The sequence below is a fragment of the Coenobita brevimanus genome, chromosome 13, assembly GCF_032717465.1.
Source record: "Coenobita brevimanus isolate Jiangsu-jjx chromosome 13, ASM3271746v2, whole genome shotgun sequence".
NCBI classification, from domain to species: Eukaryota; Metazoa; Arthropoda; class Malacostraca; order Decapoda; family Coenobitidae; genus Coenobita; species Coenobita brevimanus.
In genome coordinates, this window is record NC_136966.1 from 7,644,701 (window position 1) to 7,716,789 (window position 72,089).

Genomic DNA, 72,089 nt, shown 5'->3' on the forward strand with positions numbered 1-72,089 from the left:
CTACGATGTTTCAACTATAGCACTTTACTTGTGATATATATATATATATATATATATATATATATATAGTCTTGTCAGGAAAAGTAGTACCAACGTTGTGATGTACAGCATCTTTATTATTAATCCAAACGTTTCGGAGACACAATCTCCATCATCAGTGGATCTAAAAGTTTAAAAGACAACAATCATCGATCAATGTCAGATCTATTGCGGATATTATATATATATATATATATATATATATATATATATATATATATATATATATATATATATCTATATATAGATATGGAGAGAGAGAGAGAGGGAGAGAGAGAGAGAGTATATTGCGTAAATATGAATCTCTCTCTCTCTCTTATATACAGGTGAGTCAACAGAATCTCTCTATAAGGCTTCTGTTCACTCCAACGTGACCCTTTACCCTGGCGGTATCAGGGGATCAAGTCTGAGTAGGTCAGATGTAGGGAGAGTTGCTCGTGTTGGGGAGGGGGTTCCTCCCTCTACTCTTCTAATTTCATTATGACTTTACCCTTTTTCATTCTCATCTCTCATAATCACATGTGGGCATAAATATCGGTCACTTCATGAAGACGAACAAGGAGGCAGAGATTATTGATTTCAAAACCCAGTGATGCGACTTTCAGAGCTCAACAGTTACTAGAATATTTTGCGAGAATTGAACAACTGTATGAAAAAAAAAAAAAAAAGATCATCAGCTATAGAAAGAGAGGCTTGATGGGTCTGACATGACTCTATCCTGCTCCTTGTATTAATTTCTACCCCCTCCAAACCCCCCTCATGGCCTTGCCTCTCGTCCACTTCCCTACCATGCAATGAAACATCTGATTGTGGAGTGAGTCGACTTTCTACCTTCTCTGCTCATAAACAAATACAGGCTTCGCTCGTAAATAAGAACTGTTAACGTATTTAAGCTTGGTTTAAGCAGGATACCTATTATTTTAAAATAAACAATTTAAGTATGATGATCTTTTTATGACTTTTGTTTTAAGAAAAGACACAACCTCAGGATGAAAGCATGCAAAACGTTGCCCATTCCAGATGAAACTAAAAAAAAAAACGAAATCAAGATTTTATATTTTCCAAAATCTGTCATTCTTTCTGGCTATGACTTCCAGTCTTTTAAATGCAATGTGTCAATGCGTCAAGAGATGAGCAGATATTGATTCTGGCTCCCTTTTGTTCCATTTTCTCTAGAACAGACAAGGTTTTGGTCTCCCGAGAGTTGAATAAAATAGTCTCACAAAATAAGAGTATAAAGAAATGAGTCATCATATCGAAGGGATTAAAACTATTTGCTGAAACACATTTTTTATTAACCCTGTTGCTTTATGGGTTCCTTTATCTTCTGGTGTGACGCTGAATAACATTACTGAGTGAATTCAATAATCGTTTCTGATTATTTTTATTAGCATATCGGAAGTGGCTGAGTCGTTCAGCATCCCAGTATTCTTCAATTCCCTGTAGTTCAGCTTATCACTGACCCCAACACAAACCTCATAACTCCTCCACTCTCTCCTTCACCTCCTGATTCTCAAGCCATCTTCCATTACTTGATTTCATCTCCTCATCTGTTCTTCCTGTCTCTAACTCCTGTCTCTTCCCGTCTCATCAAGTTTTTAGTTCTTCGTGTTCTCTTTCTGACTAGACACAAAAACATAAAGCAGGCAGACATAATATTAGATGACCCACCGTGACGCCATACTGTACTGTGGTTACTTTTGACATTTTAGCATACTGAACGCACGTCATTATTTTCGGAAACAAATTGGTTCATATTGCCAGTTCTACAAAGCATATGAATGTTATACCAGCATGTCTTGTACTCTCTCTCTCTCTCTCTCTCTCTCTCTCTCTCTCAACCAGTCAGATTTACCAACGCCGTACAACAACGCACTGTGAACTTTAATAACTGTATCACTGTCACACTTGTGTCACTCAGGCACTGACGTATGAATAGGTCATTTGGCAGTCTCAACCTTATATTTACCACCAGCGTTGTGAAGCGTGTGGAGTGGTAATGTTTTCAGTTGCGAGGTTTGATGACTGGTTTTGTGTGTGTGTGTCTTACATCTTGAATTTGCGTCAGATCAGTAGTGGAGGTGCAAAATTATTTGCTGAGGAAAAACTTAACGGCTACACGGGTGATGAGATCCCATTGTGAGATGGCTTTTACTACAGTATTGTCTGCAATGATAAATGTCTTGATGTCTGACCCAGGCTAACACATCTTTCTCACTCCTATGTGCACAGTATTTGGTAAGCATTATAAGGTGAGATTATTGTTACTGTTACGGTATTATCTTCATCGTTATTATTATTATTATTATTATTATTGTTGTTGTTGTTGTTGTTGTTGTTGTTGTTATTACTATTATTACTGCTGCTGTTGTTGTTATTGTTGTTGTTCATGTTCTTGTATTGTTAATATTAATATTTTTTCATTACTTTGTTACTTAGCAGTTAGTCGAATTTAATATGTAATCATGAAGCCATCTGTGGGCAGGTATACTTTTGTATAATAACATTTTGCTCGTTCTTCTGGCAGACGTTACTGTTTTACTGAATTTTCATCTTATGGATGCACTTGACTTCATTTATGCAGAAAAGAAAGAGCCGAAGGTGGAAGCTTGCAGTTGTCCTTTCCGAAGAAAGCTGAATCAAAACATGCCGAAATCAAGAAGGTTTTATCTCTAGATGCCTGGATACATTGCAGACTTGGGGTTATTGGCAGTGAGAAAGTCAGGATAAAGAAGACCGTTGCAGGGATGACCTAGTGTGTAAATGAAGGACTGGCCATTTAATACTTGGAGATAATGGGATGAGAGATCATGGTTAGACAAGAGTTGCGTACCCGGGGTATCGAACACTGGATGCAACCACATATGACAGGATAGCAGTGACGTTTGGAATAAGGATATATTAGAGAGATGTAATATTATATCAAAGAGAAGAAGCTGAAGCGAGTCAGTATGAAGAGAGCAGTTGAAGAGACGATTGGTCTTTGACTCCATCCTGTTTAGAATTGCTGGATGGAGTGACTTCACCTACACATGAGAACTGTACTCTACACACGACCAAGCCTTTTGACCCCTGGAATATCTTTCCCATTTTATTCTTGCTATCTCCTGGAGAATTTATTTAGCTAGGAAAAGACTTCCTGGACTACAAAGGTTAGATATTGCGCTGAGAAATCCATTTGATACAAGAGGCTCTTTGCAGGTTGAACAAATCGTTGGCGGAAGCTGCTGTAAACTAAAACGGACGACACCTGGATAGAAGGGACTGAGGCCCCTGTACAGTACTTGAGATGAAGGTGCAGAAAGTTAGATGGAAACCATAACAGCACACTTTGAAAATGTAATATTTGCACCAGATACTGCCGAAGGACTTTGAAGTATCTAGCACAAATATGATTCTCCAAGACTTCTATTGTATTATGCCGAAAAAATATATTTCTTCAGTCAGTTTGTTTGTTTATCAGTCAACCTATCTATCTATCCATCCATCTATCAATTTCCTGACACCCCAAAAGTTTATCTGTAGACAGGGTGGCCAGGACAAAAACTTCTTCTCCCAAATTACGAATACAGAGTCGAACTTTCTTCCATCTCATAGCACTTAAATATGGCTCCTTCCTCGATGCGCTAAAAAAGTTCTCCCTTCTCTTTCCTCTTCTCTCTCTTTCCCCTCCTCTTCCTCCTCTTGTCGTCTACCCCCTTCCCTTATATCTTCGTTCATCCCTCCCTAGGCACACAGCTGTCTTGTTGTTTGTTTATGTCTGTGGTGAGTAGGGCGTCAGGTGTTCATGTGGCTGTCGATTACTGTCTGTTCACTAATGGACTCCTCACTCTTCTTTGCTCTGGGTTCCCTTTGACGTCCTTTTCTCCCGCTTTTTCTCCTACGTTCATCATTCACTTTCTCTTACTCTTTTCTTCCTTTTTCTCCATGCCCTTTTTTCACATGTTACTCTGTGTGTTATTTTTCCCTTTCCCTTCCTCTGGATTTCCTTTTTTTTTTTGTTTCTGTTTCCAGTCTTTTCTCATTCCATCTTCCTACTCTTCGCGTCTACTTTGCTTGGTCCTTCGTCAAATTTTCTTTGTTCTTCCATCTATCTTTTCTTTCTACTCTCCTTCATTTTTTTTTTTTTTTGTCCACTTGCCGCATTACTAATCAACTTTTCCCCACTCTCCACATTCTCTTCCCCCTCCCCCCCCTCTCTGTCTGTCTGTCTGTCTGTCTGTCTGTCTGTCTCTTTCTTTTCACCATCGTTTCTGTCGTTGCTTGTTTCATATATTCGTCGCTTTTTTCCGCTTCCTTCAATGTCATTTTCTCTGTTTTTTTCTTGATCCTTCTTCCATAGTCTCTGTCTTAGCCTCTTTTCACCATGTTCCCTCTCTTTACACTCCCTTCTTATGGCCTTCTTACACAATTTCATTTATTCTTTCAACCATTCCAATTAATTTCTTCCATTTCCCCAGTTATTGTTTTTCTCCATCGTCTTCGCTCCGGCCTCTCATCCCCTCACTTATTCTTTTTTTCTGTCATTCCACTTTCCTTGCTTTTCTTTTATTCCTCCTCCTCTCTTTTCTTCCTCCCTTCTTTCTTTGTCTTCTTTTCTTCTCATGTTTCTTCTTTCTATTTTTCCCCTCTTCCTGTTTCCCCCCTTTTTTCTCTGCTTCATGGCCCTCATTTATTTTCTGTTTCCTCTTCTCTCCCCACCGCCTACCGTCCTTCTTACGGGTCCTCCATTCTTCTTTCCTCTTCTCCTCCTCTCCTTTCCTTCTTTTCCCTCTTTGTTGCACCACTCTTCAATCTCCCTTCTCTTTCTTCCGTATATTTCGCTTCGCTGTTCCCTCCTACCTCCTTTCCCTCTCTCTTCCTCTCACGTATCTTTCTTTTTTCCTTTTTATCCAAATTCTTTCTCCTCTCTCTTCCCACCCTCCGTCCCCTCATCATACCCCCTCCCTTCAGCCGTCCGTCACCATGTTTATGTTACCTGCTCCGTATATGCGGCATCAGATTCGCCGCCCCAAAATAAACAGAGCAGGGGTGACGCCTTGATAATTTAATTAGACAAGACGTCAATAAGGCTGTGGGTTTTATATATATATATATATATATATATATATATATATATATATAGATAGATAGATATATATATATATATATATATCGTTGGTACGTTTCCAGTAAGGAATGTCATTCAGGTTACGTAATTTAGCATTTAGCCCTATAACAGGAACATATTTCCGCGGCTGATTAAAATGAACTGGAGTTTTTCGCCGCAAATAAAATGAGGGTAGAGTAATTACCTCTGGTCAGAGGATAGTCTCTAAGTGTGCATTAACTGCTAAAGGGATTAACAAAAAATATATTACTATGCAATTTTGCATGTATTTATGAGCAACAGCAACTTAACTTTCGTCCTGAAGAAGTAGTGAGGGAGGGTGAGGGATGTTAACAGGAACAGAAGTGAAGACGGGTGTGTGACCGGAGGGAGGGAGGGAGACGAAAAAGAGAGTGTTGGAGGTGATGGTGGGAGAGAGTGGGGGAAGGGAGAGAGGTGTACCTGGGAGAGGTAAAAGAATGTGTACGAGATGAGTGAGGGTGAAAGGTGAGGGAGGGTGCCAGAGATTTAATGTGAAATATGTGTGAGTGTGTGCCAGGGTTAGTTCTCAAGTGGGGAGGCTGAGTGGGAGAGCTGAAGAAGGGACGTTAGGTATGAGGGTAAGGCTGGTAAGGTGTACGTGTAGAAAGAGGTAGGGTGTGTGTGTGTGTGTGTGTGTGTGTGTGTGTGTGTGTGTGTGTGTACGAGAGAGAGAGAGAGAGAGAGAGAGAGAGAGAGAGAGAGAGAGAGAGAGAGATGCGGGGCTCAGATCGGCATACGGAGGGTAGCAGACAAAGGACGTTTACAAAACCTTTAATTACATTTGTCTGGGCGAGTAACGAATAGATGGCAGAGCTTCTCTTCTCAGTTAATTCGCATGATCCACAGACCAATCTGTTCCTCTGAATATTTTATATAGTAAGTAAACGAGTTGAAACGGAAAGTGTGTGTGTGTGTGTGTGTGACTGATTATGAGTGCAGAAACATGCATAAATGTCTGACTATCGTATTTTAATGGGATAGTGTATATATGCAGAGTATGTGTATGGTACTGTACTCGTATCTGAGTGTGTGAATACATGCATCATTTCAAACACTTTCTTTTTAGACAAGAAAGTGAAGCAAAATCTGAGAACCTATAGATCTTGCCCATCCGAATCAAAATTAAGGGAAACAAGAATCGGTGCCGAGGCATAGCAAACCCGTCCCCGGCAGTCATTTTAGTGCTGAAGTAACACAGCAGGATATCAAGTCAAAGGTGTCACATATCAATTTTGGAGGAAATTGGGTGAAAACTGAAGATTTTATGCCCATTTGAAATTTTAGGTCCGACCCACCTGACACTGACCCCCCTATCGTTAACTGAGGGGTGACCCCCCTGATGCAATGAGGCATGTTATATGATGTAGATTTGAAAGATGCACCTTTAGGTTTGGTTTCATGTCGATATGATGAATCTGAAAGGAGTTATAGCGAAAAACGATTTTTTTCTTTTTACATTTTTTGGGGCCTACAGCCTGTGTGTGTGTGTGTGTGTGTGTGTGTGTGTGTGTGTGTGTGTGTGTGTGTGTGTGAGAGAGAGAGAGAGAGAGAGAGAGAGAGAGAGAGAGAGAGAGAGAGAGAGAGAGAGAGAGAGAGAGACGGGACTCAGCTCGGCGTACAGAGGGGAGCAGACAAAGGATATTCTCAGAAACTTTAAGTACATTTGTCTGCGAGAGTAACGGGATGGCAGAGCTTCTCTTTTCAGTTAATTCGCATGATCCACATAGTAAATTTACAAATTTAAATTTAAAAACTTAATCAAGTGATCAGAAGGTCAAAGTCTGTCATTCCAGTAATATTAGTCAAAATCGCACTGGTAATTTTCGCGTAAAGTTGTTAACATATAGGGAGACAGACAGACAAACAAACAAACAGACAAGCCGAGTGAAAACAATACCCGTCCCCAAGCCCCTCCGGGGCGGGAACGAGTAATAAATGCCATTTCTTTGGAGATGCCTGGACACATTGCATTTGAAAGACAGGAGGTCGTAAGCAGTGCGATAAATGTCGGAGGAAAACATTCCATGAGCTGATGAGCTGTGTCCATAAAAGACTGGGAGTACAGATGAACATTTGGAACAAAGAGTTAGGTAGAAAAGAGATAACGGAATGTATTTTATCCCAGTGTCTTCTAGCTAAATTATAGTTGTTATTGGCGAACTCTTTAATCCTGTTTCCCAGGCTTACTTCTCTCTGTTTCATGACGGAGCTGGCAGACAAAGTGATTCACAGCTTCGGTCAGGGACGCCTCATAGCTTGGTCAACAGTATGCATGACTTCATCCAGAGTCCCACAGTTCCACATTACGTAACAATAAATATTGTCTAGGATCAAATCACAACAAAACTTTGACCAGGACACGGTTTGTGCCAAGTTCTTATGTCACGCTTACTGACGACCGAATGATGATTTAACACTATAAACTTAGCGGTTAGTAATGACATAACCGGGAGTCATAAGACACCCGTAAAGGAAGCAAAGAAACCAATGATCTACGATCTAGGTCATACACCTATTTAACTACTTCTTCAGTGACATTTTTCATTTAATTCTTTCTACTTTCGGGCGACTTCGATCAGTATTGGCGTGACTTTTTCGAAATGAATGATTTAGACAGTTTTATATTAAACAGTTAAGCTGGAGAGATTTTTTTAAGTTGATTGTAATGGTCAAGAAGCAGCAAAAACCAGCTAATAAAATACGTCACCGGATTCAAGGCGTTAAGTTTAAGCTGCATATAATAGTTTGTTCATGATTACTTCTTCGTCTGTATGTACTGCTACCAAACGCTTCACAACCAGAGTAAAGTGATTGTTGAAATATTAAAATACTGTGCTGCTTCACAGACTTGACTGAATAGCAGTCCTGGATCATTTTTCTTCTTACCCAGAACGATCCAAAGTCTTTGAACACAAAATGTTTCCTGTATGTCCGTTTTCACACACTGTACAGTTGTGGACATAAAATACCGAATCATGATGATGAATGAATGATGATGATAATGATGAATGAAGAAGTGATGATGATATGGATGGTGAATGAAGCCATGATGATGATGAATAAATGAAGAAGTGATGATGATAATGATAATGATGAATGAAACAGTGATGATGATGAATGAAGCAGTGATGATGATAATGAATGCTGTTGATGATAATGATAATGATGAATGAAACTGTGATGATGATGATGAATGAAGATGTGATGATAGTGAATGCTGTTGATGATAATGATGATGATAAAGATAAGCTTTGTATCTCTTGTAAGTTTTTATCCAGTCAAATCCACTCTTAGTCATGTACGCGTTTATTTTGAACTGAAGCTATTTTCTGTATTAGTTTGTATTCTTTGTCTCTGGTACTGTAATGCATATCTGTTTTAGTCATATTCTAAGTTCATTTCAGTTACAGTAAAATCTCAGTTATGCGTTTTTATTCAGGCAGACCATACGCTGAATGTAGTGATGCGTCAAATATTGCACAGTACCCCTCCATTGGCTCAGCGTTTGGTGTCGTGCTGGATGTTGTGTTACTATAGTCGTGGTGTGTGACTCTGAGGTGGTTGTTGTCGTGCCCTGGCAACCTACCATTCAGAAGTGCATCTGATTTTGTGTATTAGACGCGTGTGATTCGTGTATAATATGTTCGTATATCATCCACTCACTTGATGTAGTGCTGCCTACTTCTTCCTTAATCTTTATCATTCTTTTTCTGTGCCTGTCCTTCTCTCTTCTTATTTCTCCCATCTTTCCTGTCACTTCTTATTGCTTTTCTTTCCTTTACAGGTGGCTTTACATTGAGTGACAAGCCAAATGGTTTCCTGTAAGCCAAGAAACCATTTACAGCGCTGGGTGGTAACCATATAACCAAACCATACGTGCTTCCTACGTGTCAACAAGTGGGTTGGTGGAGGGTTAGTGCCCCTCTCCGTAAAACAAGTAACTCAAAGTCAAACGGGCCACTCCCTTACGGGATTGTGGCGTCTGGCAATAGATAGATAGATAGACCTCACAACGATAAACAACATGAATGTACTGTAAGTGATGGTTTCGAAACCCAGTGATGCTATCTTTGGAGCCAAACATACCATCCGGAATAATATGTCATAATTTCATAATTTTTCGATAAAAAGTGGAACAACCTTTCCACGACAGCACACACTGATAGCGCAGAACAACTAAACCTGCATCTCATGCGTAATATACAGCTGTGTTAAAAGTTTTCGACACCTCTACTGTCTGAGGCAAAGGTAGGTGTTACTTGAACTATCTTATATGTGATGTCAGTATGAAACGACAAAGATTATCAAACAGAATGATAACGCTCTGTTGTTTGGAGAGGAATGATAAATATGAAATGCTGGACACAATGTTGGCAGGTGCTTGTCGACGAACTTTTCATAGTTGTGCACAGGCCTGAACATCCACTTGACGCCTACTATAGTTACTGTACAAACATTCCTCCTCACACCACCTGAACATGACTCACATTTGCAGCAAACATACAAAGAAGAAGGAGGAATTAAGATTAACTTCTATCAACTACACCAAGGTCAGTAAGACGGACCATATATCTTTACTGTCATAATCTTCACCTTCAGTAAGACACACAAAAACTGAATTTACATCCAGATCCCCAGTTATACTGGGGGGTTAACAGGATGCAGGGAAATGACTTTACCTAAGAGTCTGACCGGCCCCAAAATCGAATTCGGTTTATTCCAGTTGCGGGCTGGACTTCCTCACCAAAGATCTCTCGTAAGTTGATTCAGATTCACAGACTTATGACCAAATCCCTCTCGTAAGACGTATTTTGTTCTGCAGAAATAACAAGAGGCATTGGAAGATTCTCCAGTGCGCCAGTCCTTCCTGCAGTAACAAGTCATGATTACCACAGTGAGATGATCATAAGTTTGTATGTGCATTCGGTCCTGTGTAACCTGGTCTGTTGGTATCATGATAAAATATACAAAACGTCACTGGCAACAGAGTAACGTTACTGTGCAGCGTCACGTCAACCTTGCCGTTATCAGTGTGGCTGTGTGGTGGCGTTTATGAACGAGGAACAGCGGACACAGTCACTAAAAGGTTTATGAACCATTCCCTCCTATTACTCAGATTTTGCTTTACAGGATGAACAGGAGACACGGGAAATTTTCAACACTCTCTTTTCTTTCTTCCTATAAAGGCAAATTGTAATTCATAATAATTCCCCTTTTGTAATTAACATGTACTTTTGCATAAAGAAAAAATAATTCGAAAAGATTCTAATTTTTCACCCCTTACCCCCCCCCCCCCCCACAGAAATCTGAGTTACAATGCTGAATCCATCATAAAAATATCGTCCATTCCTTTACTGGCCCATCGGAAACGTGGGGACCCGGGACTACTCTACTTCATCCTGACATATTTGGTGAGTGACCAATCGCTCTTCCTTGGGGGGTATTAAGTGACCATTAAGCTTTAATTATTCTTTGGTTGTAAAGCCTTATGAGACACATACAGTCTGATCACTTAACCTACAAACCCACCAGGCGTCCATCTGACTGTAAATATGCCTAAGTATCCAACACTAACACCACACGCCATCGATTCTGAACACTAACTGCGCAACAACATAATCACTGTGATAATTTGGCTGACTATGTGACACTGGGGAGCTGTATTGACTATTTTTGTCGGTCAACACACTCCGGTAATCTCTGGGTTTGTTAAGCACATTTCTTCATCTCTGGCAAATGCATCCCTCTTCATGACGTCTATGTTATATTCACGGCTGTATCAATAAAATTGAGTGAGATGATGTAGGTCTAGTTTCTGATGATCTGTTAACTGAGAGCATGCTAGGTCATAATATCTGAAGGCCATTCATGGAACACCTGTAACTGTTTGATGTGATGAGCTCCTACATAACAGAATGTAACCAGCAACGATAGAGCAGAGTCGGATATGTTCTATAATCACCACATGGTATACAAATCATCGTCCCAAAATAGGACTTATCCACATTTTCGTGCTCTTTTTTAACAATCCATCCCTCAGCCTCCCGGTTTATGACGCCCCTCCATTTCAGCTCTGCACACATTCCCAGTTAAGGGCAAAATATTTCATTTCTCATATGAATTTCCGAATAATGCTATAGCATCTAAGGGTTGTTTTTGTCATTTTGACTAAAATAAATTACTTATTTAAACACAAACTTTTGTGGCACTGGGGCAAATTGCAGTCTCAAGGATGAACATGAAATGCAACGGGAATGACATTATCGTTATAGATAATACTCTACGAAATCCAAGTGAGACAATGACACTTACCACATGAATTCAGTTATACGGATCTCTTTCTAAACTTTATGAAATCATTTGAGAAAAAAAAAAAAAAAAAAAAAAAAAGGTTTGAATATCATCGCACACCTCATGATGACTTTCAGATGCAGGACGGCCGTACTGTGACAGGTGGTGAAGATGGCGCTGACTTGAGGTACTCCATTTGATACTGTGTCTTATCTGAATTTGATAAACAGCTTGATTACGTTATTGCGCAGCACAATCAGGAGAAGGAGGGAAATTTTACCAAAGAGACGGAATTTTAGAAGTCACAAGGCTAGAACTGTTTCAGCAAACCTTTTCCTTGTTATGAAAATAATTAGATACTACTTAATATATTCCAGAATCCACGACTGGGTCCAAAGAAACACATTCAGACAATCCAAAAATTAATAATAATAACAATAGGATATAGACCAAAACAACATCCAGATTCTTCATGTTTTACTGCAAAAATAAACTCGTATATAAAATACGCAGAAATGACTAGTAACACATATAGCAACGGGGGAGAGGGGTATATGGCACCATATACCCCTCTCCCTCGGAAGGGATACGAGGGAAAGAAAGTGAGTGAACGGAGGATGTACGACGAAAGAGGGAAAGGAGAGCATGGATATAAAATGAGGGTGACGAGGATGAAGGACTAAGAAGGGGGAAAAGGAATGTGAAAAAGGGAGGGGAGAGGAGGGTGAGGAAGAGAGGGGATTGAGAGTGAGGGAGGGGAGGATGAAGGGAGAGAGGAGTGGAGGGTGGATGAGATGGGAAGAAGGGGCGAGGGAAGAAAGTAGAATAGTACAGGATGAGGGAGAATCTGCAGGTGGGAGGGAGGCAGTATTGGAGAAAGCGTAATTAGAATGAGAAGGTAAGGTTGGGTTAGGGAAGGAAGGGGGAGGAGGGAGGAAGTACTGGGTCAGTGCAAGGAAAGCTGGGAGGGTGGGGGATACTGAACGACAAAGGGAGTATTATTGGATGAGAGTGAATAACGTGCAATTCAAGGTGGAAAAAAGGGGAGGGAGGAGGGTATGGTGAAGGCGAGAAGATCGAAAGGCATGGCAAGGGAGGAGAAAGGGAAGGGGGAATGTTGGGTGAAGGAAGGGAAAAAGGGTAGTGGATGTGAAGGAGAGGAGATTAGTGGGCAAAGCAGGGGATGAGAAAGGGTAGGGAGTAATGCTGGCAGAAGGATAAGTGATAAAACAGGGTGAAAGAGGCAGTGTGAGTCTCGTATTCTGAGTGGCTGTGGAGATTTTGTAACAACTCTTCCACAACCAATTATTATTCACATTACACCCCACCTCTCAGTTTATTACAAATACCAACTCGATGTTAAAAAGAACTAACATGCAACCAATTATTAACGTGAAAAGTGCTAAATAAAACACTGAAAAAGGGATGTTACTAAGTTTACTACGCCCAAGAGAATATGGCTGTCAGTCCTATGCTGAGTAACTGCACTATCACTAGGGTGTGGATGGGATGTTTTCAGTAGGACGAAGCAGAATATCACAAGGATGTGGCTGAGAACACTATTACATTGGTGTGGTTGAACTATTAATTTGAAAATATTGCTAGGGTGGCTGGGGATAATACTGTAGGGCTTGGATGGGAGTTTTACTAAAAGGTGAAGCTGGGATATTATTAGCGAGTGACTGGGAACAATCCTAGTGTGTCTGGGAATTACTTAGGTGTATAGGAGTACTACTAAAGGGTGTATCAGAGAATTCACAAAGGTATAAGGGAGAATATCACAAGATTGTAACTTAAACTTTACGATAAGATGTAGTTGGGCATTACTAAGGACGGCTGGGAAAATTACTATAGGCTGAGGTTGAGAATATCACTAGCGTACGGTTGAGGGGATAAATTACCTAGTTAAAATCTCTCTCATTAAGTCTTATGATAGAAAATAACAAGAAAAGAAACAAACATCCTTCATTCACTTATTAAACTGTCCTCCTTCAGCACCTGGCAGACACAAACACACAGTTAGTGTACGTATTACCTTACTATTTACAAACAAATAGTAAGAAATGCAGAGTTCCCTGTTTGAATGATATGCACAATGAACTCGTCCCATCAGTTCACACAGCACTGCATACTCGAATGTCCACGATACACAACACATCACGTTGTTTATTATATAGATATATATATATATATATATATTCAACATCGTACCTACGTTGCCCCATGAGGAGAGCAAGAGCCAGGGGCTAGGCAACTTGGTGCATATATATATATATATATATATATATATATATATATATATATATATATATATATATATATATATATATATATATATATATATATATATATATTCAACATCGTACCTACGTTGCCCCATGAGGAGAGCAAGAGCCAGGGGCTAGGCAACTTGGTGCATATATATACAGTATATATATATATATATATATATATATATATATATATATATATATATATATATATATATATATATATATATATACACTGTATATTACACAGTTCACTTTAACATATATATATATATATATATATAACTGTTACAACCAGTATCAAAATTATTATAACTTTCGATGATCGCGAAGTATAGAGGATAGGTGTTTAACTGCCAATACCATTATTCAAATGTCAGTATTACGCGGGGTGTGGGTGTGTGTGTGTGTGTGTACGTGTGTGTGTGTGTGTGTGTGTGTGTGTGTGTGTGTGTGTGTGTGTGTGTGTATGAATATACAAAATACTCCTCTAGAGGAGGATTTATATATCTATGCCGAGCTGAAACTGTTGTAAATTCACAACGCATTTAGAACAGGGGTACAATTATACTGTAAATAAAAACCACACTTGTCACTGTTATGAAAGTCCACGTTTAGCCAAAACTAGTATACTGACGCCAATTTCAGTATGTGCGTATAGTTCTTCCGTCACAGTAAATACATTATCGTTTTATCACTGGTACAACTGCTAGTGTGTACTGCCGCGTGGTGGCTGGCCAGGGTGAGCGAGGTGGCAGTCAACACACAGTTTATTGTCTCCACATCGCTGGAGGCTACTGAAGGTGTGGAATCTGTCAGAAGGGATGACCTGTGCATAAGGCTCGTACGTGTGCTCAGAGTCGGCATCACAAGGCCTCCTGTAGGGGTCTACCTTGCCAACATTATCATACTGGGAGGCCCTGGAGCACATCCCTGGCGCTGCTCCTTGCTGCCGTGGCTCCCCCAGGTCAAGATCTGGAGGTGGAGAGTCTGGCGGAGGTGGCAGGATGGCAGCCCAGTTGACCTGCATCTCAACAGACTGATCATTTGGGTGGCAGCAGGACGTGTGTGGTGGTGATGGTGCCAGCAGGGCCGTGGTGGCGTACGGTTCAGTAGTGTGGTTGGGCAGCAGCAACCTCGGCTCTGCGTACTCACTAACCAGCTGATCTGACTTGAGGAGTCGTGAGGAGGATAAGCTGGAATCCTTATCACTGTCAGTCGGCCGCCATACCTTATGGTCACTGTACATATTGATGGAAGGGTCCTGGTACAGTGGGGGTGCATGAGTATGGCTGGCTGGTGGTGCCTTGTGCCGTACCCTCCACAAGTACCACACCACACCAAGCACCAGTAACAGCACCAGCGGAATCAGCAAGTACGCCAACCATACTGCCTGTGGTGGAGCATACAGCACCTCCCCTGCCGCCACCGTCCTGCGCAACCCCTGGCCCTCCACCACTACAGGGGCACTGAAAGGTCCTGTTCCAGCACTTGTCAGCGCCGCCACACGCACGGTATATATGTGTCCAGACAGTAAATCACGAGTTTCCAGGTAGGGTGTACCAACTGTCTCGGTAACCTGACTACCGTTGTGGCTGAGTGTAACCTTGTACCCTATCACCTCCCCCTGCGCCTCCTCAGTACTAACACCAGACCACTCGATCAGCATTGAACCCTCCTTTTGCCTCGTTACTCGCACGTTACCTGGCGCAGTCAGTGGCACTGGAAAGACAGGAATGAACACTTAAAATTAAGGTTAGGTTGTAATGACAATACTCTCAGTACTCTCAAATTTTCAGTCTATCAGTTTATCTATCTATCTGTTTCAGTTTGTTTTTATATCTGTCTGCATGTTTATCAATCTATGTATCTGAGTTCTTACTTGTACCGATCTGTTTTACTATCCGATTAACTGCTTCTCTACATATGATACTGATAGAGCCAGGGACACATGGTTTACTCTAAGACCACTGGCATATAGCACAAACACAGACTTTGTGATGCTTGGCGTAAGCTGCAAATTATAACCTAGTACTCTGAATACCTATCACTGTAACTACAACACTGTTTCTTCTATAATTTGCCTCAAACAGCATTAGTACTGTACGGTAGTTAATGTTATCATACAATACCTAACGCAGCCCACATGTCTTTGACATACCAATTACTGCCAGGGATGTATTATTTGTTTTTTTCCTACTGCCTCCAGAATATTTTATTCAACCTACGAAGCATCCTTCTAATGGAAAGGGTCAGTGAGGGTTACATCTATCCCCCTCCAAACCTATGTCTCTCCCAAACCGAACCCAGTCGTCAAAACGCAGCCATCACTAGCATCGTGGTTTTTTATTCAATGATAATGACAGAGTAAAGCAAGATCCAGAAGCATGAAGACAGGAAGTATAAGACTGGTAGCAAATCAAAAAAAAAAAAAAAATAATCGTATTGATTTTTTTCCTGTAATCCCGAAGCTGGAAGAAACCTAGGGTCATACTAGGCTACAACTGACACTGGAAGCTTCATAACTGCTAGCACTTTTTTCTTAGTAATTTAACGTGCATATTACACCCTGATAGTCTCCATCAACGTGCATATTACACCCTGATAGTCTCCATCATATAATTTACATAAATATTAGTATCGATACTGTACAGTATATCTTAGAAACGTAAAAGAGGATAAAAATGTGTAATATCCCAAACAAATTCTTAGGAAGAGGTGCTACGAAACCTCCTATGCTATCAAGCATATGGGACCTAAAACTTACCGTCCTCGGGCGTGGTGAAGTGGTATGAGTTGGATGGAGTGCCCTCAACGCTGTGCAAGAAGGGTACGATGAAGAAGGTGTAGGGCGTGTTGGGGTGCAGGTTGTGGAGGTGATAAGTGGACGAGGTGCCCAGGACGGTAGCCACCTCCACCCTGCCTCCCTCTGCCATCCAATACACCAGCACCCCATCAACCCAGTCCTCCACTGGCTCCAGGAAGCTCCAGTTCAGTATAACACTGTCTGCTGCTGTGGCCATGGCCTTGGTCAGTGTTACCAGCGGACGCGCCAGGCGACGCTGGACCTGTCGCACCTGAGGAAGGCACAGTGTGGTTCATATATTACGCTGGCCAGTTCTTATGTGTTTCAGGTAGGCTACGCCTCAGTCAGCATTACCAGTCTATACCATGCATCATTTTCTACTTTCCATAATCCTTTTCAAGCTTTATACTATAATTTTTTTTATGTCCATTGATTGGAAGATTTATCAGTAACGTGATGAAGCAGCCAAAATATCTTCACACCTCACAAAAACCGACTGGGCCGTCCCCAGCAACATATACATCTGGAGATGGCAATTTACCGACCAACCTGTATGCATAAAGGGTTCTAACTGTTCTTTTCCTAAAAACAAGTCCCCCTAAGTTATGTATTATTACACCTTTTTTTTTTTTTTTTTTAGCATTTTCGTCACTAATAATCGCTTACAAGGACGTGCTCAGTATTTGTAGGAGAGAAGACATTTCCTTATACAAAGAATCTTTTTCACAACATTACTTAGGAGAATTTATACATACCATACCTGTTCTGCAGTGAGGGTGGGGTGTGGGTTGGCTCTGGTAGAGACAGGATCAGACCAAGGACTAGGGAACGATGCTCCTTGACTGTTGACGGCACGCACCAGGAAAGTGTAGGTGTGGTCTAGTGACAGACGACTGACAACACATGATTCTTGCGTGATGACAGCATCAGCCACCCGCCACTCAGACCATCCCTGGCGCCAGTACTCCACAGCATACCAATGGAGGCCAGCCTTGCTGCCCTGGGAGTTGGGCAACCAGCTTAGATGCACTGAAGTTTGGTTCCAGCCCAGTATACGGGGCTTGGTGGGTGGTGGTGGCAGTAGTGGCGACTCCTTTGGCTCTGTGTCCTCCACCACATTAAGCACTGCCTCCTGCTGTATACTGCCTGTTGTTGCAGTTACGTGACAGCTGTATATGCCAGCGTCGTCAAGCCACACGTCTTTGATGATGAGGGCACCGTTCTCTGGCAGAGAGAACCGTGGCTGGTGAGGGTGCTGGCTCAGCTGACGGGACGGCAGGTGTGAGGAGGGCTGGTACCACCAGGTGACACTCGCTGGAGCTGCTTCACTCACCACCTCACAAGAGAACCTCGCCACTCCTCCAGGGGCCACTGTCAGGTCCTTAGGTCCCACACCCACTACTGGTGGAGGCAGTGCTGTTACCACCACCACTTCTGCTCTCCCACTCACCCCTCCACCACTGTTAATGCCCCAGCAATAGTAAGCACCAGTGTCCTGTGTGCCTGGCTGGTGCAACAGGAGAGTACTGCCATCATCTGACACTGAGGCGTGGCTGCTGCTGTGACCAGGGGACAGAACAGCTGTTCTGTCTGCAGAAGGGAGGCGCCAGAGCATGAGGGGTTCAGGCTCGCCTTCCACAAGGCACCGCAGTTGTGCCTCTTTGCCTTGGATCACCTGCAGGTGCTGAGGCCGCTGGGTCAGCACTGGAGCATCCAGCACAGTGAGTGTAGCCCTGGCAGTGGCCACACCTGCCTCACTCTTCGCCTCACACTCATACACACCCGAGTCCGCCACCGTCGCTTTCTGCAGAACCAATCGCTGGTCCTCAATAGTGGCTCCTCCTAGTGACATCCCTCCATCCACCTGCCTCCAAGTGACTGTCGGGGTGGGAAAGCCCCTTGCCCGGCAACCCAACTCCACACCAGCACCCGACGCCACTGACGTGTTGGATGGCTGCTCCTCAAACCACGGTGGTGCTGGGAGAATGATTATTTTATTGACAAGTCATTTGTGTCATTTATTATACTTTCATATCCTCTTAATAATAATGCAGCATGAACTATTTGGACATTCAGTAACCATGCAGACAGGCAGCTCTCTTCTTATGAATTAGTTTCTTAATAATATGTGGTAATATCATTTGGCCTACAGAGGGACAGCTTCAGCATGCAGTTCACTGGGTTCACGTACAGATGAGCCTGGGATGCCAACAACAATGGCCTAACAATCCTTTAATGCATTTAACACACTGGTACTCTGCGCTGCTATTAAACATAATAATATCTTGGTGCTGGAGAGAGATGCTTTCATGTGGTAGCATTGATATGACTGAGCAGCTCTGTTGTCAGGTTATACAAACGTTCCCCACATCCCTCGCCCTCCCCTAAAAGGAAGATGGTGGACTGCAAGAGAAGGGGAATGAAACTGCAGTCCACTGCCACTGGGTTCACATTCTGATGAGCCTGGGGTTACTGCCACTGCTGCAACTACTGCTACTACGGTGCTACTACTCTTACTACTACTACTGCTGCTATAACTACCACTACTGCTACTACTACTACTACCAGTAATAATAATAATAATAATAATAATGATAATAATAATAATAATAATAATAATAATAATAATAAGTGATAAAAATAATAATAATAATAATAATAATAATTATTATTATTATTATTATTAGTATAATAGGAAAAGTGAATGGTAGGATACTTATTGACAGAGTTAGACAAAGAACAGAGAAATTAGTTAGAGAAGAACAGGGAGGCTTTAGGAAGGGAAGAGGTTGTGTAGATCAGATATTCATTCTTAGATCTTTAGTGGAAAAGTTTCTAGAGAAGGGAAAGAAGTTGTATGCGGCTTTCATGGATTTGGAGAAAGCATATGACAGGGTGGATAGACAAGGATTGTGGAAAGTGTTAAGAATATATGGAGTAGATGGGAAGTTGTTGAATGCTGTGAAGAGTATGTACGATGGTGTGAAGGCTGCAGTGCGTGTGGATGGTGAACTAAGTGAATTTTTCTCTTTGAAAGTTGGGTTGAAACAGGGATGTGTCATGTCTCCATGGTTGTTCAATCTGTACATGGATGGGGTAATAAAAGAGTTACAAGGTAGGGTAGTGGATGTTGGAGTGGCCCTGGTGAGAGAGGATAGTGTTTGGAAACTCCCTGTACTGCTGTTTGCAGATGATACTGTGTTGTTGAGTGAAGAGGAAGGGGAGCTGCAAGGCTTGGTGGATGAGTTTGGGAGAGTGTGTAAGAAACGGAATCTAAAGGTGAATGTAGGGAAGAGGAAAGTGATGGTCTTTGAGAGGGGTGAAGTCAGTGAATGTACAGCGAGGTTGGATGGTGAGAAATTGGAAAATGTGAGTATGTTTAAGTACTTGGGTAGTGTGATGAGTAAGGATGGAGGTTTGGAGGGCGAAGTGCTTGAAAGGGTAAAGGTTGCTGGTTCTTTGAAAGCAGTGATAAGAAACAGGGAAGTGAGCATGGAAGTGAAAAAGTTACTACATGACAGTATTGTGATACCAACTCTAACGTATGGATGTGAAGCTTGGACGTTGTTGGAAGGACACAAGTCAAGAGTGAGAGCAGTGGAAATGAGTTATTTAAGAGGAGCCTGTGGAGTCACATGGAGAGACAGGCTGACGAATGAGGATATAAAGGAGCGTTGTGGTGTGGATGTGGATGTGATAGGAAGCGTTATGAGGAACACACTGAGGTGGTTTGGCCATGTGGAGGAATGGAGGGTGAAAGACTGACGAAGAGAGTGTATGTGAGTAAGGTGGAGGGGGGAAGAGGGAGGGAGGAGGCCGAGGATGAGATGGAGGGATGGGGTGGAGAGGTATATGAGAGAGGGGTGTGAGTTGGGAGAAGGGCAGTGAAATGGCGGGGGACAGGGCGACTTGGAGGCGATTTGTTTGTGGCCACCCCAAACGGGATTGAGGCGTCTGGCAATAGATAGATAGATAGAATTATTATTATTATTATTATTATTATTATGAGAAATAATAATAATAATAATAATAATAATAATAATAACGACAATAATAATAATTACAAAAACACGACAAATTTCTTCAAGGACAATATTCATAAAGAAAACCTTGTATCAGCCATTGCCTACTTGAAACCGAGCTATAAAAGGGCCATGAGGTGAAGGTGCATGCCAGCTTAGGTCATCACAGTTTATAAGTCCACCAAGTTTGGTAGCTCTAGCTTCGATCCTTCATGGAAAATTAGGTGACATCTGGAATACTGGAAACGATCCAAATATTTTACCCCAGGCGAGGTCAAGGTCACAGATCTTGTGTACATCGCCTTAGGTCACCAGAGCCTATAAGTCCACTAAGTTTGGTGGCTTTAGCTTTAATCCTTAAGGGGAAATTAGGTGATATCCCGAATATCTGGGAAAGTCCCAATTTTCTCCCCCAGGCGATATCGGAGAATAATCAACCGATTGGAACCATACTCCCTTCCGGCATGCGTCCATCTTAAGGCTATTTTATAGTACAATTTTTAGCTTCCTAACTTAGGCGGTTCTTGAGACAGCGAGGCTGACTCACTTTTCTCTGTTCCGGATAATATCCAAAGATCTGGTTGACTGATTGCCACCATATCTGGTTAAAAGAGGCAAACAGTGTCAGACTAAGCTGACCAAGTTTGAAGGCTCTAGGCCAAATACCCTTTGAAATATCATAAGTAATAATAATAATAATAATGATCATCATCATCATCATCATAATAGCTCACCATCTACTCACTTGATGTAGTACTGTTCTCAGGTGTCTGCCGTTTCCTCTCCTCCACTCTTCTTTCCTTTCATCCTCTTCTTTCGTTCTTTTCTTTATTCTTTCCTCCTCCTTCTGCCTGTGGGTGACTTTACACTCCTTCTGTCACTCTCTCCTTCATTTTTTCCTTTTCAGTCTGCCTGTGGGTGACTCTACACTGAGTGACAAGCCAAATTGTTTCCTGTACACCGGGAAACCATTCGGCTTGTCACTCAGTGTTGAGTCACCAACAGGCAGAAGGAAGAGGAAAGAATGAAGGACAGAAAAACAAAAGAGGGAGTGTAAAGTCACCCGTAGGCAGAAGGACGTGGAAAGAATGAAGTAAAGAAAGACTGAGGAGGAAGGAAGGAATGGAGGGAAGAGAGGAATGGACAGACACCCGAGAGCAGCACTACATTGAGTGAGTGGATGGTGAGCGCCCCCACCTACCACAAATGGATAATAATGATAATAATAATAATAATAATAATAATAATAATAGTGTCATAGCTATATGCCATAAAATATTTTGGCATAGTAATTCCAAACATATTAGTTAAGAAAAATGTTAGGGAGCCTAATACCCACGGTAATATGATCCAGGGATAAACATACACGTCCTCAACCATCAACTCACTGAAACCCTTGATGTATTCTACATTTTGTTCGTATAACCACAAGACGAGTGTATGCAACTTAAGACATCTTGTATCGAAGGGGTTAATGAAGGCTATACCTAATCCCACTAGTTCAAAAAGCCTTCCCAGTGCTGAGTAAAACAGCACGGACACAACAAGAACTTAACAAATAAGATGTTTTCGTACTGAAGGAGTTAACTTATTAACGACCGTGAGGTGAGATGGGGTTTCCTCACGATAGCCTACAAAGTTGAAGGGAAGACACATATTAGGGATTTTGAATTAGTACATACCTATTTTTCATCTACTGTAGCACATATTACCTTTTAATTATGATGGAAGAGTAATCATCAACACATACTGTAAATAACTTACTCATGACGGTGAGGTGAGATGGCGGTGCCTGACGGGCGCCAGCAGCGTTGCGGGCACGACATATGTATTTGGCCGAGTCCTGCTGGACGGCCTGAGCGATTATCAGGTCACCATCCTGGCTGACACTGATGCGGCTGGAGTTGGTGACCTGGTGTCCGTCCCTGAGCCAGGTCACCTCAGGTGGTGGAGTGCCCTTGGGAGGCCGGCAGGGCAAGGTGATGGATTCCCCTACCAGCACTTTTATAGAGGAGTCAGCCTGCTGCTGGAAGTCATAGGCCAGTGTGGCCACAATGAGTGTGGCATTTTTTGAACGTGTGACGCCATAGCTGTTTGAGGCCACACACCAATATGTTCCCGCATCACTGTCCCTCCTGGTGGCCGTGACCCGCAGGAAGAACAGTGACCCAGAGGACAGAAGCACCCGGTGTGAACGCTGATCCTGTGATGACGTGACCACTTCCTCCCCATCCCGGAACCATCGGATTCTGGAACTGCCCGAGGCTGCGCAGTTCAGAGTGGTGGGGTCATTGCGCCGCGCCACCACGTTGCTTGGGTGTTCCTTGATCACCGGAGGTGCACCTGTATGGGAGGCGTCATCTTTGTCATCATGATTCTCTCTTTCTACCTAAGGATGGGATAAGGTATGGCCTACCAAGTAAGGAAAAATGGAAGCATGTATTGTTAGGGAAGATTATTTAATACCATGAGACCACTAGTATATGGCCTATATAATATCAAACACAACATTCACTGACCACTTGAGGTCTGCAGTAACTGTCCATGAGCTTTTGTAAAGGAACTGGGGTGTGTCCATTTTAGTTTTGATATGGTCATGAAAAAAAATAAAAGTTTCCTCCCAACACTCGGAATGTAGGAACGAAAGAGAAATTAACAACCATCTTCTGAACCCACGCTTTACACTTCGTACGAGAGCGAATAGACGCTGAGAATATGACAAGGATAACATTGAAGAAGGCTCTCTCCATTCACCAAAATCTAAAAATAGAGAAAGCGTACTTATAATACGTTTATTTTATGATGAAAACCCCTAACCCCTTTCATTTTATCAAAAGGTGAAGACTGTGCCAGCCAGTCAGACTGAATGGTAAGTTTGACTAGTACCCAAAGACACTCATTCCTATCTTGTAACAACGTTCATCAAATTTCAGTGGGTAATCCAGTTCCGTCAGGTGAAAACAAACCCCCAGTCCTGAATATACCTTCGTTGAGATGCTTCCAGTCAGTGTGTTGTTAAATCCTTCAGTCCGAGGACGTATTTTTACGATTTATTCTTTCAACTACCGTATCAGAATTTTACTCAACTCTCATTTTAAACACGTAAATGAAGACTGTTTCTAACCTCAGCAGTTCGAAAAATCTCTTCACAGAGGATTATAATGGTCAAAAACGGGTAAAATAAAACAAAATATTATATTATCACATTAAAGAGGTTACTGCACATATGAAAGGTTATCATAGTGTTGATTACAACTAATTACTTTCATGAGTCATTCAGTTTAGTGTTATTTTCTTCATTTACACATGGACTCTACTATGGTTGTGAAAACTTCTCATAGGGAAGTTTCTCAAGTTATCTCTGCCTCACTCCAGCTTCCCCCACAATCCCTAAAGTCCTTTTTGTCACGCTTCATTCATTCCGTCTTCCTCCATCATCCATATTATTCATTCTGTCAAGCTTCTCATATTTAATCCTTTCCCATCATCCCTAAAATCCGTCATGTCAAGCTTCTTTCACTCCGTCCTCTCACATTATCTCTAAAATCCCTCATGTCAGCTCTCCTTCTCTGATTTCTGTTTAACCATCCATGAAATCTCTTACGCCAGTCTTCATTTATTTATCGTCTCTTGTAACCCATATAATCTTATATGGCAGACATCTTTCTCTTTATAATCTCCTCCGTTGCTTCTCATTCACTCCATTTACATTCCTAAAATTCTTTATATTAACCTTCTTTTACTCCAAAATCTCACATATTACTCTTCACTCATTTCATCCATATTCCATATTCCTAGTATCATCATCATCATCATCATCATCATCCATACATCTTTTCCCACCTAAGGATGGGATAAGGTCCATAGAACCAAAAAATATCTAGTGGAAGGAAAACCAACAGAAATCTGCCCATTTCAATGGTTCGTGCTTTCATTCACTCATCATTGAAGCCCCTGGAATCCTAACTCCAACCCTACAGGCATAAACATCCTCATTCTAAAAATATTCTTTCAACCTAAAATCTGCCACAGTCCCCTTTACTTAGCCCAGCCACATCCCTAAAATCCCATACATAACCCTCCTTCATCCCAAAGTCTCTCGCCTTATCCCTCACTCATTCTGTTCTGTCTCACCAAAGGAAGTTACTATTACCCGTTGCCCACCTACTCCATTTTGTCCAGTCACCTCACAACACTCTCCTATGATACTCTTCACCCATTTCATATAACCCCATCCCCCTGCATCTCCACACACACACACACACACACACACACACACACACACACACACACACATACACCAATTTACCTCTCCCCCCCTTCCTTCTCTCACTTGTGGTCCTCCACCCTACCCTCACCTCAGTCTCGTCTTTTCCCTTTTCTCTCTGCTCTTTCTCGAATCGGTAAGATCTTTGGTCAAAGTTTATTTCCTCTTTATCAACGTTCGTCATGAGGTAGCCCACAGCTGGGGACCTGACCTGGTTATAAAGTTTAGTGTTATGCATCGTATTCTAGGTGAAGACTACAGCTCAATAAAAATTTCTTACCTGCCGAAAGTACCTTTGTTCAGTCAATAGGTATTAATCCTAAGCAACTTTTTTTTCCTCCTTTCTCTCCACACTTAACTATAATCACGAGGTCAGTTCGTATGTACTGTACAATGCATCCATTAAAAAATACAATAAAACATGTGATAGTAGTTGCTTTGTGAGATGAGCAATGATTCCTAATGTGTGAATGATGTATGAATGACTTGTGTGTACCTTTCACTAGGTATTCTTTTTTATGCTTCTCTTACTTTGTCTCTGGATCCCACCTCACCCTAGATTTTTGGTGGGGTTAGGGTTGTTAACATGTAATTAACACTACATAAACCGATATATCGGAAAAATGCCCCCATGTGGTGGCACCGACATAATTGGGTACCACCAGTGCCTGATTTTTTTTTTTTTTTTTTTTTTTTACGTGTCCGACTCTGGGCAAAGGTTTCAGGGCCTATTCCCAAGTCCCAGTAGTCCTCCTTGGGGCCCAGTAGTCCTACACCTCCACATGTCACCATTTCGGCGCTAACACCCACCATCCACATTGAATACATGCTAGGACTGTCTCATACAGGACTGGTGTATTGGTATTAGCGGGGGTACTTTTATGACATGTCGGCGGGTCATCTGGTAGATCAGAAAAGTCTGCTTTTTCAGAAATTCAAATCCTGAAACTGTTCCCTGCCCCAGCCGGGATTATATAAATGTCCCTCAACTCACTCTCTGTCCCTTCAGTAGGAAGATGGTGAACTGTAAGATGAGATAAGGTCAGTCTGCAACCCACTGGGTACACATTCAGATGTGCCTGGGGACACAACAACAACAACAACAGTTATTTACCGGACCATTGTCTCACCTTTACCTATTGCGAGTTGAATTTTTTAATGAAATTGGCGAAGGCACATTTCAATCAATTTATTTGTCATCCGCACTGAAAAAAAAAAAAAAAAGTAATAACATTTGAAGACCAAAACATTTGTTATTACGATGCAAAAGTTACATGCGCCATCAGAGTGAAAGGACTGCACTCAGAAATATCATCTGACGTACGGCTGATTTAACAAATAAATTTGTATTTAGGTAACACCAACCTGGCTGAGCAGCGACGAGGCTGATGCACATAAACAAAACAAATACATCCATGGCTCCTCGACCAACTCCTCCACGCACTCTCACTCACGCTCTCACTGCCGCCGGAATCACAGTAATATTGGCAGCTCTCATCTTCTCGCATCGTGACACACAGCTCACAGGGGCCCTATTTTCACAGCCTCTACAGTTGCAGTGTATCAAAGTGAGTCGGGTAATGTAGCTATTTTCCTTTTCAATTTATCATATAAAACTGGAATTCTTTACAACACAGGTCACTGCAGAACACATCATTAGGAATGCCCATAACACTAATCATAACGACTGGCAGCATGATTACGTTCCAGCGCAACAATGAGTCTCACTGAGCGTCTTCGGCTGTGGTCTAGAGCGATATTATCCAACACCCTACCTCTGCGGGGTCTGCTCTCACACTGATCCCTTGCTATGAGCGACTGAACGGTGAGACCCACACAGGCAGACAGGGTGGCCGAGAGGGGAACAGAGGTAGGGGAAGGGGGGAGGGGAAGAGATAAACAAGACGAGGGGGAGGAGGTAAGGGGCAGTGAGGGACAAAACAGGGAGGAGGGGAAAGAGAGAAGTAGGGAGGAGGAGTAAAAAGGAGAAGGGAAGGTGGGTAAAAAAATGGAGAGGGGAGAAGGGGAGGAGGGGTAAAAAAAGGAAGAGGAGGGATAAAAAATGAGATAGAAGGGAAGGAGGGAGAGAATAGGAATGGGAGATGAGAAGAGTGGGAGGTCGAGAAGCGGGAAGTAGCAAGAAAGGGAGAAAGTGGAATCGGAATGACTTTCGAGGGGAAAAAATGATCAGGATGAAAGGAATAGGGAGAGAATCAGTATAAAACTAGAGATTTGGAAGATGATAAGATGAGACTTGGGAAAGCGGATGAAATAGTAGATAAATGGAGAAATGGGAGTAGGGGAGAGGTAAGGAGAACGAGAAGGGAGCAGGGGGACGGGGTTAGGGAAGTGGGAGTACTAAGCAGGGACATGGAGAGAGGGGACAAAAGAGAACTAGCGAATGGAGAGTGTCAGCAGCGAGGAGAGGTAGGAAAGTAGGGAAACAAATGAATGAAAGTCACGAATCAGTGATGGAAGAGAGGTAAAGGAGGCCGAAAAGGGAGGGGAGGCGCTGGGAGAAAGGGAACTGGGATGGAAATACGAGGAATTGACAGAAAGGGAAAGGGGAAGGTGAGTGGGGACTGTAGAAGGGAACTATGAGAAGGAGGGACTGTAGGAATGCCAGAAAAAGAAGGGGGGGGGAAGGAGGGGACTGGAATCAGGAGAGGTATAATTGGGAAGGGGGCGTGGGCAAGAGAAGTGGAAGGAAGAGGAGGAGAACGGGAGGGGGAACAGTGGGGGAGGAGTAGGTGGGCGAGGACTACAAAATGCGGGGCTTATAGTGACTGGCAGGCGGGTGACAGTCGTGTGGACAGAGTGACGCAGTAGATGTGTGTGTGTGTGTGTGTGTGTGTGTGTGTGTGTGTGTGTGTGTGTGTGTGTGCAGTTTTTTACGACGTCTAATAGTCACTTTGGCAGTGGCATACGATTATGTAATGTATTCGTGCCTTAGCCGTTTCGCTGCCGTATACTGTATGTACCGTGCGTTTGTGTTGTATTCAGACCAATGCCAGATGACTTGTATTCAGTTAAGAGGATATAAACTAACAATTGGCAGCACTTTCTCGCTGCTGTGGGAGTACTGTGTTACTGTATTCATACGGTACTATACCTCTCTCTCTCTCTCTCTCTCTCTCTCTCTGTTACATACTGCTGTAATGTACGTGTATATTGTTATTACACCGACCATGAACTTTAAGAAAGGATGCTTGATGCTGGGTACAACAAGTTTCGGTTCCTCTGCCTATTAGTATCATTTGTCATAGCAAGGGACTGAGTATCTTGACCCTAATGGTCGTATTAAACTGGCTTAGAAAAGCCTAAACACGTGTTCCTTAGAGGTTTATTGTGTGTACTGCTTTCCCTTGCATACTATTTATATCATTTTTTATCTCGCCATATAATACATCAATAACACACTGTAAAATGTTAATAGCGATGTGTAGAAAAAAATACTGAGGAGGAGATGCTACGAATTCTCCTCAGTCACGTATGATAAGGCACTAAGACCTCTACTGTAGCTTGAGTAAGCTGTATTAACCTTATCTAATAAATCGGTGTTTATTTCTCTGATAACACAAGAGGCAAAAAATATCCAAAACATCCACTTTATGAGAAACTGATTAACTAAACATAATGCACATCCATTGAATACACAGATTCGTGTTATTAAATTATTTTTATTACTACGGAATATAGTATTAGCAGAACAATTTAACTCAAGTATAAATTGCTTATGTAATTCCCAACAAGGATAATCTCTTTAGCGATCAATTCATACTTTTAATCGTTTCACTTCCACGACACTTTTTTCGCGGTTTATTTATCTCAGGTCACCATCAGACGATATCATTGCCTTAACTAACCTGATGAAGATCCCTGACCCCTTTCAGTTCGGTTGATAGCCTAGTACTGCGGGAGTGAAAGGTTTATCACCTCCGCCAAGGAAGTTATGCTTATGCCGGGGTTGGTTGGTTTGTCTGTTTGTCTGTTAGCAAGATTCCTCAAAAAGTTATGACCGGATTTTGCTGATTTTTTTTTTGTAGAGGTAGGGTATGGCCCAAGGAGCAATTAGATTTTGGTGGTGATCCGACTCTTCATCCGGATCCAGGATTTTTATTTTATTGTTTGTCCGGACAATACCTCCAAAAGTTCTCATTGATTTCCAATGAAATTTGGTGGAAGGGTGGGCCATGGGCCAAGAAAGAATTGATTAAATTTGGGAGCGGATCCGTATCCGGATCTTATGTATCTTTCACAATATCTCCAAAAGTTCTAAGTGCATTTCAATAAAATTTTGTGGAAGAGTATGCCATGGGTCAAGGAACAACTGATTAAATTTGGGGGTGGATCCGGATCCTAGGTATTCCACACAAATTTTCCACGCATCTAGATCCGGATGCATTTCAGTGGCGCTGGCTGAGGTACGCTGAGTGCTTTCTAGTTTAATTACCTATCAACGAGTCTCAGTCTTACCTCATAACTAAGGCTCATCAAATTTCATTCAACCACGACAGTATTCAAGTTGTGGGAGTGGCCCAGTTCCGTTAGGTGAAAACAAAGCCATTAAAGTGAAGGGGTTAATAAAGGCTATATTTAACCCCCAGGATTCGACATGTCTCGCATAAACTGATTAAAATCGTCTGGAGACAGCACTAATAAACTATAAGATATCATGGTAGTGAAGATATTAATGTCACATAATTCCCTACGTTGATAAAAGCAATATCGACCAATAGTTCTTTCTAGTGTCACTTAGTAAATAACGTTCCTCAAAGTATCTTTATACTCAACACTAAAGCTGGTGCAGGAGAGGATCGCCTTCATGTGGTGGCACCAATACAGTCGGATAGAGGAGCTGCTCGGTTATAAAAAGGTCCTTCAACTTCCTATCGCTGGAATGGAAGACGGTGGACTACAGAAGTGCAGTTAAGTCTTCAGTTCACCGGATGATTGTTTCATAGTAGCCTGGGGCCACAAGAACAAGATCATGAACGACAACAACAAAGGCAATAGCAAAATCCATTGCATTATCTGTTGACTAGTTAATTAGTAATAAAAACTTTCACTAAAATATGTCAAGAATTTGTTCCGGTATATAAACGACCATCCACAGGCAAGATGAAATAAGCAATATAATACCGCCAGGTAACGATTACAGTTAAGGTAATTGTCTTTTCAGAAGTTTAGTTTATGACCGAACCATCTTAGGTACGGGTGTCGCCGTGTGGAAAATATAAAAATCAGGTTGATCACATCGCTATCAGTAGGAGGCATAGAAGTTCTCTGCTAGATGTTCATGTTAAACGGGGAGCGGATATTGGTAGTGACCATCAACTCAGCATTGCAAAAATAAGGTTTAAACTTAAAAATCAGAAGAAGGAAAATCTGGTGTTGGTAGATACGATATTGTTAAGCTTAGAAGGGAAGGAGAAGAAAAGGAGGAATTCAGATTAGAATGCAGAAATAGGTTTTTGGTGTTGGAAACGTTGGAAGAGGGGGAGAGAAGTGTACTGTAGATGAGATGTGGGAGGATGTGAACAAAGTTTTGCATGAGACTGCTGAATGTACGATTGGAAGGAGACATAGATTCAGGAGAAAGAAATGGATATCAGAGGAAACGTGGGATATGATAAAAAAGAGAGGTGAGGCTAAATTGAGGAGTGAGATGCAATGCGTTGATGAACGAGAGATTGAATTAGCAAGAGCTGCGTACTGGAGTTTGAATTCAGAAGTAAGAAGGTTAGCTAGGAGAGATAAAAGAAGATGTGTGGATGAAAAGGTTGCAGAGACTGAAATCTTAATAAACAAAAATGATGGACAGAGTCAAAGAATAGCATATGAATCGATTAGAGAACTGAGTGGTAATGCAGGTAAACGCAAGGAAATACCAGTTAGAGACAGGGAAGGAAATTTATTGACCAAAGATGGAGATATTAAAAATAGATGGAAAGAGCATTTTGAGACAGTTCTTAATAGACCAATACCACCAGAAGAGGATATACCGTCTGCTCAGGAAGATTTAAATATAGAAACAGGAGAGTTGAGGCTTGCAGAAGTGGAGAAAGCAGTAAAACAGTTAAAGAATAATAAGGCACCAGGGGAGGATGGTTTATTTCCGGAAATGTTTAAAGTGGAGGGGGATAGATTAATAATGATCTTGACCAAGCTATTCAATAAGATATGGGTGGCGGGGTTACTACCATCAGTTTGGAAGAATGGTGTAATTGTTAAAGTTCCGAAGAAGGGAGACCTGAGTGAATGTGGTAATTGGAGGGGAATTTCTTTGTCACCGATAGCTTTGAAAGTTTTCAGTAGAGTGTTGTTAAATAGGTTGGAGCCGGTGGTTGAGGGTATTCTGAGGGATGAACAGGCTGGTTTTAGAAAGGGACGTGGTTGCAATGATCAGATCTTTATAGTTAGGCATTTGATGCAGCAAGTTAATGAAATGAGAGTACCGTTAAGTCTTTGTTTTGTTGATTTTAAAAAGGCTTTTGATAGTGTTTCGAGAGAGACTATGGGGAAGATCATGAGACATTATGGAATACCAGAGGAGTTTGTGAGGGTCATTATGAACATGCATGAGGACACATTTTGTAAAGTGATGGTTGATGGTTGTCTGAGTGATTCGTTTGAAGTCAAGTCCGGAGTAATTCAAGGTGGTGTTCTATCGCCTTTACTATTTATATTGGTCATTGATTACATTATGAAACCCGTTGGAACAGAAACCGGTGCAGGTATACTTTGGGGAGAGAACAGGAAACTTTTGGATTTAGATTATGCAGATGATATAGTTTTGATTTGTGATGGGCCAGAAGAGATGCAGAGAGTGTTGGACTGTTTGGTGAGTGAAGGTCGCAAGGTGGGTTTGGTTATTAATTGTGGAAAAACTGAAATAATCAATATGAATATGGAAAATGCGCAGGAATGTGTAACTGGAGGTATGGTTGTAAAGCAAGTTGATAGGTTTAAATATTTAGGTACTTATTTAGCCAAGGATGGTTCTTTGAACTTTGAATTCGAGGAAAGGTTAAAGAAGGCTAATCAGGCAATGGGAATGCTTAAAAATATTTGGAATAATAACAATTTTTCTGTGCATACAAAAATCAAACTTTATAAGGTAATGGTTAGGGGTATCTTAATTTATGGACACGAGTCTTGGTATTGCACAGTGACTATGGAAAATAAATTCTTGGTGTTTGAAAATAAAGCACTTAGAAGAATATTAGGAGTTAAGTGGTGGGAAAGGATACCAAATAGTAGAATTAGAGAAATAACGGGAGTGCAGCCGATCGATGAATATGTTAGATTCTCACGATGGAAGTGGCTAGGACATGTGTATAGGAGACAGGGAATAGTACGAGGTACACCAGGGTGGGTGGCACTTGGTAGGAGAGGTAGAGGAAGGCCAAAAGAGACGTGGGTGAGGACAATGAGACGGGAAGCTGGAGATGAGTGTTGGGGAGATCTTGAGGAGTTAGCACAAGATAGGATGTGGTGGTGTGAGTTCATCGAGGCCCTATGCATCCCCGAGGGTGCCACAGGAAATGATTGATTGATTGATTGATATTGATTTTAACTTCCATCAACCCCTCCCCCTCCCCCCAAAAAAATCCGTTTCCTGATCACAAACTTGCGTTGCGTTCTTTTTGTGTACTTGTTGGTATGTGAATGCTATAAATTATGTCATGCTGTATTATACTGAAGAAAATGAGGGAACACTTCGGGAGGGGGGGGGGCAAAGTGTGGGCGTTGGCGTCTTCTGTTTTATTTTTGTTACTAGTGGACGATTTCATTTTGAGTGGGAGTGACTTTCGAAGTGGAAGGATTGGGTAAAGCCCTTCAGCGTGCCTTCAGTACGAAATGCCTTTCCTCTGAATAAAATAATCTGAAATAAAAGCCAACTGACCAAAGACGTCACGGGGATGTAAGGAGTTGCATACACATGTGTCTGTCAAACTGTTTGAACTCGTGGATGAAACCACCTTCCAAAAATACAGGTAAAGAAAACTGATAACTATTAGGAGTAACACTTCACATCTGATTTTGTCTATTTAGAAAAGATCAGTAAGGAACCTAACAAACAAAACAATATAGCAAACTTAACAAAACCTGAATTAACTCACGGGGGCAGCATTGTTTCGGAAAATTAACAAATAAATTTGTATTTAGGTAACACCAACCTGGCTGAGCAGCGACGAGGCTGAGGCACACGAACAAAACAAATACATCCATGGATCCTCGACCGACTCCCCCACGCACTCTCACTCACGCACTCACTGCTGCCGGAATCACAGTAATATTGGCAGCTCTCATCTTCTGTTCTCATCATGAAGCACAGCTCACTGGGGACCTATTTTCAGTTTCTACAGCAGCAGTGCAAGTGCTGAAGTGAGTCGGGTTATGTGGCTATTTTCCTTTTCAATTTCTCATATAAAATTGGAATTTTTTACAACACAGGTCACTGCAGAACACATCATTAGGAATGCCCATAACACTAATCATAACGACTGGCAGCATGACAACGTTCCAGCGCAACAACGAGTCTCAGTGAACGTCTTCGGCTGTGGTCTAGAGCGTAAAGATCCGGCATCCTGCCTCTGCCGGGTCTGCTCTCACACTGATCCCCTGCTATATGAGCGACTGAACGGTGAGACCCACACAGGCAGACAGGGAGGCCGAGAGGGGAACAGAGGTAGGGGGGGAAGGAACGAAGAGGAGAGGGGGAGGAGGTAAGAAGCAGTGAAGGACAAAAGAAAACAGGGAGTAGGGAAAAGTGAGTAATGGGGAAGGAGAGAGGGGAAAGGAAGAGCAAAACGGAGAGGAGGTGGGGTAAAATAGGACAGAGAATGGGGGATAAAAAAGGAGAGAGGAGGAGGGAAGGAGGGAGAGAATAGGAATGAGAGATGAGAAGAGTGGGAGGTCGAGAGGGGGGAAGAAGCAAGCGAGGAAGTGGAATCGGAATGACTGTCAAGGGGAAAAACTGATCAGGATGGAAGGAATAGGGAGAGTCAGTCTAAAACTAGAGATTTGGAGAATGGTAAGACGAGACTTGGGAAAGCGGATGAATTAGTAGATGAATGGGTAAATGGGAGTAGGGGAGAGGTAAGGAGAACGAGAAAGGAACAAGGGGGACGGGGTTAGGGAAGTGGGAGTACTAAGCAGGGACATGGAGAGAGGGAACAGAGGAGAAGAACTAGAGAATGGGGAGTGTCAGCAGCGAGGGTGCAAATGAATGAATGCAAAGAATCAGTGATGGAAGAGAGGGAAAGGAGGACGAAAGGGGAGGGGAAACGCTAGGAGGGGGGAAATGGGAAGGAAATACGAGGAATTGACAGAAGGGAAAAGGGGGAGGTGAGTGGGGATTGTAGAAGGGAACTAAGAGAAAGAGGCAAAGTAGGGATGCCAGAAAAAGAAGGGAGGGGGGAGGGGAATGGAATCAGGAGAGGAAACTGAGAAGAAGCTGGGAGGAGGGGGGGCAAGGGAAGTGGAAGGAAGAGGAAGAGAAAGGGAGGGGAACAGTGGGGGAGGAGGAGGTGGGCGGGGACTACAAAAGGCGGGGCTTGTGATGGCTGGCGGGCTGGCAGGCGGGTGACAGTCGTGTGGACAGCAGGGTTGCCAAGGTCGCGGTTTTCCCGCCAAATTGGGCTCGTTTTGAAGCTCTTCCGCGGGCAGATTTTACCGGTCGCGGGTTGCGGTTTTTTGGGCTGGTTTGAAAACTGTCGCGGTTGTTTGGGCTAGTATGGAGTTAAACCACATCATGACAATATACTGAGAGAGAGAGAGAGAGAGAGAGTTTAAACATATGGCGGAGAGAGACCTCCTAATACTCCCACAGGGACCAGTGGATGCAGCCAGTGCGGAGACTCCGGAGAGAGTTTTGTTTTATCCCAATTATCGTTGCCAGCAAGCACTGCTGCAGTAGAGAGGATTTTCTCTCAGTATAATTTAGTGAAAAGTAAATGAAGAAACAGACAGCAACATGAAACAGTTGAAAACACTCTTCATGTTTGAGCAATATGCGGACATAAAATCTGTTGTAATGATTTCACAAACAAAATTATGTTAGCAAATTTCACATATGACGTACACAGCAACGAAACACAGTGATGATGATCATATAGATTTTTGAATAATATAAGTGTAATGGAAAGTTGACTCAGAGGGAGAGAAAATACCTTCACTTGCATGTTGTATTACCTAGTGTAATGATAAGTATATTTCAACAGAATCATTGCTGTTTTATGGGCAATAGTGTTTTTATGGGAAATAGGGAAAGTTTAAGTGAATCAAGTGATCATTTCAGGCATTAATAGGGACCTATATATGAATTATTAATATAAAACACTAATTTCGCATAAATAGAGGATTTTTAAAATAATTATTGGTGTTGGGCTACTTTTGGGCTGGTTTTCAGTTGGGTTTCCGCGGGCAGAGCAGGGTGCGACTTGGCAACCCTGGTGGACAGAGTGAAGAAGCAGATGTGTGTACGTGTGTGTGTGTGTGTGTGTGTGTGTGTGTTTTAGGACGTCTTAGTCACTTTGGCTGTGGTATACGATTATGTAACGTATTCCTGCCTTAGCCTTTTCGCTGCTGTATTTGCACTGTACGTAGGGGCTATATTCAGACTAATGCCACATGATTTGTATTCAATTAAAAGGATATAAACTAACAATTTTCAGCAAACTTTTTCGCTGCTATGGGCATACTGTGTTACTGTATTCATACTCTCTCTCTCTCTCTCTCTCTCTCTCTCTCTCTCTCTCTCTCAACAAAACAAGGAACACTTTTCTTGGCGCACCCACCCCAGTCGCATCCACCACACCAGCACATTCCAAGAGATGTCCCTTGTCTTTGGACACAATCACCAGGCACACATCAAACATACCTCAGACACACCCCAGATGCATACCACACTCATCTCAGGCACATCTCAGACACGTCCCTGTGGGTGCCGCAAAAATCGCTGAAAGTAAAAGGGTGAAGCTAAAATATCTACGGTTGCAATTGCCACATTTCATCTTTCATAACAGGTATAGCAATCCAGTGAGTGACAGGGACTCACACTGAATTTGGCCGTCCCTCTAGGTGCGGCAAAGCTAACCATGGCCAACAGTGCATGAAAAGTTGAAATCATCACCATCCTGCTCTGATATCACAAATTTTAAACGAGGTGGAAATAAGCCAGATTTAAGGGGAAATTAAACTATAAGAAGTGCTATTGTTATCAACTGAATGCCCTGTGCATAAATGGGTCTTACAGCCATTCGCACATTAGTTAAATCTTAGACATTGTCGGATTCATCCCACTGGCAATAGCAACCACACGTGTTCCATTTTCATTAACCCTTCCAGTACGAAAACCATGAATAAAATCGTCTGACGGTAACAACCAGGAAAAATAAACGGCGGCGCTGCATAAACGGCTAAGTCGCTCTCGAAAAAGGAAAGAAAATCCTCATCTTTCCTATCACTCTCGCCCAGGGGCCCCTAAACTCTTCATCTCATCGATCCCCTCCTCCAGTTTCAGATTGTTCATCAACACCCAAGTATTTATTATATGAAAGTAGTTTAATAAATTCTGCTCTATTTACTAATCATATTACGAATAATGATAAGAAAACAAAAACAGCAACAACAACAATAACCAGCAATAATAATAATAATAATAATTATTATTATTATTATTATTATAATTATAATAATAATAATAATCATCATAATAATAATAATAATAGTATGATTTCATAAAATTAGGTGATGTTTAAAATATAATAAATCAAAGATTTAACATACCCATTTTTACTGAAATAGTTGGTATCATTAATGGGAGCTGCGTCTGGTGAATGTTAACAAGGGCACTGATATTTGGCTGAAGACTGGTGAGTTAGTCATAAGTCACCATGCTCCTCCAGGTTCAGTCTGCTCCTCTGTTTTGTTAGAAATGAATTTGCATGGTTAAAACCATCTTCAACCACAAAGCCGAGGGTATTTAGCTACAATATTTACGTTGCTCCAATAGTTACTTAGGCGTTTACTTCTGAACAACGCTTTTGTTTCGAGGTCCATGGTAATTTCTATAAGTTCTTCCTGTAAATGTGAGTCAGTGTCTGCATTTTATATTTCCAAGTCAAAAAGTATAAGAATCCAGTCAGACACGTGCATTTTCTCCAGGTCCTCAAAGTTTACCGGTACTTAAAAGTCTTCTCTCAATTTTTCAAGGTGCTTTGTGTATGTCTCCAGGTCACTATCCGAAATGTTTTCACTTTCTTCCAATTGCCGTAGGTTTCAAAAGTACTGTACTGAAAATTTCTACGTGCCACTGGCCTTAATAATCGTAATACGTTTACCCTGTAGACGTTTCTGGAAAACTTTAAATTTTGAATATAGGTCTGCCAAATATAACAGATAATTCCTACACTTTTCAACTCTTCACATAGTGATGGGTTTACATCTGTTAGAAACTGCACAGCTGAGTGTATAAGTCTACAAGTCTTCGCAAGCTGTCACTCCTACAGAGCCACCTTATCTCAGTGTGCAAAAGTAGTCGGTTCAGAGTTTCATCATTCTTTTCACATAGCATTGTAAACAATTGCGAGTTGAATGGATGTGCTTTAATTTTAGTAATTGTTCTGATACACACTTTCAAGGCATCATACAGACCACTGAGTTTTTTGACTACAAGATGGTGTCTGTGTAATACACAGTGAATAGTACGTACATCAGGTACCATTTCCTTGAAGAAAGTGGCAAATCCTCTGTAGCGGTCGACCATTCCTGGTGCACCATCAGTAGCCCCTGAAGTAATATTGCTAATGGGTATACTGTGCTTCTCCAAATGCTCCTCCAAACACCGAATAATTGTCTCACCTTTTGCATCAGCTTTACGATACCTGGCAAACAAAAATTCGTCAACAATGCACTTTTGAGCTGGACTTTAATACCTCACATAGGCCATAAGAATATTTGAACAGCCGAAAGTTGACTCAACGAGGTGAAGAGAAAACTTGGAGTGTTGAAGCTAAGATGTCAAAGTTTTTTTCCACATCATCGGCCATCTCATCAGTTCGTCGTTGCACTGTATTGGCACATAATGGCAGGCATTTTAGGACAGGTTGAGAGTCTTTCTTCATAACAGGTTCAGTCACCTTTTTAACTGTTGGAATTATGATTTACTGTATGCAATTTTCCTTTCTTTGCTATGGTGAGGGAGATACTGTAGGATCAGTTCTTCTTTATCAACACTGGCAGGTGTTGTGAAAAAATGTCTTTACAAATGGTTCATTTCTTCAGTGCCTTGAAATAATGAAAACCTTTGTTTTCCTTGTCAGAGAGAACTCTTTCAAGGGGGTCTTTCATCTTCGAAGGTTTCATGGCATCATTACTGAAAGTCTTTTCAAATGATAGGCATATGTGCATTGTTTAATTGGTAACCGAAGTGATGACAACAAATTTCAAATGTTCTTGTGAATATTGTCGGCATCTCCTCTTGGTATCAGCATCTGCCATTATGTTTGTCAGTAACTGCACAACACTCACTTCACTGATACCACTCCTATTGCTGTGGGTGATGGAAATGTACTGGCTCTCCACAGTACAGAGTTTGGGTTCGTATGTGATGGGGGGAGTACGCTCAGCCAGCGAGGTAAACAGCAATACTAAACCTACGTGCATCCTTCCTGGGACTGGGGAAATGAGAGAGGCAAGGGAGAGGGTGGGAGGTACGAGGGGCGGGTACAGATATACAGGAATAGGACGAGACAAGAGTAATGAAGATCTCATGTGTATATTTAAGACACTTAATATGTTTATCCAGTATTAGTAAAAATAATTTACCTAGCTAAAGAAACTCAAAGTAATTCATCGATGTGAAAGAGACGTTATAATGGTGTGGTCATGTAATGTGGTTCTGCATAACAGATAATTTATCATTTTGTTTCAGTAAAACTAATCTAATATGCATGACAAAAAGTAATAATACATAAATCGTGTCGCAATAATTCGTAATTCATTGCATGATACTGCATGTGGCTACTTAATTCAAATTTCTCATCTGAATTTCAGCTTTCGACCCCAGTAGATTTACTGAGCCCCAATCGAGCCTCCATCATTCATTGGCACCCTACTGACCCCCAGCCAATTATTGTCCCCTTGGATGGTCCCATCGATCCCTGGGGGAAGATACTGACCATTTTAGGGACCCCTGATGTACAGTAGGTAGTCCTGAAGGTGAAGATGATTTTCGTTGTACTAACTTAAGTTTATCAGGGAGAAATTCGGACAGCGAAACGATACGTGATACCTGCAAGCCTTTGCCCCCTCAACTAGCTATGCAACCTATTTCTCGCTCCCACTCCCAGCTGCAAGCTTTTGCCCTCTCAAGTAGCTATGCAACCTACTTCTCGCCCTCTCCCCCAGCTGCAGAAATGCAGACACAGCAAGGCGTCTCTAAACGAAAGCATGTGGTTATCACATTCAGTCACGTAAGAGTCACATTCAGTAACATATAAGAACACTCAATTTACCTATTATCTATGAATAAATGCCAGAATAGCATTGCTATGGTATAAGATCTATAATGAACCCTATGGTATTCTGTAGCTCAGGAATCCATTTATAAAGCTGGTTGGTAATCATATAGTCAAGTAATGGAATGGGTGTTAAGCCTATCATGATGTCCCAGTTATTTGGGTGGAGACGCAAATGCGTCGTCCATCCAGGAACCAAACTTCATACTCTTCCCCGCCCTTCGCTGAGGCTAGGGACTGTCCAGGATCGGCTGTTTACGATAATGGAACATCGGTTCATTGCACGAGACGGTCTTGAAGAGGCAGTTGTGTGCTTGCAGTTGAGGGTCTACTCGGCCACACACACAGGGGATGCTCAACGAAACCAAGTACCTGTGGAGGTGCTGGAGAGGGATGCCTTCATGTGATGACACTGATATAATCCAGCAGCTCAAATGCATGGGTATAAAAACATCCTTCAACAACATCCCAATCCCCACATAAGAGGATGGTGCACTGAAGAAACAGGAAAACTTATGTCTGAAGGCCATTGGATTCGTGTTTCAGATAAGCCTGGGGTCACAACAATAACAACAACAGTATCACCAGCTACTTTAGGTGTCATATTCTCGCTACCGCCAGAAGGTGATAAAAGAGACACCGACTGCAAACAAAAGAACAAAACTAAAGTGAAATTATTGTAATAAGGTACGTCTCGTCTGTAGCAAATGAGACAAAGAAAGGCATCCTAAGTGCAGCTGGAGATTTCGTAAAGCTCCTTCTTCTGAGATTTATTTGGCACTTAATACCTGCATGTCCTCTTGCATGTTATTGATGTAAAGTATGCCAAAAGTAAGATGACATAAATGGCATTAGAGGAAGTTAGGGTGTAACATGTAAATTAATCAAAGTACGATAGCTTATGCTATAAAGCCTCCTATGTCACCTGAAACATAATTTGGAAGTTTCATTTCTAGTACAGTCATGTGATTTGCGTCTTCTATTAGTACACTTGTTTTGGTCTATTCTCTATTTGTTTTAATTAGGCGTAAAACTGCCATCTCACCATTTCGAATGCTGCGTTGTAACAAGAGATAAAAATTACAGTATGGCCCTAGTCACGTATTATGGAGAAGATGTAGAGCAGTAACATTGTCCCATTCTGCCACTGAGCAGCATGATATAGTCTGTCACAGGACGAAAATCTGCGCTAAGTTAGAGTGGATGAATTGTACGTGCGGACAATATTCTCTGCTGACAAATGATTATCATCGTGTCACACAGCAGAGAGTACGACATGTCTCACACGCCTTCTTGAATATATTGCAGAGATTTTTCTGTTATGGAACTGCCAACATCTCTACACCTTTTGTTCACAAGCAATAAGCCGTCAAAAGTCATGCAGCCTTCAAATGTGCATTTAAATCCATAAAACTATTCCGACCTCACAGAAAGTAACATCCCTTTTCTCTTTCATTCCCGCTGCTTCTGTTACTTCGGCCAAACATTTACAGAAGTCTGAAAATATAGTACATTCGTCCCTGTTTAATCACGCCTTTGATGTTGACAAGGTGGATTTAACAAAAAGGAAATTATAGGTTGCATGTGATAATAGAAGTTGTTGGAGGAAGCATATAGCCATAAACAAGAATCGGGTACTTCCTTTGTTTGCCAGCATGAAAGTAATGTCGCGTTGGTCCTCGCTAAAACAGGCGTTTGATAGAGACAGTGAGGATTGCACAGAGAATGAGAGAGTCAGGTGTGATCGGGAAGGTTGTGGAGCAAACATATTTTTAAGTAGGCTATAGAAATAATGTTAATGTTTTAAGCAAATCTGTAGGTAACAATTACTTCATCCTCGCTAATTCACATGTATGATGGTGACAGTGGGAATTCCACACACACACACACACACACACACACACACACACACACACACACACACACACACACGTGATAGGGAAGGTTTTGTAGTCAGCATATAATAAGATAGGAGGAATACATAAATATAATGTCGGTATTACTTATTTCTGAATACAGAGGGTTAAAGAAATTCATATACTTTTATGATGCAATTTAAAGATTCACAGCTAATATGGTAATGGAGGGGTGACAGTGTGAGAGAGTGGGAGTATGGGTAGGGTATATGTACGGGAGTAGGTGAGAATGAGAGGTCAAGAAAAGGGTGTATATACTGTTGAGAACATGGATCAGTTGAATCAAGGATTGTGTATAAGACTAAGAGTAGGAATACAAACGTGGGCGACCGTGTGTGCACATTAGCCAACGGTAGACAGTGCGAGCAGAGTGAAAGAAGAAGAGTTCTGGGAAATGAGGAAGCATGCATCGAAAAGTTTGAGAGGAATGAGAGAGGGTTTTTGATTGGAGATATAAATGGAAAAGAGGGGAATGTGAAGGTGGATAAAGTAGTCGGTGAGTGGGGTGTGCCTGCAGAAGTGGATGAGAATGGCAGTGCTCTTGTGGACATTAGTGCAGTAAGGGGGTTGGTGATAGCTAATACCCTCTTTAGGCAAAAATTTTTTGATGATAGTCAATACCCTCTTTAGGCACAAAGTGATCCACAGGTAAACGTGGCAAGTGCTGAAGAGGGTGGGTTGTGAACTGAATGAATGGAAGGCAATGATTGAGTGTGTGTTTGTGTGGATAAGAGAATGAGGAGGTATGTAATGGATAAAAAAGCATACAGAGGTTGGGGGAGTGGACTTTCGGACCACCACTTGGTGGTGGTGAAAGTCAATGTACAAATGCAATGGATGAATAGAAGGAGAGAAGGAGAGGAGAAAGTAGTCCATACAAGGAGAGGTGAGAGGTTGCAAGAGGATGGGAAAAAAGGCAGAACATAAGAGAGTAGTGGAGGAGTGACTGGATAAATATGAATTGAAGCAGATGGGGGAGGTGGAAGGTGTGTGCAAGATATTCACAGAAGAAATCAGTGCAGCATGTGAGCTAGTGTGTGGGGTGAAGAGAGGACAAAAGGTGGTGCAAGGAACAGCATGGTGGAATGAAGAGGTGAGGCAAGCTGTGGCGCAAAAGAAGAACGGACATAGTGAGTGGATGGGAAGCAGAGGTATGGAGGAAGTTGAGAGACGGAGGTGAGTAATATGCAGAGAGAGAGAGATGAAAAGATAAGTAAGAGAGAGTAAGAAGAGAGTGGATGAGGAATTTGGGTGGAGGAGGAGGATGGACTGCAGGGAAAGAGAAGCGTCAGTCTGCAGTCCACTGGTTCACGTTCAGATGAGCCTCGGGCCACAACTACAACAGCATCAAGTCATAACCACTTCACTATGATGAGTTTTTTATTTAATTTTTACTACCTCAAGATGATTTTATTCAAAGCTAGGATGGCTTTCCTTATTTGGTGAGTTAGATACAGGTTTTATATACTCCTACACTACGAGAGGACCTGCCTGAGTTGAATATAACCGTCTGATGGAAGCACATTACAAACTGGTGTCCACGAGCTGAAGGAGTTAACATTCAGGCTCCTATGATTCACTCAGCTTATTAAATTGTCTGTCATTAGCTGATTCAGGCTCCTATGATTCACTCAGCTTATTAAATTGTCTGTCATTAGCTGATTCAGGCTCCTATGATTCACTCAGCTTATTAAATTGTCTGTCATTAGCTGAAATTGATACTGCTCCAGAACACGCGGCTATGGGAGTCAACCTCACCAATACAAAGACGAATTTTGTATCTTATTTTTGTTGCTTCTTGACGATTTTATTTAGCTTTGGAGAGATACCTACAGCAGTGAGGGATGAATGAAGGCTCTGTCCAACTCCTCTATTTTGTAACTTTAATCTTCTGGTGAAAATTTTTGTGTGGGGATTGCAAGAATAAGATATCTCTGATGACTAAACAATGCGTGTTATCATTGTTGTGGTGTTATCAGTAATGGTGTTTGTGGTGGCGATTGTGGTGGTAGTAGCGGTGATTGTGATAGTGGTGGTAGTTGTGGTGGCAATTGTGGCGGTAGTGGTGGTGATTGTGATAGTGGTAGTATTTGTGGTGGCAACTGTGGTGAAAGTGGTGGTGATTGTCATAGTGGTGGTAGTTTTGGCAGCATTTGTGGTGGTAGTGGTGGCGATTGTCATATGGTGGTAGATGTGGTGGTAATTGTGGTGGAAGTGCTGGTGATTGTCATAATGGTGGTAGCTTTGTGGCAATTGTGGTGGTAGTTGTGGTAATTGTGGTGGTAGCGGCGGTGACTGTGGTAGTGGTGGTAGTTGTGGGGGGCAGGTGGTTTAAATGGAAGTTTGTACTGGTATAAGCTGGGTAAGGGTGCGTGTCTCACCGTGTACGAGATTAATGGGATCTAATGGTTGACTCTGGGATTGGACCAGCTGATTTACCCTGATTATAGACTACTGTGTTGAGCCAGTGAGGTCGTGTTTATAAAGAATCATAACCAATTTACAGAACTTGTCATCGACAGTTAACTTTTATCACACATCAGAATTTATTTTATTTCATTTCTCACTTTAATATTCATCTTAAATTTGCCTGTGAAATTTTTGACATGTTTTAGTGAAAAGAAACGAATATATAAGCAATCCTGTGTAAACTTAGGCTTAAGAAAGTTTTTAAACATCGTCCCTGAATTCTATAATATAAGAGAGAGAGAGAGAGAGAGAATAAATATGTCAGCATGAGGTATATAAATTAGCTGGCAAAAATGTACACTGACAGACACTCTATTACATGTAGTCTTGGCGAAGGTTCATCAATAACACACACACAACGAGCTCTGTTTACTTGCTGTCTTCTCCTGTCTTTCTTCTTTCTTGTGTTTTCAATTTTTTCTTTCTTTTGTCTTTTGTTTTTTTTGTGTAGTCTCTCTCATTTCTCCTGTCCCATACCTTATATTTCATTTACTTTTTTTACCTTTCGTGTTATCTTTCTACCTGTTCCGCCTTGGGTTTTTCATTCGTCTTATCTTTGCTTTTATTCTTAATTATGTCTTCTTTTTCTCGCCTTCGATTGTCAGCTTCCGTGTTTCCTCTGCTCTGTCATCTGTTACTCTTACTTATGATTCTGTTTTATCTTCTTTTTATTCTCTGTAATTTTTTGTCTCTCTCTTATTTCTGTATTTTTCTGTCTTCCTCTGTCTTTTTCCCTCGTGTTCTATCTTCCACGTTATCTTCACTCTCCTTATTCTCTTGTACTGAAGCCTTCCCCTTCGTCGCTTCTGCTTGTACCCACTCATTACCTTGATCATAAACCATACTACCTCCTGTCGCCTTAGAAACATTCGCCTCTTAATCTATCGTTATTATTTTTTTTTTTTTCGCCCAATGAACAGCAGCAGGTCGCCCTACAACCATACATTAGCACCTTTTCTCTCGGTAGCATATCGTCGCGGTCCAGCAACTCGTATCCGCTCGTTCCTTTTCATTGTCTTTCATTATTCATCAGCCTTTTCCTCACCTCACCTCTGTTCAGTCTCCCACATTATTCACCAGCATCTAAACTTCCTCTCTCTCTCTCTCTCTCTCTCTCTCTCTCTCTCTCTCTCTCTCTCTCTCTCCACTTGCTGGCACAATTAATCACACAACTCTAAGCAACCCCGCAAGTTTTACGTACTTGATTGGCTGTCCAATACGATATATCTGATTGGTCTTGTTGATGAGAAAATGTATTATAACGATGTAAGGATCAACACAGTAATATATCAACGCCATTAATACTAACTTGACGTACTGTTGTTGTTGTTGTTGTTGCGTCAGGTTCGTTTGCATGTGAACCCGACGGACTGCAGGCTTTTGATGTCTGTATCCAGAATTCCCCCATCCTCCTTTCGAGTGATAGGGAGGGAGCTGAGGGACGTTTGCATTAACCTTGCAGAGTAGACGCTCGGTTGTATTGGCGGCACCAGGTAAAAGCATCCCTCTCCAGCTCCAACGTAGCATTGTAAAAGTAGTCACAAATTGACGCATTAATGACGGGCGTATCTTACACATACGAGTAATACCATCCTTAGCGATCTATTATGCATATAATTCGTAGATATTTTCTTTTATCCTACTTTCACATATTTTCAAAGACTGTCATCAGCAGGTTTAGTGAAATAAGGCACTCATTAACACATCATTCAAGTCCCGGAATCCTGGCGTCACCTCACACGCTAATCATCTGTACATTATTTTAAATCCTTTTTTGGTATATGCCATTCTAGCAATGCGTAATATAATGATAATTATTCTAATACTGAAGCCAGCAGCAAAGTAAGTGAATCTGAAGTTCAAAATAAAGAAGAACAATTACACACATTAATGTGAAGGCTGACAGTTCCTTACTGTTTAACAAGGATGTGCAAACTAGGTTACTTTACTGTACTGTAGATATAACATATATATGTCACTGTTATATTTTTCCATCATCCTATCATTGTAATATCTTTAAAAAATGCACGTCCACCCTATAGCGCGTTTGTTTTAATCCGACAAAGATCCCTAACCCCTTTCATCTCAATTGATGGCTAGGTGTCGTTAAACTTGAGGGGAGGTTTGATTATTAACCAATGATATGTTTAACTCAGTAACTTAGGCTCACCGAAGTTTCATGCAAACACGACATAGATTTAAGCTGAAGAAGTGGCAAAGTTCCATCAGGTAAAATTAAACAGACAATTTTTCCACTACCAAACCACCAGATCCCCGCCAATCCCTCTTACCCCTCTGTCCCATTCACCACTCACACTCTCTCACACCGTGCTGTCATCTGTTGCCATTTGCGTCTAATGCTTCGTTTTTATTCATGTCCACATCCACACATTTGTGTTGTCCAGTGCACAAATGTCTCATAGTGTTTCCTTCCCCACTACGATCACTCCTGCATGTATGGCGGTGTCCGAGTACTACATTAAGGGTGTAAATGATTTTTTTTAATGCACGAAAGAACGATCCAAAGACCAGCAGCCTGCAAGATTGTTTCCACCAACAAAAAAACAAAAATAAGATAACAGGAAGCCAAATTCAAGATCTGATATTTTCGAGATGCCTGGACACACCGCGTTTGAAAGAATGGAGATTACAGACAGTAGGAAATACAGACAGAGGGAGACTGTTCCAGAGATGACCTGTTGCATACATGAAGGACTGGGAGTAACGGTTAACTCTTGCTTTAGAGCAGCCGTTCTTAACTAGGGGTAGATTTACCCCCAAGGGGTAAAAATCCCATGGATGGGGGTAAATATATCACTACAAAATGAAGTAATGTTTCTGAAATATTTGCTAAATAAATAAACTGGCTGAGACAATGGAGCACCAATATTTCCGATTATAGTGATTTTGATTTTTTTTTTCATTCTGGCTGACATGAGTGAACCGTATTTTGTATTCCTCTATCAAAGTTAATTTTTTATAGTACTGTATTTTCTATCGTAGTATTTTGTACTTTGTCTTTTATTGTGTGGGGAGTCGGGGAGGGGGTATAAGGGTGAAAGGCTGGTTACATCCAGCTTTCAGGGTAAATGACAGAAGAAAGGTTGAGAATTACTGCATTAGAGAGTTGGAGAGAAAAGGGATGAGGGTTTGTTGCTAGACGGATGCTACTTTCCCGCCGAAGTGGTGGAGGGATGCAAGCACACAGTTCAGAGGAGCAGTGACCATTGAAGTAGTGACAGAAAAGAGATAAACATGTAACAGTGCGCCAAAGAGTCCGAGGTTGAAGGGAGTCAGTAGGAGGAGGAGAGTTAATGAGACGAAAAGCCTTTGAATCCACCTTGTTGAGAAGAGCTGTTTGTGGTGAGCCTCCCCACACATGAGAGTTGTACACTACAGAGGGGCGAATAAACCCCATGTATAAAGTCAATAACTGTGCAGGGGTAATGAAAGCACCTAATCTCTTTTAAGCATATTTTACAAAGGAAATGCTGTGATCTTTCCAAGATAAATCCCATACAGAACGAAACCCCAAGTACGTTTAAAGATGATGCAAGATTGAGCTGGATGTTGTTAAAAATTAGAGGATACTCGTGTGGAAGATTTTGTCGGGTTGACAGGTGTAAGAGCTGAGTTTTTGATGCATTAAAAGCAACAAGATTATTTTTACCCCAATCAGAGGTATGGGCCAAATCAAACACTAGGTGTGCCATAGCCTCATCCCTTGTTTGTTGAAGTAATTGCCGAGATGGACGTTGTGGGAAGCGGATGGAAAGGTGAACGGTGAAGTCATAAGCGTATCAGTGGACAGGATAATATGCACAGCAGAGAATATCATTGATGATTAGCAGGAAAAGAGTTGGTGATAGGTCAGAGCCCTTGAGAACACCGCTATTGATAGCTCTAGGAGAATAACGATGGCCGTCTGCAACAGCAAGTATAGAACGACCAGAAAGGAAGCTAGATATGAAGGCACAGATAGAAAGAAACAGTAAGAGGACAGTTTGGAAATTAAAGATTTATGCCAGGCTCGATCGAAAGCCTTTGAGATGTCAAGTGCAATGGCAAAGCTTTCGCCAAAATCCTGAAAGGATGATGACCAGGAGTCTCAAAGGTAGGTGAGAAGATCGTCAGTGGAGCGTCCCTGGCAGGGCCCATACTGACGATAGGAAAGAAGGTTGTGATATGATAGGTGTTTTAATTTTTGTTGTTAAGAATAGACTCAAAAACTTGTGAAAAACAGGACGTTAAAGCAATTGGGCGACATTTGAAAACTCGGAATGGGATCACCTTTCTTTGGGACAGGCCGAGTCAGAGTAAACCTCCAGCACAAAGGAATGGTACATGTTGAGAGACAAAGGCAAAAGATTTTACATAGGCCGGGTGTAAGCACAGAAGCACAATTGCTGAGGAGAACAGAACGGACCCTAACAGGCTCATATGCCTTGTTATTATTGAGGCCAATGATGGCAGAAAATACATCAATTGAAGAAATTTTAATGTCAACCATGAGGAAGTCAGAGGAGGGGAAGTGAAGAAGGAAATGCCCTGGAATCGTCTAAGGAGGAAGTGGCGGAGAAAGTCTGAGTGTAGAATACTCCTTTATCAGTAAAAGAAATAGCAACAGAGCCATCAGAGTGGAAAAGAGGAGGGAAGGATGATGAGGTAAAGTTATTTGAAAGGTTTTTGGCAATGTGCTACAAGGAGCAGGAAGAATTTTGAGTTGGAGAGTTCAGAGGATTTAGTATGAATGAAGTTGTTTTTAGCAGAGCAAAGAACAGACTTAGCACAGAAGTTTAAATTATATGACATTCACGGTTAGGCTGACTCTGATGCCTTTTGTAGATCTCCTTGGTATGGACAGCATTAGAACATGTGTAATTAAACAAAGTTTTTTTTTTTTTTCTGCATTAGTCACAAGGTATGAGAGACGAATGTATGGTTCCACGCCCAAGAAAATAACCTCCGTAATGTGCAAGGCACACTCAGATGGCTCTCAGCCATGGAAGCAATAAGCATTCCGAGGAAAATCATAGAAGTACTGCCTGTAAACCTCCCAATCAGCATCTTCAAGGTGTCACAGCCGCCACTTCTTGGGAGGGTCCACAAACCCTACTGAAGCAATAGGACAGGTTATGGTGATAAGGTTGTGATCAGAGGAGCCCAGTGGAGAGAAAAGATTAACAGCATAATAAGGATTAGTTGTAAGGAAGAGATCAAGTATGCTGGAACTCTCTCCACGGCATCAGGGATACAGTTAGGGTGCAGTACAAGTAGCTCCAGGTCACTGAAGATAGAAAAGATATAGACTTGTTCACCAGGTGGATCAGTGAAAGGAGAGAAGAGCCAAAGGTTGTACAGAACGTTGAATTTGCCTAGAACAGCGATTTCAGAGAAAGGAGAAATTGATAGGATGTGTTCCATCTTAGAAATAAGATAGTTGAAGAATTTTTCATTGTCAGTAGAATTTGGGATAAGTAAACAACACAGATATATTTAGTCAGAAAATGACAGGATAGCCGAAGCCAGAGAGTAGAGAATTCAGAAGATTCAAGTTCAGGAACATAAGAGCAAGATATTTTGTTTCATTCATATACACAACAGCCACCTTTGACTTTGAAGTGAGTGTAGAGAAAGTAGGAGGATCCCGAGAAAGGTTTGCTATCTGTCACTTCAGACAACTGTCAATGAGGAAGATAAGTTGACCTTTAGAGGAGGAAAGGTGGTGACCAACAGAGAAAAAGTTAGAGGAAAGGCCGCAAATGTTGCACAAATGATGAAGTAGAGCGTCAGACAGTGGCTCCAGGCATCTCGCTTGATCGTCACCGGGAGAGGGGAAGATGATGGAGGCTTTGCTGGTCCCCCCTCCCCCCCCTGGGGACTCCGAGACATGGTGATGGGATGCCATTTTTGTGAAATTTTGAATAGGAAGTGTAGTGTGTAATGTGCATGTAGTTTGGTGTTGGCTTTTCTAGCATACTGTTCACACACTGGGCTTTGAATCACTGATCCACTGTGTGAACCATGCAATGGAGGTGTATATTCGTTCATATCCTTACCCCAGCACTACGACTTTGTCACATATAGGCTAAGATAAGCACGGAGGGAGACTATATTTTTAGGCATCTATACACATAATTCATTCAAACAACTCGATCCCCTGTCGACTATGAACCGACAGGCAGAGGGCGATACACTTAGTACCCTCCCAGCAAAATCCCTCATATACTTGTATGAACCCTGGGTAGAGATGGGCTAATTAACATCGAAACCTAGATTTTCACACACATTTACGTCATCTGTTCATATTTGTTATAGGCTACCATTCCTTCTCCAACTTTCTTACATATACTTTCATCACTTTATCAATATTCAGTCTCTTGATATGACCATACCATCTAAGCGCACTCTGTGCTACACTCTTAAAAGCAGTTTTCCATACTCCATAGACATACTTAGTGATTCACATAATTTATTGTCTTATTCAGTCTCCGCATACCACACACATTCAAAATAATATTCTGTTCCGTAGCTGTCATTCATGCCACTCCAATCTGCATTCTTATAAGAGTACGTTTATGTGGTCATCAACATACCTCCATACAGTCCTCTTATAGCTTCCACGCTAAGACCATTGTTTAGTATTAGTATATATCTAAGCAATATAGGATATCTCCCTGAAGAATATGTGAGTTTATGAGTTGAGGTACGACTGGTAAAGGTGTTGCACGTGTGTGCTTGTCATACCAGATCGCAACACGGAATGATGCCTCTATTCTTCTCTGTAGTCATATGTGCGTGTGTGTGTGTGTGTGTGCGTGTGTGTGTGTGTGTGTGTGTGTGTGTGTGTGTGTGTGTGTGTGTGTGTGAGGGATACACACAACAACACACCTGGATGAGTGATGGTGGGAGAGCTGCCCTAACGACACACTGACTGGGAGGTGAGGGTAAGTGTAGCAATGAGGGAGAACACTAATTATATTAGCCTGCGGAGATCACATAACGATTACACATACGCATTATCATTTGTTGTTAAGGTTACTCTTAGTTTTCGTATATCTATGTATCCATATATCTGAAATATATATATATATATATATATATATATATATATATACTGTATGTGTCTGTGTGTGTGTGAGTATACATACATATATATACTGTAGATAGATGGATAGAGAGATAGATACGTATTATCCTTGTTCAGATTTAGAATTACAGTATTTGATATGTCACAAAATGCAGAAAATGTACATTACCTCTGAAGTGAAGCCGTACTTCTTTAGTATATTAATAATAGGCCTTGTACCAGTTACGGATGACGTAGACAAGCATACGGTGAAGTAGGAGTGTCATCCTCTCTACTGAAGGTTCTCGCCTCCTCCTCCTCGTCTCACTCCAACATCACCTTTCTATTTCAACCCCTCTCCTTCCAACGCCCTCCCTCTCCCTCTCTCCCACCTCCTCCTTCCTTCCCCGGTACTGTCTTCACTTGTGCCACATCACATCACGGCAGGAGCCTCACAATGACTCACCTCACCCCTCCTGCGTCCCCTTGTCTCCCTGTCTCAACACCATCTTCCTGGTTTTATGCTCGCTGGACACAATAGGCAACGGCTGGGGACGAGGTAGTGTGTATGTGTGTGTGTGTGTGTGTGTGTGTGTGTGTGTGTGTGTGTGTGTGTGTGTGTGTGTGTGTGTGTGTGTGTGTGTGTGTGTGTGTGTGTGTGTGTGTGTGTGTGTGAGAGAGAGAGAGAGAGAGAGAGAGAGAGAGAGAGACAGACAGACAGACAGACAGACAGACAGACAGAGACAGAGAGACAGACAGACAGACAGACAGATTGTCCTAAGCGTGAGAAACAGTTTAAAGGACATGTGCACTTTGGTTAGGGTAAGGGGTAAAGGAGAGTGTGAGAGTGTGAAGGTTAATGTGAGTTGTGAGTCCGGGAAGGATGAGTCTTCTTATGATTCTCTTTGATATGATGCGCCAGGGAGGAAAGTGATGGATATGACATGAATGGAAAGCAGATGCATCGAAATGATAGGTGAACTTTAATCCTGGCTGTGGAAAGTGTGGAGTGTGTGAGAAGAAGGCCGTATTCTTAACGTTCTGAAACCAGTGACATATTTTTGTGTCTCCTTGTTATTTTGAGATAGTTTTATCGGGGTTAGGAGAGACGTTCCTAACTGAAGACTTAACTATGGCCTTCATAAAATCCCTTTACTATTGACACCACCGGCAGACAACTTTATTCACTGATTTTATTTAATTACACCATGGGAGTTAATCAAGGCTATATTTACCTCCATCAGCTTAAAATAGTTCCTGCTAAGCTGAATGTAATTGTATGGGGTTAGAAATATTGAAAGATAAAGCATTCACCATACTCAAAGTGCTTTAAATGTAAAAATTGAGGCTACTATTACATTTGCTCAATGGGAAAGAATGTGAGGGAGAGTGCGACGACGAGAGACAGTATGACGTGTGGTGAGCGAGAAAGAGGTTAAGGAAGGAGACCGAGGCGTGTTTGAAAGATTTAGGATTAGGAGTCACTGTTTGAGATTGAGGAATGTTAGGGGCGAGAGAGAGAGAGAGAGAGAGAGAGAGAGAGAGAGAGAGATAGAGAGAGAGAGAGAGAGAGAGAGAGAGAGAGAGAGAGAGAGAGAGAGAATAACAAACAGCTTAAATAAGATGAGTTAGTCCCACCATGACGGTTTCCAGATATACGATTGCATCCCAGAAAAAAGATTCCCAGTTGGAATATTCTTTGTCTCCATGCTGTAACGTTATTGCCATCTCAAACATTGTATGATATTAAGAGTAAAATATATATCATTAGTAATTACTAGTGTTTTTCTTATGCATGAAATTTAACCGATGAACGTCCTCCTACCAAAGAATGAACATTGCATACTGTTTTAGTTGCAAAACCATTAGTTTACCAGTGACCTGTCTCTGCCATGTAAAGTGAAAGTCTAAATAAACTAGGCAGTTCGATGTCTGGTCATCATAGTGTAAACAAAGTAGGCAAGTAACTTTGGTGACTGAAATGACGTGTTAGTTACCTTCACTCTCCCCAAAGCTAGACACACACACAGTCTCCAGACCAGGTGCAGAAACTGTTGCTCAAGGCCATGACACTAACCTTACTTATTAAGGTTATGCATGAAAAACAAAAGAGTTAGTCACAAACACTATGATACACCTGTAACTATATATATATATATACACATTATATATATATATATATATATATATATAGATATATATATATATATATATATATATACCTAGGCTGCTTCCCCCAAGGAGTCAAAATAGAGTGACTGATAATTAGACAGATGGGCAGATAGATACACAGATATTTAGGTACATAAAGAAAAATACTGACATCATTTCATCAAAGGATGGTACGTAATCCGTTGATATAATTATTAACTACAATCGTCTGTCTGCGAATCACCTTAATGGGATGGCAAAAACACCGAAAAACACGATCGTTCAGATGGGAATCGTCTAAGTGGGATGACACCAATAATAGCCTAATAAAAAATTGAAGTAAGGACGAGAAATTATCCAGATATTGAAAAAAGAATAAACATCACACAATGAGATTCCGCAGTAAACACGACTGAGGGGATACAAAGTAAGTCATTGTCGTCAGGATTTTCAGCAACAATAATGGTACAATCAAGAACAATTAGTAGAAAAGGTACAGTCGAGGAAAAAAGTTGGCCTGCAGTTCCACAACACCCACTTCATCCCATAGGCATGTCAGTCATTCTCCTCCCTAGACCATCATAATAATAGAACAATATATGGGTAGAGGAATATACAGTCCCTCTCACCTTACGAATTTTTATGAGCAGAGGAAAGTGAGAGGTAGAAGACATGGAATATTTCGTGAACATTTGTCTCCAAATATAGTAGCAGCAGCAGCAGTAATAGTAGCAGTAATAGTAATAGTAGTAGTAACAGTAGTAGTAGTAGTAGTAGTACCACTGAATCAGCTGGATGCGAACCCAACGGACTGCGGGCCTTGGTTGTCCCCCTCCTGCAGTGCACCATCTTCATTCTGAGGGACAGGTAGAAGTTTGAAGTACGTTTGAAAATCTGGGCAGTGCATCTGTTCCTTTATATCGGTGCCACGGCGAGAATTAGTCCCCCTCCAACACCGTCCCCAAATGTACAAGATATAAGCAGCCATGGACAGAGTAACTCTCTGAAAAAGTAAAACATAGATTAGTATGATTTTATCAAAAAAAAAAAAAATGATGAGGGTCTGCAAAAAGTTATACTCTCCTAAGAAAATTTAACAAAAGAGAACCAAAATCAAGACCCATATAATTGTAGGTGCCTGGACACACTGCTTATTAAAGACTGTGGGTCCTGGGCAGAGTGAAAAACAGTCAACAGGCACTGAGGACAAGATGAATACAATGAGACAGAACAAAAAGCAAAGAAACATGGTAGACAGAAGGACTAGTAAACACAGCAGACGAGAGAAAAACAGTATGCACATAAGGCGCGAAAAATCTGAATGTAATCAGTAGACAAATTCAAGTTTATGGTGCCAAGCGAGAGGCGAGGGAGAAATGGACTTTGAGTCATCAGACTAATTAGTTCCTATCCAGACTCAAACCGGTTCAATATGTAAACTAATGACGTCTCACTGATATCGCTTGAAAATTAGTTATTACTTGTCACTGAGGCAGCTAGTCTCTCTCTCTCTCTCTCTCGTAGGGAATGCAGTCACAGGAGATTCTTTTGGCAGGCTCATCTCTCACAGGGTGTAGTGTCTTGCAATAACTGAATTGACATATTTCACTTGTGAATCCTACAGCAAAGTTGTTAAGTCGTCTCGGTATATATACACACACACACACACACACACACACACACACACTCATATATATATATATATATATATATATATATATATATATATATATATATATATATATATATATATATATATATATATATATATATATATATAATTTGTGGTAGGTGGGAGCGCTCACCATCCACTCACTCGATGTAGTGCTGCTGTTGGGTGTCTGCCCTTTCCTCTCCTTCATCCTTCTTTCCTTCCATCCTTTTCTGTCTTCCTTTACTTCATTCTTTCCTTGTCCTTCTGCCTATGGGTAACTTTACACTTCCTGTTCTGTCTTTCATTCCTTCAATTTTTCCTCTTCCTTCTGCCTGTGGGTGACTCTACACTGAGTGACAAGCCAAATGGTTTCCTGTACACCAGGAAACCATTTACTACGCTGGTTGGTAACCATATAACCAAATTATGGCGCCTGGTGGTTTAGTGAGTAATTATTGCGCTCCAATCGGATTGAGCCGGTGAAGGTTTATATCCAAGGGGTGGTTGGGGTTGATTGCTCAAGTAATGCTACTCAGAGATGAGTGAGGCTGGTCACTCTCATCTTAAATGTCTGGACCAACTGCTTAGCCCCGGACTCCTACGCTCCTCATGGGGCAATGTAGGATTGGATGATGGATATATATATATATATATATATATATATTCTTTTTCATACTGAAATTGACACCATAAGCTAAAAGTCCACAAAGGTTTCTCCTTGCAAATATCAATCATAAGAGAGCCAAGCGGAGGAGCAGTTTAATTTTACCTGCCTGAACACATTATGTTTAATAAGGTCGCATAAACAGATGAAAAGTGATACTGAAGTAGTCTGTTCCTTGTCAGACCTTTTTTTTTTTTTTTTTTTTTTGTATATGAAAGGCCTGAAGATATCATGTAACTTCTGCACTTTTCTTGGCTTTGTCTTTTCTCTGTCCTCTGTGTCTGTCCTCATTTGAGACTTTCTGCCTCCTCTTCTGTTTGTGTGCCTACCCTTCTATTTGTCTTTATATCTTTTCTTCTCTGTGCATCTCTCTGTCTATTCATCTTTGTGTTTTTTTCTTTGACCTGTGTCTATCCGTCTCTGTGGCTCTGTGTCACTCCTCTGTGATTCTGTCTTTTGCCTCCGCAGACCCTCCCACCACTACCCGTTGACTCTCCCAGGTCAAAGGTCAAATAGGCGTTTAATGGAAGAGGCGAGGTGTGTACATAAATGACCTGGAGGCCGTGACCCTCTCTGACGCCGCTTCCACGTTCCTGCCGAAGTCTGGTGTTGCCTTCATCGCGGCGGGTAGTTAACAGTACTTTACCTTGCAACCAGGGTCTAAATATTGTTTAGCGTTTGTCGTATTAGGGGCAAGAGTCTAATTTGTATAGAAGGCTTTTTAGCACCTCATCGACTATAGCTTTTGTGTCTATACGTCTGTCATCCAACAGACCTACGTTACTGAAACAAGCAGTATCGATAGTAGTAGTAGTAGCTGTTGTTGTTGTTGTTGTTGTAGTCTCAGGTTCATATGACAGTGAACCCTGTGGACTAGAAACTGACGCAGCCCCCTTCCTGCAGTCCATCCTCCCCACTTCAGAGAACAGGGAATGACATGAGTATCGTTTGCATAATGTGTCAGTGGATGGGCACGGTTATATCTGTGCCCTTGCGCGAAGGCATCCCGCTCAAGCACAAACGATATCGATGCATAAGAAAAACTTATGAAGGCACGTATATAACCCACCGTTTCTGCTCACCCGCTACCCCTATCCCTGGCTGGAGAGAAGTGGTAACCAGGGTTCACAGCGAACGAAGACCTATTTGCTATGTTATACTGAAAGTATTATCGCAAACCATTTCCCCTGCACTCTACCATAGCTTCAAACTATGTCTTCCACACTTAATAATAGTTCTTTGTTAGGTGTTAAACCGTGGCTACTACTTCAGCACAACTGATAGAACGGTAAGAGGGTAAGCAGAAACTATAGCTAGCGAATGTACAGAGTGCCAAAATACATCTCACGATTTCTGGTCCGTAAGTATGAGAGGGGTTTAATATTATTAAGTCCATGCATTCTAATCAGACTCAGGTGATCTAAATGAGAGATATCCACATATTAAGCCAACAGGAACAAAAAGAAACCTCTTACATTGTTTTTAATAATATTAGTGCTTATGTTGCGATGAGTAAGTATTAGATGAAAGACTGATATGAGGCAGGCATGGTAAGAAGGAGAGATGCTGTGAGGAAGGGATGCAGTGAGAGAGGGATGCTGTGAAGGACGGAGTCTGTGTGAAAGGAAGGGATGCTGTGAGAGAGGGATGACGTGAGGGAGGGATGGTGAGAGGGGTGGAAGGGATGCTGTGAAGGAGGGATGGTGTGAGGAAGGGATGCTGTAAAGGATGGACGCTGTGAGGGGTGGAGGCTGTGAGAGATAGATGCTGTGAGAGAGGAAGGAATGCTGTGAGGGAGGAATGCTGTGTGAGAGGGATGCTGTATGAGAGGGATGCTGTGTGTGAAGGATGCTGCCTGAGAAGGGTGCTGTGAGGGAGGGGAATGCTGTCGGGAAGGGATGCTATGAGGAAGGAAGGGATGCTGTCAAGGAGGGATGCTGTGAGGGAAGAAAGGATGCTGTGAGGGAGGGAGGAATGGTTTGAAGGAGGGAGTGATGCCATGAGGGAGAGATACGATGAAAAAGGTTTACACACCAAACAAGATGTTTTTGGTTGGTATTCAGTTTTTTCTAGACTGCACAAGTAACAGTTTCATCACTAACTCATCCTTAAGTAGTACAGCGAAGCTTCGAGCTATCACCTTAATGCTGGACAACAGGTCTTCATGCGTTGTGAAATTCAAGTTATAACTACCCTACACCCATGAGAAGAGCCAGAGGATGAGCAGGAAATATTAGTTACGAGTGCAGCATTGTCACGAAATCTTCCCTACTTACCGTCATTGTTTTCTCAGTATCATTCAGTCATAAGCCTCATGGCTCTCTGCCCAGGCCCTCCCCGGTATGGTGTCGGTGTCGCCTGGTGAGCCACTCTTGCTGGTACAGGCACTCAGGGAGGGAACCTGGTGCATCTTGCGCCGTATTCTCGTCAGCTTAGGAACCTTTCTAGCACCTTTTCCTGAGACATATGTTTTGTAGTTACGCCTTATTTTTTTCTTGCACATTAGTTTTCTTTTTATATCATACAGACTACATAAATGTAAGATAACATTAACATTCCAGAGAGAAAACCAACTACTAAGGAAGAGGTGCTAAGAAGCCTCCTGAACAGACTAGAAAACGAGCCTTGTGTTGGTAAATATTTCCTGGTGCGTTGTATGTGCAGGTCATTTAGGTATTAAGAGCCTACAAATACGCTTTAGGTAATTAAAACAAGTAGAAACTACAAAACCTTTGAGCCACAGAAGTATACAATGCTTGATAACTATAGTCAGCCTGTTTTATCTACTGGAACTGGACCACTCCCATAACTTAAATACTAAGTTGAAGCTGAATGAAATTAGATCAGCTTTAGTTATGAGGCTATGTGTCTCTCTGGTTACTAATTAAATGAACCACACACTCTGACTACACATGGACATCAACTGAGCTGAAACGCGGTTATGATTCAGGTTAGAACAAATACTGTTATGTAGATCGTCAGTTAAAATACTTTCAAGAACTCTGCTGGAGTCATGAATCTCTCCTGGGCTTGTACTGATATATAAGACTTAATGTCAGTCTATCTATCAATCTGTCTGTCTATGTATCTACATCTATCTATCTATCTATCTATCCATCTCTCTCTCTCTCTCTCTCTCTCTCTCTCTCTCTCTCTCTCTCTCTCTCTCTTCACATCGTATGGCTTACCGTGCAGAATTTTTTCTTCGTTACGTGATATCTTCATTAGATCCGAGGAAATCCTTAGTTAATCTGAACGTGGTACTGAGACCTATTCTCTCTTGAACGAGTAGGACCACTGCTGTATTCTGACATGCCTTCATCATCATCATCACCATCATCATCATCATCATCATCATCACTATTATTATTATTATTATTATTATTGTTATTATTATTATTATTATTATTTTCATTTTATTATCATCATCATCATTAATATACTATCAAAGTAATACGTCGTATTGTTCACAACTCCCTTTTGAGAGCGGTAAAGTTTTACACATCTTACCATCGTTTATGCAAGGTTATTTTCTATTAGGTCACAGCACACCTACCTATGTATTGCTACCATTGTAGAAAATGTGGCCTTGTCTGCAAGCTGACCATGCTCTTCAGATCTGGTCATTGACCCATAGGTTTGTTGCAAGTCTGAAGGAGGGATTAGGAAGGGATTATGTCCATCTGGTTAACATGCAAAACTTTGGTGGTATGAGAGATAGTATCAAAATGCTAAATAATCTGGGTATAATATATGCCAACACGCTGGCTCACCCGTGGTCGGCACCTGCATTAAGTCCCATTAGCATAGTATATATATGAACACTGTATTTACCAGCCTTAATGCATGCCAAAGCCAACATATCACCATAGACATAGACATGTATAACGCTGTGCATCCATTCACTTCCATGATATTCTTCCTGTTCTCACATTATTCTCTCTGCCTCTCGATCATTTTATTCACATTCATAATGACCTTTCGAGCTTCCTCACACCTACCTCCTCACCTTCCTCCCTCACATCCACCTCCTCAAATTCCTCCCTTCACTCATCTCCCTCACACTCCCACTCCCACACCCTCCATCGCACTCACCCTCACCCCCTCTCCTCTCTTTTCTTACTCCCTTCTCTCAGCATCACCTCAATCATGTCTCCATTATTCCCTCATGTTGTCCTACACCCACGAGTAACACAGCCGGGTAATCTGAAGTTAATAGTCACGTCTGGATCGATGTAGGTTAATGAAGGCCACACTGGAGGGTAATTTCATCCAGAATCCAGACTGGCCTCCTAAGCTAAGTTACCGGTAATTGATATGTAATATCTAAAAGTTTCACTACTGACACTCTCTCCATCTCTGCTTGTAGCGTGCAAATTCTGAACAAGATAAATATATTTGCACTTTTCGTGTACTTATAGTTATTTTACCGTTCGTAAATCGGAGAGTAAATTGTTCAGTTTCCTGCTTGGTTTTCTCAGGAGTAAATTAAGCTGTAGGAAACAACTTTTTTCTGGCCCTATCCATGTACAGAAGTATAAATTCATACAACTGTGTATATGAACACGAGATTCCGAAGCATTTCAATTTCTTCACATCTCCTATATGAATTCACGAAATAGATAAGAAAATTTCATGTATGCTTTTCACCTCAGCATATTCAGTATATGAATGTGAAATAATATTTATACAATATATATATATATATATATATATATATATATCGGAGACAGGGATGGCATTGGTAATGAATGGTGATGGAATGAATATCTCAAATTTGCTGTATGCTGATGATGCGGTACTACTTGCAAATACCGAGCAAGAACTTTGTAGGCTAGTGCAGAGTTTTGCTGATGTCTGTGAGCGTCGTGTCTTGAGAGTAAATGTGGAAAAGAGTAAAGCGATCGTTACTGAGAGGGAAGATGACTCCCTGTGCGATGTTAAAGTGAATGGAGAGAGACTGGAACTGGTGGGAGAGTTCAAATACCTGGGTACAGTGATAGAAAAGAGAGGAAAATGTGCAAAAAAAGTGGAAAGTAGTGACACAAGGAAGAAAAGTAGCTGGTGCAATGAAGGCCTTGGGAAGAAACAAAGGTTTGAGTGTTGCTGCTGCACGAGGCTTACATGAAGGTGTGTTAGTGCCAACTTTAACATATGGGTGTGAGACTATGGTGTGGCATGAAACTGAAAAGTCAAGAGTAAGAGCGGTGGAGATGGGACTGCTGAGGAATGTATGTGGAGTACAGAGGGTGGATAGGATACGAAATAATGTGATTCGTGAAAGATGTGGAGTGAGGAAGTCGATGGACAACAGAATCAAAGTAGGTGCACTGAGATGGTATCGGCATGTGGAGAGAATGGATAACAATAGAATGGTGAAAAAGGTATATCTGAGCGAATCTGAAGGAGGGAGGAGGCGAGGTAGGCCAAGGAGAAGGTGGAGAGATGTGGTGAATGAGTGTGTGAGGAGAGAGCTTTGGAAGTCGATGAGGCTAGGGAACTGACAAGAGATCAAGCTGGCTGGATGAATGTTGTGAGAAGTGCATGATCAGGGATTTGGCACCCCTTTTTAACGTGTCAGCGACCGTATTGACTTTATCGGATACGTTTATGTGAAGCTACAGAACATGGTGAATGTTTTTGCCGTATCCGATAGAGCCAGGATTCCGGGGGCTTGAATGATGAGTGAATGGAAACGTGGCCCAATGGACTGGGCAAATCTGGGCTGTCTGGACATTGCTGCTCCTCACCCTGCCCTAGGGTGGGAAAGGAAGTCCTAATGATGGTGCTGATGATTATATATATATATATATATATATATATATACACACTAGGGAGGGGCACTAACCCTCCTCCAGCCCACTTGTTGTCACGTAGGGAACACGTGTTGGTTGGTTATAAGGTTACCACCCAGCGTTGAAGATGATTTCTTGGTTTACAGGAAATCATTTGGCTTGCCAGTCAGTGTAGAGCTACTCTAAAATAGAGTACCGCTACACTAAGTGGGTGGATGATGGGCGTCCCCATGGGTGGTCTTCGAGAGAAATGAATCCACTGAATGTACAGTGAGGCTGGATGAGGAGGAAATGGAAAATGTGAGTGCTTTTAAGTATTTAGATAATGTGATGAGTAAGGATGGAAGTTTATAGGGTGATGTGCTTGAAACGGTACAACAGGGAAGAAAAGTTGCTGGTTCTTTGAAAGCAATGATAAGGAACAGGGAAGCCAGCATGGAGGTAAAAAAAAGTCGATGAATGACAGGATTGTAATACCCACCCAAACGTATGGGAGTGAAGCTTGGACCTTGTTGGAAAGACACAAGTCAGGAGTAAGAGCAGTGGAAATGAGTTTTCTGAGAGGAGCATGTGGAGTTACGTGGATATAATTTGGTTATATGGTTACTACCTAGAGTAGTAAATGGTTTCCTGGTGTACAGGAAACCATTTGGCTTGTTACTCACTGTAGTCACCCTTAGGCAGAAGGAAGAGGGAAGAATGAAAGAAAGAAAGAAAGACAGAAGAGAGAGTATAAAGTCACCAAGTGGAAAGAATGAATGGATATTATTCGATTAGAGGCAGAAGCTTATAGGCTTGCCTTTAAAAATAGTAACTACTGGGCTGGCTAACACACAAATTTTCACATTGTTGCCGTTTCAGACATTGCTGAGAAACTGCACAGGTAATCTGAAATTAACTCTGGAGCACAATTTATTATCATAACTCCAATTATTTTGCGCCACGTTGCCACCAAACCACCACGGAGGTTTTGTTTACTCATATTCGTTACAGAAACGTTTAGTCTTGTAAAATTTTCTGAACTGTCCTGTATTTCTCATATATTTTATCCTGTCAAGGAATTTTTTTTCCTGAACTATCTAGTGTTAATAAATGGAAAATATTGCTAACATATTTATTAATATTTAAGTTTGTTACACGAAAGGGTGGTCTCTGATGGCGTTTATCTTCGTGTCACATTCTAGTACTGTACTATTTTACGCCGTGCCCAGGTGATGAACGGCTGGGAGGAGCTGCAAATGTATTTATGGTACGAAAAACAGGAATGTCAGACGCTCACGTTAGGCAGTACTGGCGTTTACTTTTTATAGTACGGCCCTTAGGTGATCCGGCCTGAAAGGGCGGCCTCCCTCTATTTGTCTCCATTTGTACAAGAGAGAGAGAGAGAGAGAGAGAGAGAGAGAGAGATGAAATTTCTTCTATGATGAACAAAATTGCCCGGCGATAACAATGACAAAATAAGCAAGAACTCATTGTTGTAAGGTGTCAGGAATGTGTTAAAAAAAAAAAAAGAAAGAGAGAAAGAAAACAGAGTAAAAGAGGGTGGAGAAGCTAGAGAAATTGAAGAACTTATTAAAGAGAAAATATATCAAGTGACGGGAAAAGGACAGGGAGGTTAAAATGAACGGAGAAGTAAGACCTGATTCTAAACAGAGAGGATGTGCAGGCAGGTAGAGACAGGATGAAAGGAAGAATGTATGAGGGAATTAGTTGGACAGAGGATAAGAACGAGGAGAGGGAGAGGAGTAGGGAGTGAGGACAGGAGAGAATGGGAAGGAAGGAGAGTAAGGAAAGAGGAATAGCAGCGGGATTGAGAAAACGAGAAGGGGAGAAAGGTACGCCATGGGAGAGAAGGAGAGAACGAAAGGAAGAGAAGGAGGGAAATAAATTCTGCACTTTGCAGTTTGGAATCCTACTGTACGGTATTGACGCAAACTGTGTGATAGTAAAGCAATGTAAATAGCATACAAGAGATTTTTAAGGTGTAATAGTCAAAATAAATCGCTAAAGAAGTGGTGTATCAAAGCCTGGTATGCGTGCACCTGTGCCTGTATTCTCGGAGCTAAGGACGCTCTCTAGCATCTCTTACTTACCAATTTACTAATGTGACACGCTGATATTGTCTTTAATATTATTTTTGCATTCTGCTTTGACATTACAAACACGTAAATAGCATACAATAAAGTAATAAGCTGAAATATGCAAAATAAGTGATTAAGTATGAGGTGGGATAAAGCCTGCAAAGCTGACAAGAATGAGTAAGCGTACAATACGTTCCTGTGTATCTGGCCTCAGCTGCATCGCCACTCCCTCCCTGCCACTCCACTCAACCCATCATGAGCTATTTCCTTCTGAACCATGCGCTTCCTTTACGGGTATGATCAGCGAAATACCTAAGGAATTCGGAGTGAAGTTATGCCTTGAGAACCTTTATTTTCTGCCACATATATAGGAGCAACCATATGCAGTGGGTGTCCCTAACTGTTTCTCTCACTCACTCGCACTCTTTTGAAGCAGAGGGTCTAGGCTTTATGGAAGATATGGTGCGGTGGGGGGTACTGATGGTCAAGTATGTACCTGGATAGTATCTGGGCTGATGTCTGATTTGCCTGGTTTGATGGTTTGTGCATCTAGTCAACCACGTCACTGTGCCGTGCCATAATACCCATAAATATGACAGAGGACCGGCAGAGCACTTGGACGTTAGCTGTACTTGGATGACATGTGAGCCAAATGGATGTCATTAATTGCTTAACCAATAAAATTAAAATTCATGCTTCCTTAGAATACTTCTGGAAAGGGTGCGGCTAGCAGTTATGACCTTTACCTTGTTTAGCCTAGATAGAAGCTTGAGAAACGCGCGAAGTGTACATCTGTGAGTCGTGTTCTAAACAGTTTTGGAGATTTTGTAGCACCTCCTGCTTTGCAACTTATCGCTCATTCAAATAAAAAAAAAAAGAAAGAAAAGAAAAAAGAAAAAAAATGGTGGCTTCCTAAACAGGCAATCTTTCAAGGAGAAACTGAAGGACACAGAGCCCAGTTCTGACCAGTATCCTCCTGTATGATACTAATGTAAACCATATTGATTATAATGCTGCATAAACGGCATGTAAGAGATTGTTAACGTGTGATATGAGTAGTAATTGTTAAGGAGGAGATATGTGTTACGAAATCTTAATACACTTACTATGCAGTATAACATGTGTAGTAGATATGAGACTGAGAAACGCGTGTGGCAATTATCTGTATTTTACTGCACCGTGAACTGTTCAAACTGTACAAATTATAACCGCATATTATTGAACTTATGGTGTTTCCATCTCTGAGACTTGGTTCAGTTGAGAGATTTCGAAGCACACCGTCCCAAGTGATTTTTTTGTTTATATAATTTTAATATCCACGTGTATATTACCAAGGATGAGATACAGGGATGGTGTAGAGATATAATGATGACAGCAGGGTGCGTGAGTTGGGGGTAGGGTTGCTTTATTTAAGAGGAAAGGCTGACATAGAGGCGATGTTTTTGTGGCCACCCTTTCCGAGATTATGGCGTCCTGGCTGCAGACTGACAGGAAGAAAGAAAGGCAGACAGACAGACAGATAGACAAACAGACTGATAAATAGTCAGATAAATAGATAGCCAGATGTCGATAGACAGATAGATAGGTAGACAGACTAACTGATTGATATCACTGATGCACGCAACATCAACATTATTAAGCTGGAAAATACTGAATATATCGCGTAGATAGAAAGGCTTCCAAATCCCTTTTGCCAACGACAATTAGGGTCAAAGACGGTCCAAGCCAGTCTTTCCTTGAGTGCCTTTGTGTATGTGGCATTGATGTCTTAAAGCCGGATTATGGCAGCAGGTACCATTGTAACCAATATGTATTTTTTAATCAACGGAAACGCCTTAATGGAGTGGGAAACGGAACGAGAGAGAGAGAGAGAGAGAGAGAGAGAGAGAGAGACAGACAGACAGACAGACAGACAGAGAGTCAAAGGAAGGATGGGTGTAATGGGAGAAGGTGAGGTGATAGCAAGGTAAACACTGGGTAGGGAGGGGATGTGCAGAGGTGGCCAGTGGGGTCGAGTGGAGGGGTGGTTGAGGGAAGGAGAGGAAGGTGAGAGGGAGAGATCATGGGAGGGTAGAAAAAGATGTGTGGGAAGAGAAATTGGAGAAGAGCTTCAAGAGAATGAGAGAAGGAGCGAGAGAAGAGAGGGAACAAGAGAGGGGAGAGTGGGTGGAAAGCAAATGAGGGAAAAGGAAAGAAGGAGAATAAAGAGGGTCTAGGATGGAAGATGGAAGAGAAGGATTGGATGGAACTGGGGAGGGAAAGGAGAAGGGGAATGGAAAAGGAAACTGGAAATGTAAGATGAAAGGGAGGGGGAGGCTGCTGGGATACAGAAACGGAGAAATGAGTGTGAGAGTAGGACAGAAAAGAATGGACGAGGTAGAGAGACGAAGAAATTAGGAACAGATAGTGGAGTAGGGTAGAGAGAATGGGTGAGGACCCGGGAGGAAAAAAAGAGAGAGGAGAATGAAGAGGAGAGGAGAGAAAGATGAGAGAGTGGGATGGAAGAAAGGGACATGGAAGAGAACTGATGAAAAGGACTGAGGAAAGTGAGAGTGATTAAAATGAGAGGGAAGGAAGGTGAGAGTCAGAGGTCTTGATGTAAAGGACCGTACTCTACTGTACGTGCCGTGGAATGGTTCGTGACACCTCTTCTTAAGCCATTTATTTTGCTTATTACACCTTAACATTCTCTGCTATGTTATTTTTATGTTTTAAGAAACACACATACAAAAGGGTACTGAGGTTTAATGTATCTAATGAATCCCTATGGAAAGTATGTCAAGAAATTTACAAAGCCTCTTAGAATACAATCAAAGTAGTGCAGGTAAATAAAGACAGGGATGTGCTACAAGAATGTGTGTGTGTGTGTGTGTGTGTGTGTGTGTGTGTGTGTGTGTGTGTGTGTGTGTGTGTGTGTGTGTGTTTGAGACAGACAGACAGACAACAGTAGTCCAGATAAAAGATAAAAGAGAGAAGGACGTATGAAGAAGAGAGAAAGGGGGGAAAGGAGGAGGATATGCAAAGGGAATAAAACTAAAAAAATGTGTAGAAAAGAGGACTGGAGATGAAGACAAAAAGGGTAAAGGAGGAGAAAAAAGGACAAATGGAAAAATAACAAGAAGAAAGGGAGAAATGGAAAAATAAGCAAGAAAAAAAGTAAAACATGGAGATGAAAATGCAAGTAAAGGGATCTAGATAGGATAAGGAGACTAGAGAAGGTACAAACGAAGCAGGGGAGGGAGGAAGAAGGCAGATGGGGCTCTTAAGGTTTTCCAGATAAATTGTCTTCAATGTGTCCTGAGTCAACATCGTAAATCCAGTTAAGTTTGGGCCGCGATAGCCAAACTCTCCACCCATGCATCTCATTACCACCAGCACAGATGCTTTTGTCGTCCACTCAGCCACAGACAGACACACAAAAAGAAAGACAGACAGACAGAGACAGGGAAGTACGTGTGTGTGTGTGTGTGTGTGTGTGTGTGTGTGTGTGTGTGTGTGAATGTGTCAGGGTAAACTCTAAGCCTCTCTAGCCATGAGATATATCGCATGTTCTTATAAATATAAGGTGGTGGAATAAGACAGACACACCCTGCTACCCTGCACTCCAATACTCCCACCCTGACACTGCCCGTCCGTCGCGTGGAGAGAGAGAGAGAGAGAGAGAGAGAGAGAGAGCGGGGGTAAGACTAATAGATTCCCTGGTAAATAATGATGATAACAAATTGAGGAGAGGAAGCCAAGGACGAAAGGAAATGTGTAGACGGAGGAGAAAGAGGGGATGGGGACGGTTGAGTGGTGATGAAGAGGCCAGTATTCTATGTAGCATAGGACACTTCGTGGCACCACTTCCTTAGCGATTTATTCTGCATATTAGACATCAGTATCACCTAATATGTTTTGAATGCAAAATATCTCGGTATTTAAAACTATTTAGCAAGGGAATATTATGGCGTAGTAAGCGGTGTAAGTCGCTAAGAGGTGCTATGGAGCCTCGCAACTTAGAATACGGGAAGAGAAGCTTTTTTTGAGAGGGTGAGGGGTTTGAATTACACCGAACAATAAAAAAAAAAAAAAGGCCACTCCATTTACTCTCTTTCGAGGCGTTGGGTGGCAAGGCTAGGCTATCAAAGTGTAATACGTTTAAAGTTCGATGACCAGTGTGTTTCCCTTGATGACGTTTCGTTACGTGTCACCTCATGGGCATTAAACACATGCACAGCCTTCACTCTGCCTGGCACGTTCTTGCTTTTACACCAGGAGGCTTGAAGACCAGATTATACACACACAAATTAACGCCTTGAAGGCATTGATATTTTCCTTGTAATAATTTTCGTGCTATCTCCAGACTATTTTATCAAGGATACGAGAGATTTCTAAAACTTAAAGAGGCGGATACAGTTTTCAGCAGGTCCTTCACTGGGAGAGGCCCTCCCTAAGCTGAATAAAATCATCTGGTGATTCCAAGAAGAAAAACAAAAAAGTAATTGGATTGAAGGGTCTAAACTTAACCTTCTGTGGGAGGCGGTGATGAAGTAGGTAGAGCGTTGGGCTGGGGACTGAGTGGTCCTGGGTTCGATCGCAGGTGTTGGAAAGAACTGTTTGATGACGTAAATTTTGGTATCGTTTTCACCGCCCTTCCACTGCCTTATAACGTGTGCTGGACAGGGACGTCTTCATGTGATTTGACCGAAATAACCGAGCGCCTCAACTGCCTGGTTATATTTCCCTATCCTCAGAAAATAGAATGAACTGCTGAAGGGCAGCTTAAGCATGCCTTCCAGAGGGTCACAGATTTCTGTTCTGTATACCATTTTTCCACTACGCGCCTAGTTTACTTTTCTCACCGTGATTATTCTTCCATTTTCTATAACTATGACCTACCTTACTGGTTTACAGTAAACCAGTTCTGCTGTCGGGCCCTGCTGCGGATGTCACTGATTGCATTGCGCAGTTGACCCTTGTGCGGTGTGGTGCAGTGAGGATCTGTCCGTTCTCCCGTTTGGGGCTAAGATGCGAATGAATGTGTTTGAATGGATGAGTAAATGGAGAGTGAGTCGTCCTGTCTCGGCTACCTCCCTTTCCTTGGGGGAAGCAGCCTAGGTATATAGATAGATAGATAGATGACCTACCTTAACCTGTCCTAACCTAACAAATTAAGGTAACTAACAGGCTAATCTAACCTGATACTAAGAAAACAAAGCTAACCTAACGTAGACTTTCCTGGGTGAGAAAAATTGCAAAAATGGAACACGGAACGGAAATCAGCCACCTAGCCAACGCTTCAGATGAGCCAGGGACCATAGCATATTGATGACCAAGATGACGATGATGATGATGATGATGATGATGATGATGATGATGATGATGATGGTGGTAATGAAGATGATGAAAATGAAATGGAAGAAAGAAGAGAGGATCAAAAACTCGTAGAGTGAAAATATGAATCGTTTGAACATAAGCTGGGTGTCGGATTGCAGTCATTAGGTGTTAGTTTGTAATGTGCCCGATGTAAAGAACTTGACGGAGTGCAATAGGTATGTAAATCGATAGAGATTAATTAACTAATTAGTTAAGTAATAATAATAATAATAATAATAATAATAATGGAGGTGATGATGATGTTGACGATTGTTATGATGATGATGATGATGATGATGATATGTGATTTTAATCCGGAGAAGTATGATTTGAGACAAATTCAAGTCACTGAGTTGAAGCTCAAATATTATTCCGCCCGTCATTGAACAGAAAGCCCCTAAGCAACAAAAAAAAAAATAATAATAATAATAAAAATAATAATAAAAATTAATAATAATAATAATAATAATAATAATAATAACAATAATAATAACAATAATAAAAAGGAAAGAAAAGGGGAAAAGAAAAAAGTGAGGATGGATACTATGCATGTACATTTTCACTGTAACTGCAGACATTTTGGAGGATTTATCTTTCAGTAAATTGACTCTCTTGATGATAATTAGAAAAAAGCAAATTATTAACATAAAGATCTATAATTGCTAGGAAGTTTTGTTTCTGTGTTCGGGCCCTGTGGTCAATCGTGAAAAATACTGCATTTGGTGGACAACAGTTTTATGGGAAAAAATTGGTCCAACGGGAAAATACAGTAGGTCTGTGGAGGAAGAGAGTCCCTGGGGGAATTTGGTCCGTGGAAAAAAAGACCCTTAAGGAAAAAACAGAGCCATAGCGACTGTACGTCCATGAGGAAAAAGAAGTCCGTGAGGGTAACAGATTCAAACGGCAAATTGGTTTACGAGGGGGAGAGAGAGAGAGAGAGGGGGGGGAGAGAGAGAGAGAGAGAGAGAGAGAGAGAGAGAGAGAGAGAGAGAGATCTACAACAGAAAACTTGTCAATGCAGGAACAGGTTTGTGAGTAAAATAGGCTGGTGGAGGGTTCAACCTTTGGGGGTGTGGCCAGAGACGGGCTTATGTACTAGAGTTCGTAAACTCCAGGATGCAGTTGCTTAGGTGTTATTTTCTTGACACACGTAGCAAAGTTTTCCGAACAACTTCATTATTCAGGTATGATGCATAGGTGAACCCAGACATCAGGTAACTTCAGCATGACCTTTTGATTCCACACCACCTCCACCACAACAAAAACAGCGATAATTACATGCCCGCCACAAAGGCAAACATAAGCGCGGTTAGGATAAGAGATCTATCCTGGTTAAGCCAGGGTAAGGTACAGTAGGATTAGGTACAGTAGGGTATGATAAGATAGGGAAAGGTAAGGTAAGGTAAGGTAGTGTAAGGTAAGAAATTATAAGATACGTTAAGATAAATACTAAGGCACAATATCTTAAGGTAACGTAAAGTAAGGTATTGTAAGGCGAGGCAAGGTAAAGTAAGGCAAGGTAACTTATTGTAGGGTTAGGTAAGATAAAATAAGGAAATATACGGTAAGGTTAGGGGAGTGTTGAGGTACGATAAGGTAAACTAAAGTGAGGTGAAGTGAGGTAGGGAAAAGTAAGGTTGGGATAGATTAGGTTCGATATGTAAAGTACGGTAACGGTTATCGGACTCATTGATAGGCTAAGTTACTTTAAGTTCGGGTGTAATGGGTTGGATTAAACTGAGTTCAGGTATAAAGGATTAGGTAGGTAAGTTTAAGATTGGCCAAGGTAGGTTAGGTTAGGTTAGTTTTTTTTTTTTTTTCTATGCAAGGAGGAAGGAACCAAAGGCCAGGAGCCCGCAAACCGTTCCCTCCAAGAAAAAACAAAAACAAAAACATACAACAGAGAGCCAAATTCAAGATCCGTCCATTTCGAGATGCCTGGACACACTGCGTTTCAAAGACTGGAGATGTTTGGTATGGGTGAGTTAGGATTTAGTAGATCAGGTTGGTTAGGTCAGGTTAGGCAATCCTGTGTTGGGTAGAGCTGCGTTGGGTTAGACTGAACACATACACCAACAAGACATTAAAGGTATGGGGCTAACCCGGTACACAATGCCACCTCCCCCATCCCCGTTATGTGGACCCTCTGCTGCTGCCGGTAATATCAACACCAATACCAACCTCACCCATAAACACAAGCACACGTCCACAACAAATATCCTTTTCTGATTCTTTTCTAATGAGAGAGAGAGAGAGAGAGAGAGAGAGAGAGAGATGTTTACCCGTTTTCATCTATTTCTATACATGTCTGCCTCCGTATGTTGGTGTATATGTGGATAATATGTGAGTGTGCGTGAGTGTGGATTTCCATATACTCGTACGTGTGTATTCATGTTTGTGTCTGTGTGAAGTTTTTTCAAGTCTGAATGTGTATATTTGAATGTAAGTATGTATATATTCATATGTGTATATATGTCTTCTAAATTCTTTCTGTACCATGCAGTCATATTTTTGTAATCTTTCGCGTACAACAAAATCACTGGACTTCGGACAAAGCTGCCGTTCTGAAGGAATTGAAGAAAGCTGATTCTAACACTTCTTTTTCAAAAACATTCCTTTGAAGTCAATAAAATCGTCTTGAGAGGGCAAGAACACTGAAAAAGTAAACGTAGTGACGGAGATACTGGCTTCCTCACACAATGAGTTCCTACACAGTAACAACCGTACCCACCAAAGCACGTAACCTTCCCTCACATACATGTTCACCTATTCCATCCATCTTGTTCTTGATGTGCCAGAGGGAGCGGTGGTGCAGTGGTTGCTTATCCAACATACAACTGGAGGATTTCTAGTTCGACTCATGAGCCGGTCACACTGTAAAATAAACCTTATTTCTTCCGTATCGCTATTTACCCGATAGAAAAATTTGAAACGCGGATGTCAAATTGTGGGGGGAGATTGGAACTTACCAAACATTGATTATTTTGTCTTAATGACCCTTCATGCAGTCGGTAGGCATTAATTCTAAGTCTTGATCTTGATCTATTTCTTCTTCCTTCAGTACACAAGGCGCTCTAGGAGACAACTTACGAGCGCCAGACATACACTTGCTGCTGTGTGTTGGTCAGTAATAAAGGTTTGTATTGCTTTAAACAATTATATACTAAAGCTGATCTGACAGACACAAAAATAATATTTGAGACTAATATAAAAATATAAAGATAAATACTCGTATACTCATTTCTTCGGGGACAGAGGAACAGTTTGAGATGGAGAAGGCAAATAAATACCATCAGTTATGTTACTGACGTTCAGTGAGTTGTGTCGGCACGCCTCATATTACCTGGATAAATGACGCTATCAAAGAGATTTCACTATATATATATATATATATATATATATATATATATATATATATATATATATAGTCCCATTGTTGCCCCATCAGGAGAGTAGAGACCCGAGACTAGTCTACGTCTTATTCTCGAGATGTAAAGCAAAGGTGACCAGCCTTGTCCTCCTCCCTGGGTGATATAACATGATTCACAAGCCCAGACCTCCCACAGAATTTAAACCTT

At 41.6% G+C, this 72,089-nt stretch overlaps 1 protein-coding gene and 1 pseudogene across 1 annotated transcript; both read right to left on the bottom strand.

Annotated features, from left to right (window-relative positions):
* Positions 1 to 14,440: 14,440 nt before the first annotated feature.
* On the bottom strand, positions 14,441 to 26,334 carry LOC145414732 (roundabout homolog 2-like). The gene is made up of 5 exons (XM_080284240.1): positions 26,281 to 26,334; positions 22,324 to 22,948; positions 17,298 to 18,514; positions 16,499 to 16,808; positions 14,441 to 15,453 (listed from the first exon to the last, which is right to left on the bottom strand). The coding sequence occupies exons 1-5, from the start codon at positions 26,332 to 26,334 to the stop codon at positions 14,441 to 14,443; spliced, it is 3,219 nt and encodes a 1,072-aa protein (XP_080140366.1).
* A 166-nt stretch (positions 26,335 to 26,500) lies between these two features.
* LOC145414749 (uncharacterized) lies at positions 26,501 to 37,959 on the bottom strand (annotated as a pseudogene).
* Between the last annotated feature and the right edge of the window lie 34,130 nt (positions 37,960 to 72,089).

Bases quoted from the DNA above. Each gene is read 5' to 3' on its own strand.
- LOC145414732 (XM_080284240.1), bottom strand. From the start codon at position 26,334: ATGCGAGAAGATGAGAGCTGCCAATATTACTGTGATTCCGGCGGCAGT. The intron at 18,515-22,323 runs GTAAGTTATTTA...TCATTCTCCCAG, and splicing joins ATCTCACCTCACCGTCATGA to CACCACCGTGGTTTGAGGAG. The intron at 15,454-16,498 runs GTAAGTTTTAGG...CTGTCTTTCCAG, and splicing joins CTTCACCACGCCCGAGGACG to TGCCACTGACTGCGCCAGGT.